The 62,261-nt window shown below is 41.5% G+C and overlaps 1 long non-coding RNA gene and 1 other non-coding gene across 2 annotated transcripts; both read right to left on the minus strand.

The window, feature by feature from the left end:
* Positions 1–15,506: 15,506 nt before the first annotated feature.
* Positions 15,507–20,151, minus strand: LOC119630482 (uncharacterized). Its single transcript, XR_009976530.1, has 4 exons — positions 18,243–20,151; positions 17,180–18,190; positions 16,888–17,043; positions 15,507–16,021 (listed from the first exon to the last, which is right to left on the minus strand). It is a non-coding gene; the product is annotated as an uncharacterized LOC119630482 (long non-coding RNA).
* Positions 20,152–52,708: 32,557 nt separating this feature from the next.
* Mir3328 (microRNA mir-3328) lies at positions 52,709–52,824 on the minus strand. Its single transcript, NR_107608.1, has one exon. It is a non-coding gene; the product is annotated as a microRNA mir-3328 (primary transcript).
* Positions 52,825–62,261: the final 9,437 nt, after the last annotated feature.

The raw sequence follows: 62,261 nt of genomic DNA on the forward strand, positions 1-62,261 counted from the left end.
CAAATATTTCTACAATTTAATTTTGTCCTGCTATCTAATCACACAAAAACCCAAACGGTCACTTTGTCGGCACGCGAACTTCCACGCAATATCTCATCGTGTTGACCGGCGGCTGCGCTACGACACGGCTGCTAGGCTACGCTATACTGCTCGGCTACGAGATCTACGCCGCGTTCCGATTTGTGTGACGTAGCCTATAAGTAAGTACAGACGCTCCGATTCGGTTGGTGCCAGCCATATTGGAACCGACATAGCAACCATTCCAACATTGCTACAGATTGTCCGACGGTTGGCCTTCCAGCCGTCAGTTGACTTTGCTATGAAGTAGTGAACGGACGTCTTGCCACCTGATGCCGTCGATCGTCGATGCATAAACATCATGCCACCGGTATTGTCGAAAAATGCTAAAATAGCGTTGGTTGCAGCAACCATTCTTACTACAGCACCGCTACAAAAGGAACAAAGGAAAAAACGAAGAGAATGGGCTAAATTCTACTATAGAAATAGAGAATATTACAGTCATATGCGGCTCCTTAAGGAATTGGATGATGAAGATTTCCGAACATATCTTCGAATGACTCCAGAATCATTTGATGAAATATTAAATCTTGTGAAAAAATATACACCCCTATTTTTTAATTAGTACAAAAAATTTAACTGGGCTCTAAGTATCTTTAACTAATCATATTTGTGTAGTTAAAAAATAAAAAACACTAAGTCTCAAAACTGTCCACAAAAATACGTAATAACTAGTAAATGCTAAATAATTATAAAAAAATCAATCAATGACCGATAGTAGGTACGGGCGGCGGGGTTTGGGTACCTACGGGGCGCTGCTCCATTGATAAATTCCGGGAAACTCAAGTCGAAGCCCACCAACCACCCCTTGTCCCTCTGCGCCCGCGCCGTGCTCCGACCCAACAACGACAAAAACAGTGCTAAATTGTTATCGGAAGTGTCCGCATGCTTTTTTTCGTTGCAACAGTTGTTTGTTTAAGTTTTCCCTGACGCGATGGCTTATCAGTTCACATCACGGGAGTATGTAGCTATGCTTCGTGCGTACTTTTTGAGTGGAGAAAACGCGAGTGCAGCTGTACGTATGTACAGGGAAGACACCCAAACGCTCGACAGCCAAATGTGCGAACCGTGGTAAATGCTTACCAGCGTTTACTAGATCACGGTTCATTCCACGCACGGTCACCTACGTACGTCAACAACGAGGAAGACCGGCGTTGTCACAAAATCTGTACGACGATGTACTAGCGTATTTTGAAGAGGATCCCCGGCGGAGTACAAATTACGCTGATCGACGGTTTAACATCAGCCAGTCATGTGCCTGGAAGATTATTAATAAGGCTGGATTACATCCATATCACTACAGGAAATCTCAAGAATTAACGCCCATGGACTTCTTTTTGTGGAGTGAAATTAAGAGACGTGTGCACAGAAGCGAGCCAATTAGGCTCGAACGATTAAAACAGCGCATATTGGACGCTATTCACGAAGTGAAAAGACAGAGAAGCGTACTTCTCTCGTTAAAAACAATTTAATGAAACGAGCCCGTCTGTGTATTAACAATAGTGGCGGACATTTCGAAGGACAATTGAAATACTTGTAAGTTTAGTAAATAATACCTATGTAAATAATTATTGTAAATAGCACCTGATTCTAACTTCATAAATATGCCAAAATTTATCTTTTCTTTTAGTACAGAATACCTTATTTTATTGTAATATTTGTTTATTGTTTTCTAATCACATATGTATTTAATTAATTGCAAAAAGGTAATTTTGCCGGTACTAAGCCCGGATGAATATGAAGGAGAGGTTAGAATTTAGAAAATTAAATAAAGTAGGTAACTACATCACATGTTCTTTTGTTTCATTTTATTGTCTAAGACCATCTACGTCACAAGTGCGACAGTACGAATGCGAATGAGTAGGATGGAATACCATCAATGAAGTTCAATGAACTAATGAATGGATTGTAAAGTAATATGTCCATGATTTCAGTGAGATTTTTTACAATAAACAAATGATAATAACTTTGCTATTTAAAGGTATTATGAGATTTTTCCGTCACATATATGATAATAATGTCTTCCCTAATATGTCCTTAAAATTTTTGTACTAGTTATAAAATAATGGTGTATAACGAAAACCGATACAGTTATGAGGCGAGCTGTAACTGCCGAAGAAAGATTAGTGGCAACTTTAAAATATCTCGCGTCAGGAAGAGAATATAAAGATCTTAAATTAAGCACATGTATATCAACCACAACTACTATCTGAGATAATACCAGAGACCTGCGAAGCTATCATTAGAGTACTCAACGATTACCTAAAGGTAATCAATAAAACAACTTTAATATTTAAAAAAAAAAAAAAAAATTTTTTTCATAGTTGTAACGCTAGAAAAATTAAATTTTTTTTTTTTTTTAAAATAACGCCCTCTAGCGTATACGTGGCGCAGTGTGGGGAAATATATAATTATGAAACACTGCGTAGTGCACTTATTCGACACTGCATGGCGTGACCGTGCTATCTTGTCTGTGGTTCGAGGGTGAGATTGTCACAGCACTATAGGCGGAACATTCGAGAACCGTAAGACAATTAATATAAAAGGACAAGTCACTTTGTCCGAAGCCTTTTTCAATCAACATCTCTTGAGCTGCAGTGCAAGTTGTATTTCGTATTTACCAAAGTCAATTTAACAGTTCCTTGGTGTATTTTTATTCAACCATGGTAAGTGTTTCATATTTATTCCCCACACTGTGTCCACAACCTTTATCTAAATAGAATTTAACACCACTTTGTCTTGTCGTGTAATAACTGGTACATTACATGTACATGTTAGGGTGCGGAGCGTGACCTTACTCTCACCTTCAAGATCTCGCAGTACTTTTCTGAGTGGACGCTGCCGGAAACGAGGCGCTCTGGCTAGGCGATCCAAGAAAGTGCTTGACTACCGTAAAGCAAGAAACACACCTGCATACACAACCTGGCTCGGATCCAGCAACCCCAGTTGCGGGGAAGCAATCCACTGAACGTTCATCGTCATTTTGTGAACCAAACTGGTGATACCGTCATTGTTTATAATATTGTTAATTTAATCTCACTTTCATTGAATACTTTCTCGTGTGTTCGGTATACCTACCGACACATATTTAACAACGATACCGTACCACTAAATTTATTCTGTGTGAACAATTATAACCATCGAATCTGTATTCCTGTGTAGTGAATAAACTCAAGTGTAATATATATTGTAATCGTTTCATTTATTGGCGTGAGTCTCCCAGAGCGGTAAGTGGTGGCGCCCTGAGATCCTCCTCACAGAGTCTCCTGTTCACCTGTTCCAGTCTAGAAGTGGTGCGACTCGGCCCCGTGTCTCTCGACCCATAGACCACCTTTTGGGGAGTGACGCGACTGGGCCTCATGTAACATCGGCATACCAGGGACACCCTTAGACACAGACACGTTATATAGTAACAAACATGAAGATGGCGGTTCTGTTAGCAAGTATAAAGAAGTTAGATGTATTATTTGTTGGGTGTATCCTTACTTTCGAAATCATCTATACTAATATTATAAAGAGGAAAGATTTGTTTGTTTGTTTGTTTCGAATAGGCTCCAAAACTACTGGACCGATTTGAAAAATTCTTTTTCCATTAGAAGCCGACATTGTCCCTGATGAACATAAGCTACTTTTTTTTTTTTTTTAATGTTTCCGAAGCGAAGTGAGGGCGGGTCGCTAGTAAAAATTAAAATGAAAAAGTACGAATATCAATTCGAAAAATTACTTTTTAAAAATCAAATATTTATTTAACTCCTTCGCCTTTCCTCTGACTATCTGTTGTTGATTGCTGCTCAAGTCAAAAGAAGTGTTTGGGAAGTAATTATTTAGTGAAGTGGAATCTAATTGGATTGGTGGCAAATCATAGATTAGTTGTGAAGACGAGTCATCCGATGTAAGCTGAGAGGACACTATGTGTTGGTATGATGATGGTGGAAGCTGAGGTAATGTTGATGATGATGGCTGACTGAGTTGAAGTGATTGTGATGTATGTATGTACTTAGGTGATGGTGATGACTGACGATGCTGTGGGGATGGTGATGGTGACGGTTGATATGGTGATGGCTGACGATGCTGTGGGGATGGTGATGGTGTGGCGGGTAACCATCATACAACGCAAGATAATTGACAGATGCCTGAATCTCGCTTACGACATTTTCAAGATAAAGCGCATATATACAAGTTCCGAACAACAACATTCGGACCGCCGGTCTACCGAGCAATATCACCCGCTCGGTGGAAGATCTTCCCTCCGTCGTTAAGCCTTAATGGTAACTGTGGTGATGGTGCATATGGTGACGGCTGGTGATGCTGTGGTGATGGTACATATGGTGACGGCTGGTGTTGCTGTGGTGATGGTGCATATGGTGATGCTGTGGTGATGGTGCATATGGTGACGGCTGGCGATGCTGTGGTGATGGTGTTGGTGATGGTACATATGGTAACGGCTGGTGATACTGTGGTGATGGTGTTGGTGATGGTTGTGGCACCTGCTGCTGGTACGCATACCGCTGACCAAAATATTGTTCTGAACTTCTTTTTACATTTATTGATGTTTCAAAAGTAATGACTTCTAGTTTTCTATCGCGTTCTCTTTTTGTTGCAGGTTCCTGAAACAGAAAATGACTGGTTACAAATAGCTAAAGACTTTGAAATACAATGGCAATTTAATCATTGCTTGGGTGCTATTGACTGCAAACATGTTATTATCGAGAAGCCGCCAAAATCGAGTACATTGTACTATAATTATAAGGGAACTTTTAGCATAGTCCTGCTTGGTATTGTGAATGCAAATTAAGAATTTATTTATATAAATATAGGTTTTTCTGATGGTGGAGTATTCAAGCATACAACTTTTCATGAAAAATTGATATCGAAACAACTAAATTTACCATCACCTTCTAGTTTACCGCAATGAAATGTTATCGCCCCATATTGTTTTGTGGCAGATAATGCATTGGCCATTAATGAAAATCTTTTAAAACCATATCCAAGAAGAAATTTAACACATGATCAAAGAATTTTCAATTATAGACTTTCCAGAGCAAGAAGAATTGTAGAAAATGCATTTTTAACACTACAAGTCCGACTGGCGGGGCTTTTGTGAGTTCGTTGTTCCGGGCTGTTGGCGAAGATGATATAGAAATAATGTTTACACTGATTTGGTATGAGGTTTTAATATAAAAAGCGACACAATAACTAACATAAAATACAAAATGAGTTGAGAATCGTACAGTTAAACTAAGACTCGCAAAATTTTAATGGCCGTCGTCGCGCGCGCTGAGGGCGTGTGTTTTCGCGCTCAGAGAGCTCTGTCCCAGCGGGCGGTAAGGCGGCGGCGGGGGCGGTATCGCAAGTTCGGAAATTACGTTCCGTTATAATTTGGCATTTTAGCTGAACGTTTTAGAGTATTAAAAAGACCAATTCAAATTAATGTTCATAATGTACCCAAAGTTGTAATGGCTTCATGCGCACTGTACAATTATTTAAGAAAAAAGTCATCAAACTATATAACAAGAAATTGTGTTGATATCGGTATCAACACAATTTCTACTGAAACATGTGCTTTTCGGCCAGGAGACTGGAGATTAAATGACAACTCAGTAGGCCTTAAAAGAACAGAAAGGCAACGTACTGCAGATGGAAATTCTGTTAGACAAATATTCACTGAATATTTTAACAATCAGGGCTGGGTACATTTTCAAGAAAGAATGATTAATACTTTAAATATTTAAAGCTTACCTCATCATTATTTGACTGGGAAGAATTCGTCTCCATATTATCAATAACCTCTGTCGTCGGCGTGGTTTTTTCGTCCAAGAATGAGAAGTGTTCGTAGTACCATAGTCATTCCGATTTGAGCACCCGACGCGCGTGGACGTGCTCATTGTTCGTTCGATCGCCCGACTTCGGTTCGTGGCACATCTGGCGTCGCAAGTGTTTTGTCGGAAGTGACTACCGGTGATAATAGATCATTGTTCGTGGCACATCTGGGGCCCAAGTGTTTCTCGGAATTTGTACCTGCGCCTAATTGCAAGGCATTGCCACCCGGGACCTGTGCAGTGGTTCTATTCACTCTAATTCTATTCTATTTATTCTATTCACTAAAATTTCTAAAATTCCTAGAATCGCTTCGGCCAATTTAGTGTTACCGACGCAGGGGCCTTGCCGCAAGGCGAGCGCGTGTTTAAGTCCCGGGGCAGCCCCCCCTGGGCAGTCCGAAGAAATGGAGTTCTCTCCAACCAACACATTGCTCGCGGAATTCTTAAGCGAGAAATACCCGGCCCTCGAATCAGAATTTTTAGCTTACAAAGCTAAACGCGCCGTGAACTGTTCTGCCGTGCCCGCCGCGCCCACCGTTTCCGCCACGCCTGCCGTTCCCGCGTCCCCTGCAAGCGCGCGCAAAACTCCCGCGCCGTACACCGCAGCCTCCGTCGCGCCCAGCACACCCGTGTCCCCCATACTCCCGCGAAAAACTTCCGCGTCTACCGCGGCAGCTTCCGCTCTACCTCAGCGATCGTCTGCGGCCTCCGTCGCGTCCGCCGCTCCCGCGCCTTCCTCCTCGTCCTCCGACTCTGACTCGGACATGGAGGTTGACCTCGTTCCCCCCTCATTGACAGATGGATTCACCCTCGTGCAAAAGGGTAAGAAGCCCGCCGCGGAGTCCCGAGCTTCCGCGGCCGCTAAAATAAGCAAAGCCGCGAACGCGTCGCGCCCCCGCCCTCCGACCCCCGTCGCTCCCTGTCCCCGTGCCACGCCGTCGCCGCGCCCGGTGGCACAAACGAGAAATCAGGTCCCTCCTCCGTTGATTCTTCAAGAGAAGGCTGCTTGGGACCGTGTCTCCCTGGCCCTTAAGGCCAAGAACATAAATTTTGTCAGTGCCCGTAACCTCGCGAACGGGATATAGATAAAAATAGCAACACCCGACGACCATAGGGCCCTCTCAAGCTACCTCCGAAAGGAGCGTATAAGTTATCATACGTATACGCTCCAGGAGGAGCGTGAGCTCCGTGCAGTCATACGTGGCATCCCCAAGGAGTTAGATGCCGAGCTCGTAAAGGCCGACCTACTCGAACAAGGCCTACCCGTAAACTCCGTGCACCGCATGCACACAGGACGCGGGAGGGAGCCATACAATATGGTTCTCGTCGCCCTCCAGTCTACCCCCGAGGGTAAGCAAATCTTTAACGTCCGAACGGTCTGTAGACTTTCCGGAATCACCGTGGAAACCCCTCATAAAAAAGGCACTCCGAGCCAGTGCCACAATTGTCAGTTGTACGGGCATTCTTCCCGTAATTGTCACGCGCGCCCTCGATGCGTCAAGTGTTTGGACGATCACGCCACGACTCTTTGCAATCGCGATCAAAAAACCGCGACGGAACCACCTAGCTGCGTCCTGTGCCGAACACAGGGTCACCCCGCGAATTACCGTGGATGCCCCCGAGCCCCTAAAATAAATCGCCGCGTCGCGCGCCAAAACCGCCTCCGAGCTTCCGGCCCTGACATCAAAGCCACGGCACCCTCTGTGCCGAAGGCTAAGCCTGCCTTCGTACCGGCGCCGGTGCCCAGCGGTTCGGCCTGGGCTAAACCGTTGCCGTACACGAACACGGCTGTAGCTCCCTCCCCCGCGATTCGTCCCGCCCCCGCGATACGTTCCTCTCCCGCGACCAGCACTCCGACCGCGTCCGACAATCTCGCTCTAGCGATCGACTTTTTTCAGTCGATCAACTTTGAGCGTGTTAATGCTTTGGGTGACGCCATTCGCGCCGCCTCCACTGCACAACACTTCATCGCCGTTGTGCAAGAATACGCTGACGTATACGCGTCGTTAAATACGTACGTCCTCCCCTCTCTCCGCCGGTAATCAATGGCGTACATAAGTAGAATAAAGCCCCTATCCGTAACGATAGGATTTTTTAACGCTTACGGTCTCGCAAATCAACGTGATCAGGTTTGTGATTTTTTGCGTGACCATCAAATTGACATCTTTTTGGTACAGGAGACCCTGCTTAAGCCCGCGCGCCGCGACCCTAGAATCGCGAACTATAACATGGTTAGGAATGACCGGCTCACTGCTCGTGGTGGTGGTACCGTCATTTACTATAGACGAGCCCTGCACTGCGTCCCACTTGACCCCCCCGCGCTTTCTAACATCGAAGCATCAGTATGCCGAATCTCACTGACTGGACACGCGCCGATCGTTATCGCGTCCGTTTATCTTCCACCGGATAAGATCGTTCTAAGCAGTGATATCGAGGCGCTGCTCGGCATGGGGAGCTCTGTCATTCTGGCGGGTGACCTAAATTGTAAACACATCAGGTGGAACTCACACACCACAACCCCGAATGGCAGGCGGCTTGACGCGTTAGTCGATGATCTCGCCTTCGATATCGTCGCTCCGCTAACCCCGACTCACTACCCGCTAAATATCGCGCATCGCCCGGATATACTCGATATAGCGTTATTAAAAAACCGTAACTCTGCGCTTACACTCGATCGAAGTAGTTTCAGAGTTAGATTCAGACCACCGTCCCGTCGTTATGAAGCTCGGTCGCGCTCTCGATTCCGTTCCCGTCACGAGGAATGTGGTGGATTGGCACACGCTGGGCATCAGCCTGGCTGAATCTGATCCACCATCGCTCCCGTTTAGCCCGGACTCTACCCCGTCTCCTCAGGATACCGCTGAAGCCATAGACATCTTAACGTCACACATCACCTCGACATTAGATAGGTCATCGAAGCAAGTTGTAGCGGAGGACTTCCTTCACCGCTTCAAATTGCCCGACGATATTAGAGAACTCCTTAGAGCTAAGAACGCCTCGATCCGCGCCTACGATAGGTATCCCACCGTGGATAATCGTATTCGAATGCGTGCCCTACAACGCGACGTAAAGTCTCGCATCGCCGAAGTCCGAGATGCCAGATGGTCTGATTTCTTAGAAAGACTCGCGCCCTCCCAAAGGTCTTACTACCGCTTAGCTCGTACTCTCAAATCAGATACGGTAGTAACTATCGAAGTCCGAGATGCCAGATGGTCTGATTTCTTAGAAAGACTCGCGCCCTCCCAAAGGTCTTACTACCGCTTAGCTCGTACTCTCAAATCGGATACGGTAGTAACTATGCCCCCCCTCGTAGGCCCCTCAGGCCGACTCGCGGCGTTCGATGATGATGAAAAAGCAGAGCTGCTGGCCGATACATTGCAAACCCAGTGCACGCCCAGCACTCAATGCGTGGACCCTGTTCATGTAGAATTAGTAGACAGTGTGGTAGAACGCAGAGCCTCCTTGCCACCCTCGGATGCGTTACCACCCGTCACCCCGATGGAAGTTAAAGACTTGATCAAAGACCTACGTCCTCGCAAGGCTCCCGGTTCCGACGGTATATCTAACCGCGTTATTAAACTTCTACCCATCCAACTCATCGTGATGTTGGCATCTATCTTTAATGCCGCTATGGCGAACTGTATCTTTCCCGCGGTGTGGAAAGAAGCGGACGTTATCGGCATACATAAACCCGGTAAACCAAAAAATCATCCGACGAGCTACCGCCCGATTAGCCTCCTCATGTCTCTAGGCAAACTGTATGAGCGTCTGCTCTACAAACGCCTCAGAGACTTCGTCTCATCCAAGGGCATTCTCATCGATGAACAATTCGGATTCCGTACAAATCACTCATGCGTTCAACAGGTGCACCGCCTCACGGAGCACATTCTTGTGGGGCTTAATCGACCAAAACCGTTATACACGGGAGCTCTCTTCTTCGACGTCGCCAAAGCGTTCGACAAAGTCTGGCACAATGGTTTGATTTTCAAACTATTCAACATGGGCGTGCCGGATAGTCTCGTGCTCATCATACGGGACTTCTTGTCGAACCGCTCTTTTCGATATCGAGTCGAGGGAACCCGCTCCTCCCCACGACCTCTCACAGCTGGAGTTCCGCAAGGCTCTGTCCTCTCACCCCTCCTATTTAGTATATTCGTCAACGATATTCCCCGAACGCCACCGACCCATTTAGCTTTATTTGCCGACGACACGACTGTTTACTATTCTAGTAGAAATAAGTCCCTAATCGCGAAGAAGCTTCAGAGCGCAGCCCTAGCCCTAGGACAGTGGTTCCGAAAATGGCGCATAGACATCAACCCAGCGAAAAGTACTGCAGTGCTATTTCAGAGGGGAAGCTCCACACGGATTTCCTCCCGGATTAGGAGGAGGAATCTCACACCCCCGATTACTCTCTTTAGACAACCCATACCCTGGGCCAGGAAGGTCAAGTACCTGGGCGTTACCCTGGATGCATCGATGACATTCCGCCCGCATATAAAATCAGTACGTGACCGTGCCGCGTTTATTCTCGGTAGACTCTACCCCTTGATCTGTAAGCGGAGTAAAATGTCCCTTCGGAACAAGGTGACACACTTACGCGAGTGTGGTGTTCGCTCACGCGGCCCGCACACACATAGACACCCTCCAATCCCTACAATCCCACTTTTGCAGGTTAGCTGTCGGGGCTCCCTGGTTCGTGAGGAACGTTGAACTACACGACGACCTGGGCCTCGAATCAATTCGGAAATACATGAAGTCAGCGTCGGAGCGATACTTCGATAAGGCTATGCGTCATGATAATCGCCTTATCGTTGCCGCCGCTGACTACTCCCCGAATCCTGATCATGCAGGAGCCAGTCACCGTCGACGCCCTAGACACGTCCTTACGGATCCATCAGATCCAATAACCTTTGCATTAGATGCCTTCAGCTCTAATACTAGGAGCAGGCTTAGGGATCCCGGTAACCGTACTCGTCGAACTCGACAAAGAGGTCGACGTGCAACCTAACCTATGCATCAGCCCGCTGAGTTTCTCACCGGATCTTCTCAGTGGGTCGCGATTCCGATCCGGTAGTAGATTCATTCGCGAAGCAATTGCTCTTGAGTTGTTAGGTCTCCTTCGGAGGCGCTCGGGCAGTTGTTAGCAAATCCCGCCCCTCTTGGCTGAGTCTTTGCTCGCCCACCTGTCCTGGTGAAACTGGAAAGGCCTTCGGGCCACCAGTAAACTTTCAATCATAAAAAAAAAAAAAAAGTACCATATTGATGGCGTATGCACCTCATCGTTTCCAGCGCCACTAGTTTTGCTAGCTTCCACCTAACATATGTAAAATATCCAAATTTATTGTTTACTGAAACCCATAGTTGTTTTATTTCTTTAATAAAGTACTTAGAATATATAATGATTTTTTTTACTTGTTAAGTATTGTCAAAACATGTCTTGATTTACCGCTATGTATACTTGCTAGTCTTGCTACATCAAGACATGTTTTGATATCGCGCAGTTGTATATCACTTCATATTTCTCTAGTCATTTAGACTGTAGAAGCCGGTCGAGAGAATAGGCGAAATCCTTTAGCAATCATATCATTATTCATTATGAAACGCAAAAAAAATAAGTCATATTAAATACATATGAGACACATTATTTATTTATATACATAACAGGTTATTTGACTTGAATTTGCTTACCTTTTTTCGCTCCCTCTTATAGGATGTACGCATGTTGTCCAACTTATTTTTCAACGTTTTTAAAGTAGCCGCACTGTCAATTTCTTTTAAAACGTCCATCATAATCAAATACGCTTGATTTCTGGCATCTCTATTGGCAATTTGGTTTGATCGGATGCAACGGCGATCCGACCAAACCAAATTCCTATCCGGTCCAACCAAATTGGAACGTTTGGAAGCTTTGTTCCGACCAAATCGGCTCAGTCGCATTCGCAACGCCGGCGTTGTAGGACGTCAACATGAACGCCGAGGGAGTTACGGTCACCGAACGTGACATAATAATAAAGTTATGGTGGGACTTAAGTCATAAATATTACGCCAATTACGTATACGTATTTAATGTGACTTCTTTTTTTATGTTTATGATATTGATAACATTTGTTTATATTTTGAATATAAGCTTTTAGCTTCCTCTTTTTTATTTAAACCCAATTTTTCTTGTCTTCTCTTAGGACCTAATTTTCTTAAATATATTCTTTTGTACTTTTTCTAATATTTTGCTTATTTCTTGTTCCATATTCCTATTACACCGTTTATCTTAATTTTTCCGTGGCACTTTTTGTTTGTCCACCACACTAACTCACTTGTTTAGATACCAGCTTTCTCGTCTCCGGCTGCTCACGCCTTATCCATCTTACTTGTACTCTGTGGAAAATTTTGCGCACCCACTTTTTAATGCACTTTTTGTAGTAGTTAGCAGGGTGCCTAATAGGATGTTATTTGTGTGCATATGATCTTCCCTGGTTGTTGTTGCCATATTTTCTCCAGCAGCCGCGTTTTGGGTTATAATGACTTTTTTTTGTTTTTGTTTTGAGTACGATTTTCCCATTTTATTATCGTCTACATCAAACGGATATTACTGTCGCTTGAAGTGCACACGGAGAGGTATATCGCACGACTGACAGGCTCGTTATGCGGAGTGCGGGGTTTGCGGGATTCAATAAAATGCACATGTTAGTTGCACGACGCTATATTTCAAACTGTCCTACTACTAACATACACACTACAATATGAAGAAGCAAAAGTGTTTGATTCTGAATAAACGCTTTAATTGTTTCATTACTTCACAAGAGTAGAAAAGAACCTTTTTAGGATCAGGCGTTACTTCTTTATCTGAAATAATATCAAGCGGATATGGTAGGCGTGGAAATGATACGACTACAGATCATAGAAACACAGGAGATTAGCTTTGTACACAAATTTATTCGTGTTCAGATGTCTCCGCGCATCTCCCACTAACTTCACTCACACAAAACCAAAAATTGTAAGAACGACACACGAACTCATATTTTTCCCGCACACGAAGAAACTTACAGCAACACCAATAAACTCATTAATAGAACACATGCAAAAAGAGGGCGGCGCATCTACCTGTAGCTACGGACTCTAAATAAACACGTGTGCAAGTTATGCAACTAGTGAGGTTAAGTGATAATCATAGAAGAATATCCAATAAAATTCAGATAGCTAGCTATATTATCTGCTCTCTTTCCTAAAAAAATTATTGACTGTTAAAAGAAAACTATACCAGAGTTTCCCTCGAACGTAATTGTTAAGGATTTTATTGACCAGTACAATGTAAATATTTATTTAATACTTGGCGCTTACACAGTTTAGGTATAGCGTTCCTAGTTAAGTAGTGTAATCTTATGTTTATATATTTTTCCATTACGGCTTTTAGAAGTATTATTAAATGATTATTCATTGGCGATTGATTATATTGGCGAAAATTTTTTTTTTCAAAAAGGTTACCTAAAAAATGCGATAAAGATTTTGACATGAGCTCTTGTCTAATATTTTTTGATGAAATTTTCGTGTTATCAGATGAAAGAATATATGTTTTTGTTATTACTTCCATCCATTACATATGGTTATTACGTCACTGAATGGAAATATAAGGCCGCCTTTATCCTTCAATTTTATTAACTTGAGGTGCTTGCCGTCAATTGTATCTGCAATCAATCCGCTACGGCATGTATGCATCACGCTTCAGTAATTTTAGCAAACGATGAACTATAAATCCAGCGTTGTATGACACTACCTGGCTACTAAATTCTGTGACGATTTGTACAAGTATACTGATTTCCTCATCAAATACGGCTTGTTCATATAACAAATTTATCTCGTCTTCGTCATTACCTTCGTGTAACTTACACGGTTCGATTGTCAGATTTATATTTTGGACAGCTGAGGAGCACGATAAAAAAGAAACCTCCTCAAGAGCTATACAGTTTCCCTGGTCTACATCTCTAAGCTCCGACTGTACCAAGAGCTTTTTGTATATTGCTTGAAACTGTTGCGCCGTTGGGTTGGTGCTGTATCCACCATGTGATCTCATTTATATGTCGAAACATAAGCTCTAAATGATTTTGGCTGATTTTGTAAACCGGAATGTACTTAAGTTTTTGGTCCTTTTCAACTAGTTGTATACACAATGCCTTGAGGCTTTCTATGCACACTAATAAACCAATAAAACCCGTTTCTCTTGGTGTAATGATAGCCTCTGTACCATATGAAAGCTTTATAGATGTTAGCTACCCTTTCGCCTTTTCTAAAGTTTCAAAAACCTTGTTTTTGTTGCCTGGGCAAACTGTTTTTTTATAAGGAGTTGGGCCATATGTCTTGAATTTAACACATCGAACAAGTTTTTGATAGTTTTTAGATATTCCACAGTGCCTTTACAATCATGGAAACCAGCGATTTGTACTTCACAACAAAAATTCAGGGCATCTGCAACACTGCTGCTCAATAATTGCGACGCCTTACGCCGACGTGATATATATCGGCCATCAGAGTCTCTCTCGGAGCGTGGTGCAAGAGAGACGATCAAAACTTGTGTCTGAAGTGGAGAACTCTCTGGGGCGAGTCTCCATATTCAATAACAACTAACGTCAACAGTCCAAATACGAATTCTCAAGTTCCTCGGGCACATCATAATGAGGACTCCATTGAGCGGTTGGTGGTGCAAGGGAAAGTCGAGGGCAAAAGATCTCGCGGACGATCTCCAACACGAATAACCGACCTCATAAAATCTGTGACTCACTCCAACACAAACGATTGCTCTCACTCTGCGAAACACCGTGCCATATTGCGTCGCATCGCGAGAGCATCGGTATCGCAAGATCCGACTGATGCATGACCACGACCATTCTGTCAAGAGTGTACGAATAGGAAGAATAAATGATGATCATGATATGAATTATGCATGAATACCACAATATATTAAAAACCAATATTTTGTCAACACTTTTTTTACGTTTTATCAGTTAATACTCGGTTTCTGAAGTTAATATTTACCTATATTCCCATTAGCTATTGATTAATAAAAGTTAAGTGAAGTAATAAAGCATTAGAAACAAATTGTGTTTTTAAATAATTAATTGTATCTTAAATAATTATTCGTATAGGATGGTATAAAATATCGACAATCACAAACAGCACATCCCATCCCTAAAGCCTTGTTCGCACTAGGCGAGTATTTTAGTCAAGTACCGAGTAATTTAGTACCTAAACTACTTGCTACTGCACAGAAATTGTTCGCATTACGGTCCAGCAGAGTACACGAGTGAGTGGTGTTTTGCAATATGAGAACAGGCAACGCAATAGAGTGAATAAACTGATTAAGCTAATCGTAATGGCTATTTTAGAAGAGGTAGGTGAGGAAAGTTCTGTGATTCAGAAAAAGAAATTATGGGTACGACTGCAATTACAAAATTACAAGTAGTTCTATACTTTCTTGCTACTGGATGTAGTTTAAGATCACTCACACATATATTCAGACTCGGAAAATCAACTACTTCCGAATTCATCATCGAAGTTTGTGAAGCAATTTATGAATCATTAATGGAATTTATCAAGGTAAGATTAAATAACTGTAACAGATTTATTATGAAACATTTATTTATTAAGAGAATAATTTTTAACATTTTTAGGCATTTTATTGTAAGTATTTTGTTTGTTCCCATCACTTTTGATTGTCAACGTTAGCGTTCTGCATTGCTAAAATGGATAAGGACTTACATTCAGTTGCTTGCTCTTCCAAATTATATGTACTGGTGTCATTATAATATATTGAAGAATCGTTATATGGTGATCCAGTAGCATACGATGACTGTGGCGTTCTAAAGTTGAATTTGTTCCTGTGCTTCTAATGCCAATAGTAAGGGCAAAGATTTCAGTTGAAGACCGACGTATTTACCGAAGACCTCAAACTCAGTTTCTTCGACTGTAGAATTATTACTATCAATTATTTCTTTTAATTGGCCAACCATGCACGAGAACTGGGCGATTTTCCTCTTTTTTTGTCGGAGGTGGAGGAGGTGTAGGATTACGAAAAGTATCCACTAAAGGACTATTTTCCTCAGTATCTGCATCATTAGTGTGTGGCTTCCAAAAGCCTGAAACAAACAAAATATATAGTATCAAAGATATTCATGAACATAATTTTTTTTTTAGGTTCCTGCTATTACAGACTGCAAAATAATTGAAAATGTTTTTTGAGAACAGTGGAACTTTCCAGGGTGCTGTGAAGCAATCGACGGCAAACATGTCGTCATTAAGGCACCCCCTGAATCAGGAAGTTTATACTACAATTACAAAGAGACAAACAGCATTGTCTTAATGGCTGTTGTAGATCACAAATATTGCTTTAGTTACATAGACGTTGGGTGTAATGGAAGGGTTTCTGATGGAGGCGTATTTCGTAACTGTAGTTTGTACCAAGAATTAGAAAACGGTGTTCTACCAGAGGGTTATGTCCTAGTTGGCGACAATGCATTTCCCTTGAAAGAATATTTATTAAAACCTTTTCCAGGAAATCGATTAACGCTACAGCAAAAAAAATTTAGTTATCGTTTGTCTCGGGCTAGAAGAATAGTCGAAAATGCCTTCGGTATACTGGTTGCCAGATTCAGTGTTTGAGAAACCGATGCCTTATAGTCCTGAAAAATTACAGAACAGACAGTATGAATACACAGTAGACTCACAACATTTTGAAGCAGGGGACTACCGTTCCTGGTAATTGGAGAAATGAGTCACAATATCCCGGAGTGCAACCAATACCTATTTCTTTAAGTAATCGTTCATCCCAAAGGTCTACAAATCGTCGGGAGAGATATGCAAATTATTTTGTCGGAAGCGGATCTATCCCTTGGCAGACAAGAATGATACATTGAAAACTACCGGCCTACCAATACTACAGTCTAATTAATAATATAATTATTATATTGTAATAATGTGTATAAGTAGATAGGTAGCTACTTACTAAATTACTTTCACTTTGTTTCAGTGTTGAGATTAAGTTTCGAAGGGATGCATCCAATAAACTGAACCATTTTACTGAAGGAAAATAAATCGTGTCGGTCCTAGCGCCTGAACTTTTGGAGTCCTTTATTTTTATAACTCCTGCGAGTAAGTCGATCTATAATAAAGGAATGGATCTCGTTATGTAAAACTACTTCTCAAAACAATAGGTAGTAATAATAATTAAGAGCTTATTGTATCATAGTATTAAATATGCTTTTCAAATACTTAAAATAATAAAATTATGTACCAACCTGATGTTTATAATTTTCAATTTGATTTCCTTTTCACCAAATCCGGGTATATTCATAGTATTTTCTAAATCTAAATATGCGGATAGTTTCATTTGCTTGTTTTTATAATGCGGGGACTTAATATTCCACAAGCATTCATGGTGTACCCAGGCGGCACTGAAAATTTCGGGAATTAACGAAGTGACACAACATTACTATTTAAAAATGTATTTATTGTAGACATGTGTAAGTAATGCGAGTGATATTACTCGGGTAATATTACTCTACGATGTAATGCAACATCACACATTACGCGAAGGAAACAAACATCACACTATCACCCAACATGTTTCTTTCTTTGTCGTGTAATGTTGCTTAATACACGAACGGAACAGAGCGAGCGAGACAGACCGATCGACGCAAAATAAATGAGCAAGCGACACGGAATTATTCCTAGTGATTTTGAACCGTATGTCCTGGCCGCTAGGTACATTTTTATACCTATGGTACGTCTGAATTTTAATATAGGTATTTGTGTTTATATTTTTCATTCGGCCAGCCGGTAGTTCCCCGCAAGTACTTACTTAATTTTTTATTCGCAACTTTTATAAAATCGCTAGTCGGTCGTAATTGTTTAGTAATATTTCATATTAATTTTTGTGTTTGATTTGAATTACTTAAGCACTTGTTTGAAGATAGTTTTATTATTTGTTTTAATGCGTGTTTAATAAGTGAAAGAAATAACGGCGTCTAAATGAAAGTACAGTCCTCCTTGGATGCACTTTGAGGATATCGCGCCGAAACAATGCATCTACTGCTCTCGTATATTAACATTATTGTCGAGCTCAATTTGCAGTCTAAGTCGCCATATGAAATCCGTTCATCCCACAATAAATTATATTAAGTAAAAAATAAAATTATTATATTATTAAGTAAGTCAATCTCTGTCAAGTAATCTAACAGTGTATTACAATACAAAGTTCATACTTTGTATTGTAATACACTATTGTAATGACACACCCGAATCATTACCTAAGTGATGTGTTGATACACATCACTTAGGTAATGATACCCGAATCATTACCTAAGTGATGTGTATCAACACATCACTTAGGTAATGATTCGGGTGTATAGATACAATGTATTCGTCGTCACAGTATCTATTGAACGCACCGAGTAATGTTAAGAGTGATGTGTAATGTTTTCGAGTAATATCACCTGTCTGTAAAAGTGATGTCATATCACATTACATTGGGAAGTTATGTTTTGCGCAAGTCTAATTTATTGCTTTTCGAAGTATTCTCCGCGAAATTTGACACATTTCTCCATACGATGGAACCAATCATTGAAACAACCATTCCATTCGGAAGTTGGGGTCTCCAAAATGGCCGTTTTGTAGGCGTCCACAGCTTCTTCAGGTGATGAAAATCTCTGTCCACGCAATTTATTCTTTATTTTAGGGAAAGTATAGAAATCATTAGAGCTTAGGTCGGGGCTGTACGGCGGATGGTCTAATAATTCTATGTTTTCTTGCTCTCAAAACTCTTTTGTTCTGTGCGCGGTGTGAGAACTCGCATTGTCGTGATGGAGGATGATGCGGCGGTTGCAGTTCTCTTTACGGAGTTCAGAAACGACCTGTGGCAAACAAATGCTAGCATTCCATTCTGCATTAACCGTTCTTTGTCCCTCAAGAGGAATAGTCGTAACATGGCCGGTTTTGGAGACAAACGTGGCCACCATTTTTTTTGCAACACTCCGTGAACGAACAATTTTTGTTGGCTTTAACTCATTTTCGAACACCCAAACTCGTGACTGGTTTTTTGTTTCGGGTTCGTACGCATATATCCAGGATTCGTCACCTGATACAATGTTGTATACAGCATTTGAGGATCCTGCGTGGAATCTTTCGAGAGTTCTGACGCACCAAGTAACGCGAGCCGCTTTTTGCTCTTCACAGAGCGAATGCGGTATCCATCGGGAAAACAACTTTTTTACACCTAATTGTTCATGCAAGATTATTTGTATTCGACTCATGCCAATGTCTAAAGTTGCCTGAATTTCGCGGTATGTCACATGTCGATCTTCCTCAATCAGCTTACGCACAGCATCAACGTTTTCTTGGGTGACTGCAGTTTTTGGACGACCTTGACGGGGATCATCACTGAGCTTGACACGTCCACGTTGAAACTCAGCAAACCAGCGATAAATTGTGGTTTTGGATGGGGCTTCATCACCAAATGCAGAAATCATCCGGTCAACACACTGTTTTTGTGTTAAACCACTTCGAAAGTCATAATAAATCATCGCTCTTGAATTTTCTCGAGTCAATTCCATTTTCTCAACGACTAAACAAGTTTGACAAAACCTCGTGACAAGACCGAGAATCTTTTTTTAAATAAATAAATGGTATTCGATTTTTAAAACCAAGGAGTTTTCAATTAAAAAGATTTTAATATGACAGGAACTGTGGAAATATTCTATTCCCGATACTTTTAGTGCAGCCCTCGTACATATTTGGAAACAAATTTCAAAGATGTTTCTTCGCTCCAGCGAAACGTCATTTTTGCGGCCACTAATGAAGTCGACTAATCAACAGGTTCGGACATGTTTAGTCAGTGACCCAGTGAGCAAGGACTCGTGGTGGGAGGCACTACTCGCCCGAAAAAATAGAACAAAATGAATTGATTTGACTAAATTATTTACTAACCTACTCGACTAAATTTTTGGTGTTCAGACACATTTAGCTACTAAATTACTCGGTACTCGACTAAAATACTCGCCTAGTCCGAACAAGGCTTAACATACAAAACCAGCAGCGCCCTGAGAGTATCAGTAAAACACTTATCCATTGCGCTATTAGACTAACTGATTCATTGATTCATTTGTACTAAGCAAGCAATGGTTTTAGTTCCTAATGAAAATGATTGATTCATCGCGTTTCTAATTTTTTTAATGAATTAAAAGAATTTTTTTTTAATGAAGTAATTTCAATATGACAAACTGTAATATTGTAGTACTTACGTGTGAAATGAGATGCTATCTTTCTTGTAATTTACAATACAGCTGTTATTTTTGCAAACAATCACTGAACAACGCGGCATTTCGTTAAAATCGTAAGCAGTGAAGACGTCGCAAGTTTACATTCGATTAATGACCGAAACTGTCATCAAGCCGCTTTGGAGGTCAGATGCGGCTAGATTAACCCGCAGACACAGCCCACTGAGTTTCTCGCCGGATCTTCTCAGTGGGTCGCGTTTCCGATCCGGTGGTAGATTCTGCGAAGCACGGCTCTTGCTAGTGCCAGTGTAAGCAACACCTACACGTTAGGGTGAAGCTGAAATAGCCTCTCAAGGCTATCAGCATAGGTAGGAAAAAAGGAACTCACATTTATCGGGTTGTAACTTTAGGTTGCGTTCACGGAGCTTTTGAAATATCTTTCAGAACTCTTGACAGTGAGATAAGAGCTCTTTGAGTTGAAAGCGACTATATCATCTAAAAAAAGTTTCCAAAATCAACGTTTTATTAAAAATATGAATAAACTAAAAAACAATAGCGTTCCTTTTTACCCGATACCATACGAGGTAATTAAGATCGTTCCGCGGGGTGAATGAGAACGGTACGGGGTGAATAGGATCGCCACAATTAAATCTCGATAATAACTACAGATTGCTTGATCGGCACATATCACATATGTAACCTTGGTTAGTCTCGCCGACAGTACATTTTTCATGTGCCCAAAATTTATATATGGTACTCCTCCCATATTTTTCGTTACACATTATGTAGTAAAACTCCTCTTCTTTGTACCTTCTTCCGTGTAGTTTTAATGTGTAGTATTGATTCTTTAATCGTAACAATTTCTTTTTTAGATTTTCTGTGACTTTGTTCTCTCTGGTTTTCCTAGACATCTATGACGTAAATGCGCCACCCACCTTGAGACATCAGTTCTAAAGTCTCAGTATAGTTACGTAGCTGATCCTCTGAATTTTTTTCACCAAGATTAGCAAATCCTTGTTGATATTCAGTATTATTCTTCAGCGAAGTAAACGGTCTTTTCTTCCCGTTATTAAAGAAAGCTAGATAAAATCACATCCAGTAAATGCATGTAACCCACTATACCATGGCCCACTACATATATAATATATATATATATATATATGTGTAGGATAATATAATATATATATATGTAGGAACGGAACGGAGTGATATGGAGGAATGACAGATATGGAGCATGACTGAGTGAGAGAGATAGGAGATGTCGTGTTAGGAAGTAAGATAGGAGGCGAATGAATGCGGAACATCTAGATGATTGCATAAGCAGCACGGGAGTTAGCTTCCGGACGCGACGACGCTCAGACGCATTGTAACCCGGAAGATGAAAGACGTAACCTTAAAGACGATTTAATAAGACGAAATAAAGAATCGTGATTTTGTGTAGTGATCGAGTGTTTCACTGCCCCACCCCAAATTTTAACCCCCACAATTTTGAGAGCTCGTCCGGGATTCAAAAATATTTTTTTTATTCGGGCCAACGTTGGCGTCGGTAGAATAGGTTGATCAACGTGGCGGCGTGGTGATTTTCGGCTGCAGAACAAAGAAGACAGTGACCATCAGTTCAAGAGGATTAACGACGAGAATTATAAAACGAAGATGGGTGGCCACGGTAAAGATAAGGATCGCCGAAATAGCCGTCAAGCGGACTTTGCCGACGAGCACGAGTATGCAGGCACGTCATCATCGCACCAGGTGAAACAGGCATGCACCTTACACGCGGAAGACCTCGTTCCAAAGTTCAGCGGCCAAGACAAAACGTATTCTGTCGTCAGGTGGACGCAGGACATCGAAGACAATTTTGAAATTTTTCAATGGACGCCATTGCAAACGCTTATAGTGGCGAGACGATCGCTGATCGGTACAGCTGCTCTGTGGTTGAAATCAGAGCGACCGTTCAAGAGCTGGGAAGACCTCAAAGCTGCTTTGCAAAAAGAATTTCCGGATACAAAAGTCCACGAGTGATATGCCACATACAAAAACGGTGAACACTATAAATCGAAGATGCTTTAATTGTGGAGATTGTAATCACATATAATCAACATGTCCATACAAGGAAAAAGGCATGAAATGTTTCAAGTGCAACGAATACGGCCATATTTCCACGCAGTGTGCATCTAGTGGGAAAGAGAAGTCCGAAGAGCGCACGAATCGGCAACGCAGCGCCGGGGACGAAACTCCGACCCCTCACGGAAACAGACGAGCGATGTTTCGGCGAAGCGTCAACGGTTCAAGAACAGTTTGAAAACGCGTGTATAAAAACTATTATGGTGAATCAGTGCGTCGTAAAAGCATTAATCGACTCTGGCCGTGAAATTAATTTAATGTCATATGAACTGTATACACATATAGGCGCACCGAGAAGCGATTCTACAAATACAGTGTTAACGGGATTACTGGATGTAGCAAAGTGTTGTGTACTGAAAAGTTGACCACTCACATTGAATTAGACGGACACAGTTATAGTGTTAGTTTTTATATTATACCTAGGGACACTATGGGCCGTAATATCAATCGTAGTTTAAACTATGGAGTTCATAATCTACGGAAAAAGTTGATCGATGGCTTAAACCTGTGTCGTAATATCAATTCGAAAATGTGGAGAGATCAACTAAACTTCGATCAGTGCTTTTTTCATGGCAATATTATCAGTTTCGTTCACTATCCATTCATTCTTTTAATCATTTTTAATAATAAGGCAATAATTATACGTGACAGTGACGTTAAAAAAGAAATAATCCAATTTTAAACATAGTAGGTACTGATCGGGATTTTTAAAATTTTGTTGATAAAATATATTTATTAATATAAGCAACAAAATGAATAAAAATAAGAAAAGAGTTGCGAATTTTACGACTGCCGAAACGGAACTTTTAACGACGTTAGTAAAAAGATATTCGAATGTGTTAGAAAACAAAACAACAAACGTTGTAAACAATAAATTAAAAGAAGGAACATGGAAAAAGCTCGCAGAAGATTTCAATAGCTCTTCTGGAATGTGCCTAAGAGACGCGAAAACTCTGCGGGCTAAATACGAAAATTTAAAAAAGACCTTAAAACGAAAATATAGTAACCATAAAAGAAGCCTTTATTGCACTGGAGGTGGCCCTGGACCATCGCAGGCTTTAAATCTAACTCAGGAAGAGGAAATAATAATGGAGCTTGCTGGGCCAAGTGGGGAAGGATTGTCTCCACGATTTGATTGTGATAAGGTACATTTCTACATATTAAAAGTAATAATATTAATACCTACTTCAATATTTTGAGTATTCTAAAGGTTCTTTACATTTTGAATCCTTATCTGGTTTTAGGCAAACTTTGCATAAATTATATACTGGGCTAATATAAACTACTCAAAACAAAATAGGGCCCACCATGTTTTATAAATGAATTTTACAGATTCTTTTTCTTTTTTCAGTTTTTATGATTAGGAATGAATAAATTAAGGTTTTTGAAAGTGTGTGAACATTAACAAGAGCAAGTTTTGCCAATTTTATAGAATTTAGTCAAAATTTAGAGTTTTTAGGAAAGTTGACAGAAATTATTGATTTAAGTAAAGTTTGATTTTGATTTTTATTATTGACTAAATCAATGAGTTTGATGGTGCTTAATAGCGAGTAGGTCCTCCTTTGCTCCGAATGCACTCTCTGAATCTGCCTGGGACACTTTCAATCAAGTGGGTGATGTTTTCCTCGGGTATTCGCTCCCAACACAATTTTAGGGCGTTTATGAGCTCTTGTCGGTTACTCACATTACTGAAGTTCGATTTGAGGCTTCTTTTCAATTGGTCCCATAAATGTTCAATAGGGTTAAGATCGGGACTCGTGGCCGGCCACGGTAAAACCGTAATATTGGCTTCAGAGAAAGCTCTCTGGGTTGTTCGCGCTGTATGTGGGCGAGCATTGTCTTGCATAAAGACGAAGTTTTCACCCACTCTTTGTGAAAATGGGATGACATGGGGCCGAGTTGTTCGATCGACATACCGGGAGGCAGTTATGGAGCCTTCTTCCAGAATTACCAGCTGAGTTTTACCGAGCAAGCTTATTCCAGCCCACACCGTAACATTTGGATCTCCAAAATGATCCCTTTCACGTGTGTAAGTTTCTGAAAAACGTTCTCCTTCTCTTCTCCACACGCACACTCGACGATCATCGCTGAAAAACTTCACTTTACTTTCGTCCGTAAAGAGTACATTTCTTCGTTGTCCATTGTCCACTCCGCATGCTCGCGAGCAAACCTCAAAGGGGCTGCACGATGCGCTTTTGTCAATTTTACACGAATAACACGAGATCTGGAAAGTTGTCCGTCATCATGGAGCCGATTTCGAATGGTTTGATCACTAATTCATGTGCCAATCGATTGCAGCAGTCGATTTTGTAAGTCGCGGGCGGGAATCGTACGCTCTCGACGTGCAGTCAATCTGATATACCGGTCTTCCTGGACAGTTGTAGCTCGCAGTCTTCCTGATCCAGATCTCCTCGTGATACTACCTGTCTCTAAAAAGTGTTCCCATGCATTTCGAATAGCTCGTCGCGACATACCAAGACGTCTTGCCACTGATTTCTGAGATTCTCCCTCCTGAAGCATAAATACTGCTCTTGTTGCTGTTTCCACATCCATATGACGCCGAGAACCAGGCATAATGATCGCGAGTAACACCGAAATCAAGTCGAAATGAAAAAAATAGACGTGCGACTGTAACATTCAGAATGTGACTGAGGGAACAAGTGACTGATAATTTGAGTAATAAACGTTTTTTGGAGTACTTCACTTTTTTTGTCTACACACCATTGAATTCCTGACTTGAGACATTAATAACGTTAGATAAACATGTCAACAATACTTAGAAATGCTTAACTTTACTATTTATTTCCCAACAAATTTTTTTAGACGAATTTCGACATTATCGTAGAGTGGGCCCTATTTTGTTTTGAGTAGTTTAGATTAATCAACTATAATTATGAAAAACTAAATGTAACTAGGCCAAAATACTACAAAGTATTTTCTCAATCAATGTTTATTATATATCACATGCTTTTTTTTAGATACCTGTAAGCCATCATAACGTGAAACGGTCCGAGATGTATGAATAAATTATCAAATTTGGGTTTTTCCGTAGATTGTATTTGCAATGCTATTTTTGCTATAGCAAGATCATAGGTTACCTGGATGTATTTTTGATGTAAATCTTCAGCAATTTTTTTACTCTGTTCCATAGTTTCTAGCACTATAGATGTACTAGTTGGTGATGCATTGATAGGGGTTAAATAAGAAATACGTTGTTGTGAGGTAGCATTGTTACAAATTCGGCTATTGAAACCAACCCACATAGGAACGTCAGGTAATTGCAAAACATGACTGATCATCCATATATTGTCGATTTCGGTGTATAGCTGCGAGTTTGTACAGTGTATAACTTCTGTATCATCAATTGTTGATTGCAATTCACTTGTCATTTTCGGTTTCTTAGCATACGGAATTAATCAACCTAAAATGGCCTCATTACCAAAATGTCGTTTAGAGTCCGATATTTATCCCTTCCAACATACTGTCGGTGTTGATATAGGAGGTCCATTTTATACAAAGGAATCAAATAGGCGTAATGCGAAAATATCAAAAGCCTATTTGTGCTTATTTATTTGTTACTCAACACGTGCAGTACATCTTGAAGTACTCTCGGCGTTGACTACTGAATGCTTCTTGGCTTCATTCGATCGGTTTACGGCTCGACGCGGACTGCCACATACGGTCTATCCTTTTTTTTTTTTTTTACAATGGAAAAATTTTTGTTGCCGCTGGCAGAGACCTAAATGAAATAGATAAATTTTATACTTCAAATCAAAATCATTTGACTGATCAGTTCACCATCAGCAAGGTAACGTGGAAATATGTATAACCCTCCAACTGGTAGTCATTTTGGTGGGATTTTCGAAGCTGGAATCAAATCGGCTAAATATCACTTAAAACGCGTAGTAGGTACACGCGCTTTATCGTTCGAAGAATTATCTACTTTATTTTCAAACATAGAGGCGATTTTAAATTCGCGCCCTCTGTGCATTTTATCTACCGATCCTAGTGAATTCGACGTCCTGACACCGGGACATTTTTTGGTTGGTCGTCAATTGGTTTCAGCTCCAAGTTATGATATCGCTGACGTATCTATTAATTATTTAACGCGTTGGCAATGTATTAAACAACCTACATTGCATTTTTGGCGTCGTTGGAAATTAGAATATTTGCATACATTGCAGCAACGTCAAAAGTGGTACGTTGATGCGCTTAATCTATCCATAAATGACCTAGTACTGATTCACAATGATAATGCCCCTTGTCAACAATGGAGTCTAGGACGTGTAGAACAGATTCATCCCGGACTTGATGGGAGGGTTCGCGTTGTTACGGTTCGGACGCAAAACTCGAAGCTAAAGCGCCCTGTCACAAAACTGAGTTCTCTCCCTAAAATGCAGGATTGAAATCATTGTTGATTTCGGTGGGGGGAAATGTTAGGGAACCGACTAAAATTCCCTTGTCCTAATCCACGCCATCTATCGGCATAATGAAGAATTGTAATGTGCCTCCTAGTGGGCGGAAAAAAGAACTGCGTCGACGTTTTTGCACCGCACGCGCAACATTAAAAAAGTGTATTTAATTCAAAAATACTGTTTTTCCCAAACTTTGCTATTCAATTTGTGCGTGTGTCCGTGTGTGTGTCTTAAACTCCAGCATCCAGAACAGTGCCCCGGGGACAGAAGACCATAAATAATATCGAGCAAGCATTTGTGAGTACCTTCCCTCTTTTTAGTCGGTTTAGTTTTCTGGGAATAAATTTAATTCAACAAACCTTCTTTACACAACAAATACTAATCCACATTATCAGAATATTGTAAGAATTTATTGCCAACTCGGAAAATATATCAGTATTGGAACAATCCAGAACATCCTACAGGTATGCATGTTATACCTAATTATCTGAAATAATACCTAAACAAAACTTGCATTTCAAAAACTAATATTTATTGCCCTTTTAGCTTTGCATCAAGAATCACCTATTTTGCAGTCATCCTCCCCTAACTAAATGCAAGTAACTTCTACTTATTGTGATGGTACTACTAGTAGCTCCAGCCACAGTAGGTCTCATGTTAGTCAAGAGATTGGGTTGCTAGATAAGTGTTTATTCAGGTCAATGTACATATTCATTAAGCAACCATATTAGGACATTGATTTGTGTTTAATGCTGTTATTTGTTAATAAAAACATTTGTTGCATACATTACACAGTAAACATTGTAATTTACCTAACCTTGTTTTTAAATAAATTTATTATTTTTTTCAATACCTCCCTCCACACTTGACCTACTATTACACCACTTTTACAACGAAAAGCAGAATGTACTCAAATTACTGAGAGAATTTTGTGGACTGCGGTGTGTCGTCCCCGCTGCGGGCCAGGCGCGCCGATCTCGCCCCCAGCGCAGAGATACTGACCTGGTATCAGGTAAGGGAGCGATACTTTCATTTCAGCGTTTTAAAAAATCAATTGGTTACAGTATCGCCCGAACTGGAAATGGAGGTACCCTCCTAAAACCAAATTCAAAAATAACGGTTATAATAATAAAATTCGCATACTCGACCTCAATCAGCCGAACCCCCCGCCTCTGTAGCCCTCACGGGTTGGCGGGGCTGAGCAGAAACAGCCGGGATTTCTGCAACCCAACAACCTACAAAACTTGCATTTCAAAAACTAATATTTATTGCCCTTTTAGCTTTGCATCAAGAATCACCTATTTTGCAGTCATCCTCCCCTAACTAAATGCAAGTAACTTCTACTTATTGTGATGGTACTACTAGTAGCTCCAGCCACAGTAGGTCTCATGTTAGTCAAGAGATTGGGTTGCTAGATAAGTGTTTATTCAGGTCAAAGTACATATTCATTAAGCAACCATATTAGGACATTGATTTGTGTTTAATGCTGTTATTTGTTAATAAAAACATTTGTTGCATACATTACACAGTAAACATTGTATTTTACCTAACCTTGTTTTTAAATAAATTTATTATTTTTTTCAATACCTCCCTCCACACTTGACCTACTATTACACCACTTTTACAACGAAAAGCAGAATGTACTCAAATTACTGAGAGAATTTTGTGGACTGCGGTGTGTCGTCCCCGCTGCGGGCCAGGCGCGCCGATCTCGCCCCCAGCGCAGAGATACTGACCTGGTATCAGGTAAGGGAGCGATACTTTCATTTCAGCGTTTTAAAAAATCAATTGGTTACAGTATCGCCCGAACTGGAAATGGAGGTATACCCTCCTAAAACCAAATTCAAAAATAACGGTTATAATAATAAAATTCGCATACTCGACCTCAATCAGCCGAACCCCCCGCCTCTCTAGCCCTCACGGGTTGGCGGGGCTGAGCAGAAACAGCCGGGATTTCTCCAACCCAACAACCTACAAAACTTGCATTTCAAAAACTAATATTTATTGCCCTTTTAGCTTTGCATCAAGAATCACCTATTTTGCAGTCATCCTCCCCTAACTAAATGCAAGTAACTTCTACTTATTGTGATGGTACTACTAGTAGCTCCAGCTACAGTAGGTCTCATGTTAGTCAAGAGATTGGGTTGCTAGATAAGTGTTTATTCAGGTCAAAGTACATATTCATTAAGCAACCATATTAGGACATTGATTTGTGTTTAATGCTGTTATTTGTTAATAAAAACATTTGTTGCATACATTACACAGTAAACATTGTAATTTACCTAACCTTGTTTTTAAATAAATTTATTATTTTTTTCAATACCTCCCTCCACACTTGACCTGCTATTACACCACTTTTACAACGAAAAGCAGAATGTACTCAAATTACTGAGAGAATTTTGTGGACTGCGGTGTGTCGTCCCCGCTGCGGGCCAGGCGCGCCGATCTCGCCCCCAGCGCAGAGATACTGACCTGGAATCAGGTAAGGGAGCGATACTTTCATTTCAGCGTTTTAAAAAATCAATTGGTTACAGTATCGCCCGAACTGGAAATGGAGGTACCCTCCTAAAACCAAATTCAAAAATAACGGTTATAATAATAAAATTCGCATACTCGACCTCAATCAGCCGAACCCCCCGCCTCTCTAGCCCTCACGGGTTGGCGGGGCTGAGCAGAAACAGCCGGGATTTCTCCAACCCAACAACCTACTAGGACTGGGTGAGCTATATTTTACATAATAATAGAAAGACATTACATAGTTTTACGTGTCAGTGCCGCAGTAACGTAACAATGTCACATCCATTGACGAATGCAACCGTGGTCGAGGGAGGCAACAACGCCTTAGCTCCAATTACAGTATCAAGCCGCATTCCAAATTTTTGGAAAGAATCGCCCCGACTATGATTTGCCCAATATGAAGCAGTAGTCGAACCAAATTATCAGACGAATATCATTATAATTTGATCGTCGCAAAGCTTAGTAGAGATAATGTGGAACAGATCAGTGATTTAGGCCTGACACGCCCAGACTCCCAGAAATACGAGGCATTGAAGACCAGATTGCTTGCCGTTTACGAGGAATCCGAGGTTCGGCAAGTACCAAAATTCCTGAATGAAATGGAACTGGGTGATCAAAAGCCACCCCAGCTTCTACGAAGAATGAAGGTTCTTGCCAGAAATAAATTCGCGGAAGAAACTCTTCGCATGCTGTGGATGGGACATTTACCCGTCGGCAATACAGTTATCCGTCAGTGAGGTCAGAGACATCGATAGATTTGCAAGTATGGCAGATAAAGTAGCTGAGACGACTAGTTACTCCGAGATTCAGGAGGTAGCCACGACGAAAAGCAGTTCGGTCACGTCAGATCCTTTAAAAGCGCAGCTTGCCAAGATAGAACACCGCCTATCTAGATTGGAAGTCTCAAGGACACTGAATCTATCCTTTGGCAGTTTTTTTTTTTTTTTTTATTGCTGAGATGGGTGGACGAGCTCACAGCCCACCTGGTGTTAAGTGGTTACTGGAGCCCATAGACATCTACAACTTAAATGCGCCACCCACCTTGAGATATAAGTTCTAAGGTCTCAGTATAGTTACAACGGCTACCCCACCCTTCAAACCGAAACGCATTACTGCTTCACGGCAGAAATAGGCAGATATATTTAATACGAATATAAAGGTGATCACGTCGGGGTTGCCATTTTAGGGGTAGCGAGGAACAGAGAGTAAAGTCCCGCAACCACAATAAATATATAAAACAGTTTCCACTAAACATCTGTAGTAGGTCACTACACGCCTAATTTTTTTAGTGGACGAATGTCAAAAATCCTGGAAAAAAATTCATGACAGATACCGGAAGAGTCTTCGAACAAAGCAAAATAAAAGTGGTTCTGCAAAGACAAAAACGACAAACGATCGACCCGTTAAATTTCAAAAAGAACTGGAATTTTTCAAACCCTTCATTCAAGATAGGGCACAAATTTCCAATTTGATAAGTTCACCTGAAGATTCGAATATTAATTAAACATTTCACAGAAATTAACTCATTCAAGACATCTCACGCTGCAAACGAGACAGACACTGCACCTAAAACATTTTCATACATCACTCCAAACTCTGCCCGAAGATGTCTACAGTCAACCCATATACTACATCAAAAAGCTACGAGACACCTCATATATTTAATAGCTATGCACATACCCACCCTATGCATGGACCCACCATCGCCTTGCATACCACAATCTGTTTCCAGGCCCCAATCTTCAGATCCTGATGCGAGTGAATTCGATTACTAGAATCATTGGAATACAAGCATTGCGTATTCTTGTTTTTAATTTTTTTCTAAATGTTACATAGTAAATACAAAGTGTAAGTATATCTATCCAAATATCCATTATATTGGAGTCGTGAAGGGGAAAAGTAAAATTTAATTATATTGGAATTTGTGAATGTAAATATACCTAAGTTTTCTGAAAGTCTAGACTTTCCTGTAATCTAATGTAATATACTTGAATGTAATCTAGATTACATTGTGGAAGGTGGATGGGTGGTGTAGTAGATTTCGGTGGTTCTAAATTTAGCAAAGTAATTTCCACGGAACCATGTTTTTCTATTGGTAGCATTAAACGAGAGTTGGAAGCTTCCAGTAGGCTATTTTTTGTAAAAGGTGTCACTGGCGAAACAAAGGCTAATTTGATAACTTCTTGTTTGAGTAAATGTTTTCAATCTGGGGAAAATGTAGTTGCTCTTACTTTTGACTGTTGCCAAGCCAACTTTTCAATGGCAAATGTTTTCGGCTGTGATTTTAATAACTTAAAAACCACTTTTAAGCACCCGGAGAGTAACAGAGTAGTGGCAGTATTTTTTTATCCTTGCCATATGATTAAACTAATTGGAAACACTTTCGAATCTAAACCAATCATCTTCAACTTTACACAAGTTGCAAGACAATGAAGGATTAAATTTTGCAAACAAAGTGACTGAGCGACATTTGCATTTTCAAAATGAAATAATGAAGGTGAAATTGATGACACAGTTACACGGCAAAAGCGTTGCTAATGCATTAGAGCTCTGTGAACAGCTATTAGTATCTTCGAGATTCAAGGAAACAGCAGCAACCGTCGAACTTATCAAGAATTTTAATGGCCTGTTTGATGTATTCAATTCGCGATCGAGTAACATTTATGGCTACAAAAAACCTATTTGCCGAAAAAAATTCTACTGATATCTTGGAATTACTGGATTAACACAGTATATCTTGTCATTGAAAATTTACAACAAAACGAGACGGGCAACTAGACGTCGCATTACATTTACAATCACCAAGAAAGGGTTAGTGCTCATACACACGAACGGCATGTTGTCAACGGTACAGACAACTGCAGCCGACGACACGGGTCGATGTATGCATGCAAATGTAAATCTGGTTTCCTGGAACTTCTGAACACCTTTACGCTTCATTTATTGAAGATAACCAAACACTGGACTACATATCCACATACAGACTGAGCCAAGATCACATAGACATTCTATTTGGCGTCATCCGGAAGCACGGAGGCTACAATAATAACCCTAACGTGGTTCAATTTAAGGGAATATATAAAACAGATTTTAAATCATTTTGAGCTGCGTAACGCTTTTAGTGGTAACTGTGTAGCGGACGGTTTGTTATTTAGATATTTATACTTTCTTTGGATTTGTGAGGAGGAAGATTTTTACAATAAAATAAAATAAAATTATGATGCAACTTTCATGGCTGACAGTTTATTCTTAATGACTTTTGAAACAAATTTAAAAATTATAAAAATATAAATGACAGCTGTTGCTTTGCAACTTAACTTTTTACTGCGGTTCCGAACAAACTGCATCAAACTAGAAAGCATCCCTATTTTAAATTGTTCATCCGCCATCTTGAATATTAACCGCGCAAATACCTGACAATGAATCTGTTTCTTCAGACGGAGCCAAAGTACTGAAAAGTGATAACATTACACAGGACAATGTTGTCTGTTTGTGAAAATTCTTAATGATGAACACTCAACCGATTCTATCAAACAAATAGTGGTCTACATTTCAGGTTGAATAGCAAGAAAATTAACTAATCTCATAAGATGCGACATTTTGTATTAACACTTTATTTTCTTGTGAAACATTGTGGTTCCACAGATATAAAAATATAAATGACAGCTGTTGCTTTGCAACTTAACTTTTTACTGCGGTTCCGAACAAACTGCATCAAACTAGAAAGCATCCCTATTTTAAATTGTTCATCCGCCATCTTGAATATTAACCGTGCAAATACCTGACAATGAATCTGTTTCTTCAGACGGAGCCAAAGTACTGAAAAGTGATAACATTACACAGGACAATGTTGTCTGTTTGTGAAAATTCTTAATGATGAACACTCAACCGATTCTATCAAACAAATAGTGGTCTACATTTCAGGTTGAATAGCAAGAAAATTAACTAATCTCATAAGATGCGACATTTTGTATTAACACTTTATTTTCTTGTGAAACATTGTGGTTCCACAGATTGATATTCATCAAAGACCAAGGGTGGTCTATGTTACTCGACCGAAAATTTGTTCATTATTTGCTTGAAATCGGAATATAAGGCTTACATAAAATAGAATGGTGTATATTTTACTACAAACAACGAAATTCATGTTGTTAAAAATAATATCTTGAAATCTTTTATCAATTCAATTGTTTTTAGTAATTTGAAGTAAATAAAACAGCAAAGGACAAATACTTGTATTTGTCCTTTGCTGTTTTATTTCTTAAAATAATAGTTAAAGTTCATTTTAGACATATTATCATTCATTCTCGCTTACGACTCGGTCGTGCGCGGACGTGCTTTCCGATCCGTTGGTCGCTTGCGATCTACGCATCGGAACACACATTTGTGCGCTACAGTGTTGTAACCGCGAACTCACCCCGATACCAACTGTCTTTTTCAAGGCAACCAATCGCTACGATCAGACTTCTTGTGGCACTATCACAGGCTAGTGATTTCCTAACCTTCCCAAACCAACAGTATTTTTCAAGACTAGACCCCCGCTCGGTGTTCCGCCCGCTGTAGCATTATACAGCCCGAGCGGGTTCCTTTCCTTTTCCCTGCCGATTGCCGTTTTCACGGCATAGGCATTCTCCTCCCCTACTCCTTGCTGTCCTGCAGCACAGGGGGGTTTAAAATCCTATCCGGGGCCTCGCTTTTCGGCGAGTTCAACAAAAGTCCCGGGGCCGCCCCCGGGCAAAAAGACCGAAGATGCACGAATAAAGTGTCAGTGACAGTGATATGGTCGGGTTCCTCCGGGAAAGGTACCCGACAATTAGGGCCGAATATTTAGCCGCCGCGGGCATCGAGCCGTCACCAGACTGCCCATCGTATTATATATAAGTATATATAGATGTAAATTGCCGCCGTACACGCAGCGAACAGCGTACCTATCCCCAAATCCTCCCTGCATTATTTCACCCCTGCCCTATGTGGCAGGGAGCTTCGTCCCGGGCAGTGGGGTTTGCCCCGAGGCCCGTTCCGTGCCCCCGAAAGGGGGTACGACGACCCTTCTCCTCTCTCCGTCGCGACCTCGATTGTCTCGAGTCCAGGCAATGATACCGAACTGGATGGATTTCGAATCCGCGTCCAGCCCTCAGCCCGGAACCTCGGATGGTTTCCAAACGGTTACCCGCGGAAAAACGCGAACCCGCGTCGTGGAGTCCCGGAGCTCCACGACTAAACAAACAAAATCCGCGACTGCTTCCCGCCCGCAAGTAGTCGTGACACCGGAATCGGTCTCCGCTCGCCGCGTCCCAAACCCGCGCCCGCTCCAAAAATAGCTGCCCCGCCCCCGCTGATTCTCCAGGAAAAAACCGCGTGGAACCGCGTTTCCCAGGCCCTTAAGGCCAATATTAATTAACTACATCAATGCGCATAACGTCGCGCATGGTATCCAGATCAAGGTCGCAACGACGGGCGACCATAGGGCCCTCTCAGCTTACCTCCGAAAGGAGAACATAGGCTTCCATACCTATGCTCTTCAGGAGGACCGCGAGCCGAAGGAACTCGACATCGACTACATAAAGGAGGATCTGACCGCTCAGTCCCTCCCGATAGTTAGTGTGCACCGGATGCACAGTGGGCGGGGCAAACAGCCCTATAACATAGCATAATAGACTCACCAGAAATACTTGAACGTATTCACTTAAGCGTACCGCGCTTGGGCAGCCGCTTATGTAATCGGTAAACTTTCCACCTACAAAAATCAAAAGTAATCTTGGCCAGCACTCTCCTGTCTATCGTATGACTTCCCTGGCAAATAGTATACGTGATGAAATTGACATATTTGTTTGCCATGCTTCTCTAGCCTCACTTAAAATAAATTTAAGTTCCGTGATCCACACCGAGCTGTAGACCAACCACATTTATTTTTATTTCTATAGAACATTAATTTCTCTCTTTTAATTTTTTATTATCATTGTTTTTTTTTTTTTTTGTAAGTTTGTATATGCAGTTTTTTGTTTTCTTTTACCTTAAGCACAAACGCTCTTAAGCAAGATGTGTTCACACCCAAAAGGGTGAATTCTATGATGTATTATTTTATGTACATAAGTTCAATGTTTATGTGTGCAGTTTTCATTCAGTTGTGTGAACCTAACAAAAAAAAAAATAACATGATTCTAGTAGCGCTAGAACCCACCCCGGAGGCCAAAAAGAAAATCGCATGTCTCACGTCAGTATGCGATTCGTCAGTATTAGATGGAGACCCCGAATAGGCCATCCGGGGTCTCCATTGCCAGCTCTATGGCCACTCGGCGCGTAATTGCCACGTGCGTCCCCGCTGCGTGAAGTGCCTCGGCGATCACGCAACGTTAGATTGCTCGCGATTTAGGGAAACCGCGACCGAACCTCCAAGCTGTGTCCTATGCCTTAAGCAAGGGCACTCCGCGAACTACCGTGGATGTCCTAGGGCTCCGCGTAAACGTCCGACCCACCCAGCCCCCCGTCGGCCCAAAGATTTCGGCGCCTTCAGTGCCGAAACCCGCCTTCGTGCCGGCTGCAGTTCCCACCGTCTCGGCGTGGAAAAAACCGCTGCCGTATACGAAGGTGGGAACGCAAACCGCACCCCAACCCCCGCTCGCGACACGCCCCGCGCCCCAGCCCCTGCTCGCACCTCGCCCCGCGCCCGCGTTCCGTCCCCCGCAACCCTCTGTCGTCCACGACTTCGCGCTCGTGCGCGACTTCGTCTCCGCGGGTTCGCAGACGCGATATGTAGGTCGACAACCCCCGAACACCGGCTCGCGGCCGCTTTCGATCACATGGACGTATACGAGTCCGTGTCCCGTACTTTGTAAATCTTTACCGGTAATCAATGGCGCGAAACGGTAGATAAAAACCATTTTCCCTTACGTTAGCATTCTACAAGGCTAACGGACTCGCGCGGCAACGCGATCAAATCTTCGAATCCCTCCGCGACAATCTTGTAGATATTTTGTTAGTGCAGGAGACCTGTCTGAAGCCTTCGCGTCGTGACCCGAAAGTCGCGAATTACGTCATGGTTAGGAATGACAGACTCACCGCCTCCAAAGGTGGGACTGCCATTTACTATAGGCGGGCTCTGCACGTTGTCCCTCTCGATACTCCCTCGCTCTCACATATCGAGGTGTCAGTGTGCCGTATCTCGCTGACGGGACACCAGCCGATCGTTATCGCATCCGTTTATCTCCCCCCGGACAAGCCCCTCCTGAGCAGTGACATCGAGTCACTGTTCGGCATGGGAGACTCTGTCATTCTGGCAGGCGATTTAAATTGCCACCACACTAGGATGGAACTGTCATCGTACTAACGTCAACGGTAGGCGTCTCGACGCGTTTATAGACGACCTTACCTTCGAAGTAGTCGGCCCCCCAACTCCAACATGTTATCCGTATAACATCGCGCTCCGTCCGAGCACTATAGACCTGGCATTGCTTAGAAACGTAACTCTGCGCTTGCGTTCCATCGAAGCACTGTCAGAGCTCGACTCAGACCACCGACCTGTCGTTATGCAGCTCGGTCGCCCCCACAACCCAGTCACTGTTACGAGGACCTTGGTGGATTGGAATAAGCTAGGCACGTGCCTAGCCGAAGCCGCTCCGCCAATCCTCCCTTACGGCCCGGATTCGAACCTATCCCCCGAGGACACCGTCGAATCCATAAACATCATTACCGATCACATCTCTTCCGCGATCATTAGATCTTCTAAAGAAGTCGATGTGGAGGATAGCTTCCACCGCATCAGACTGTCCCCCGAACTTAGGAATCTCTTAAGAGTTAGGAACGTGGCAATCCGGGCCTACGATCGTCTTCCCACGCATTCAAACCGGATACGGATGCGACGTCTACAACGCGAAGTCCACTCTCGCCTAAGCGACGCGCGTAACGAAAATTGGCATAGTTATTTAGAACAACTCGCGCCCTCCCACCAAGCATACTGGCGACTAGCTAGGACTCTCAAGTCCGAAACTACCGCTACTATGCCTCCCCTCGTACGCCCTTCAGGCCAACCACAGGCATTCGATGACGATGACAAGGCTGATCTGCTGGCCGATGCACTGCAAGAGCAGTGCACCACCAGCATTCAACACGCGGATCCCGAACATACCGAGTTAGTCGACAGGGAGGTCGAGCGCGGAGCTTCCCTGCCGCCCTCGGACGCGTTACCCCCCATTACCACTGACGAAGTTAGAGACGCGATCCACAACCTCCAACATAGGAAGGCACCCGGCTCCGACGGCATCCGCAACCATGCGCTAAAACTTTTGCCAGTCCAACTGATAGCAATGTTGGCTACCATTTTAAATGCCGCTATGACGCATTACATCTTTCCCGCGGTGTGGAAAGAAGCGGACGTTATCGGTATACACAAGCCGGGCAAACCGAATAATGAAACCGCTAGTTACCGTCCGATTAGTCTCCTCTCAGCGATAGGCAAAATTTACGAACGGTTCCTTCGGAAACGCCTCTGGGACTTTGTCACCGCGAATAAAATTCTAATAGACGAGCAGTTTGGATTCCGCGCCAAACACTCGTGCGTACAACAAGTGCACCGCCTCACGGAGCACATCTTAATAGGGCTAAATAGGCGTCAACAAATCCCGACTGGCGCCCTCTTCTTCGATGTAGCGAAGGCGTTCGACAAAGTCTGGCACAACGGTTTGATCTACAAACTGTACAACATGAGAGTGCCAGACAGACTCGTGCTCATCATACGAGACTTCTTGTCGAACCGTTCGTTTCAATATCGAGTAGAGGGAACTCGTTCTCGTCCCCGTCAACTGACTGCCGGAGTCCCGAAAGGCTCCGCGCTCTCCCTGTTATTATTTAGTTTGTATATCAATGATATACCCCGGTCTCCGGAGACCCATCTAGCGCTCTTCGCCGATGTCATGGCTATCTACTACTCGTGTAGAAAGATGTCGTTGCTTCATCGGCGACTCCAGATCGCAGTAGCCACCATGGGACAGTGGTTTCGGAAGTGGCAAATTTACATCAACCCCACGAAAAGCACAGCGGTGCTCTTCAAAAGGGGTCGCCCTCCGGACACCACTTCGAGCATCCCACTCCTTAATAGGCGCGCAAACACCTCCGCCGTTAGCCCCATCATACCGTGGGCCTCGAAGGTCAAATACCTAGGCGTCTCCCTCGACAGAGGGATGACATTCCGTCCCCATATAAAAACGGTACGCGATCGCGCCGCATTTATACTAAGACGACTCTACCCAATGCTCTGTAGTCGAAGCAAACTATCCCTCCGCAATAAGGTAACTCTCTACAAAGCTTGTATACGCCCCGTTATGACATATGCAAGCTTAGTGTTCGCTCACGTAGCCCGCACCCACTTGAAAAACTTGAAAAACCATTCAGGTTATTCAATCCCGATTCTGCAGGATAGCCGTCGGAGCGCCATGGTTCCTTAGGAACGTGGATCTCCACGATGACATTGAGCTCGACTCATTTAGTAAGTATCTACAGTCGGCATCGCTGCGCCATTTTGAGAAGGCGGCACGACATGAGAACCCTCTCATCGTAGCCGCTGGAAACTACATACCCGACCCATTAGACCGAATGGTAAACCGTCGACGTCGCCCAAAGCACTTCATTAGGGATCCTCCTGATCCATTAACGGTGCTTTTAGGCACCACAAGCACCGGTCACCGTCCTCGTCGAACCCGTCGCTTGCGACGAAGGGCTCGACGAGTAAATTAAACCATAGACATAGCCCACTGAGTTTCTCGCCGGATCTTCTCAGTGGGTCGCGTTTCCGATCCGGTGGTAGATTCTGCGAAGCACTGCTCTTGCTAGGGTCATTCAGTATTTAAGCTGCCACTAAATATTCAGAATAACCCTGACGCAGTATGCAACATTAAGAAACAATCGTCCATGGCCACTGTGCTGAAACGGTGTAAAATTATTATTTGGGATGAATGTACTATGGCACACAAACATTCACTTGAGGCGTTGAACAGGACATTGAAAGATATTAAAATCAGTGACAAACTATTTGGCGGAATTCTGTTGGTCCTTTCAGGTGATTTCAGACAAACACTTCCAGTCATTCCACGTTCAACATACGCTGAAGAGATCAACGCTTGCTTAAAATCATCTCCATTGTGGCGTAATGTTGAAAAATTACAGCTAACAATTAATATACGCGTTCAAATGCTTCAAGATCCATCCGCTGAAACATTTTCAAAACAACTCTTAGATATCGGTGATGGAAAAGTTGCTATAGATGAAACTGGATACGTAAAATTACCGACCGATTTCTGCACAATCGCTGATTCGCAAGATACTCTCATTGAACAAATATTTCCCGATGTACACACACAGTACATAAATTATGAGTGGCTTGCAGAAAGAGCGATTTTAGCGGCAAAAAATGTAGACGTTGACAATTTAAATCTGAAGATACAAATGTTGTTGCCAGGGAACTTGGTATCATATAAATCTATTGATACAGTTTGCGACGACAGCGAAGCAGTAAATTTTCCCACAGAGTTTTTGAACTCACTGGATTTGCCAGGCATGCCACCGCATAATTTACAATTAAAGGTTGGATCTCCAATTATCTTGCTTCGTAATTTGAACCCGCCCCGGCTGTGCAACGGTACGCGATTAGTCATTCAAAAATTAATGAAAAACATGATCGAAGCCAGGATTTTAAATGGCAAGTTCAGAGGTGAAAATATACTCATACCACGGATTCCTATTATACCTACAGATGTGCCAATTCAATTCAAACGGATTCAGTTTCCGATTAGATTGGCATTTACAATGACTATCAACAAATCCCAAGGTCAAACGATGTCTGTTTGTGGATTAGATTTGAGAACACCATGTTTTTCACACGGACAATTATACGTGGCATGCTCTCGAGTGGGTAAACCATCCAGTTTGTTTGTGTTAGCTAAAGATGGACTAACAAAAAATATTGTTCACGCTATAGCATTAAGAGATTGATATTGTTTAATTGTGTTACTGTCGTAATTGTTTAATTAATGATATATAATTTTAAGAAATAAATTATAATAACTTAAAAATAATGTTTGCCTTTTGTTATTGTTCGCGACGGACATAAATAAATATAAATTAGAATAGATACTGTTCGCGACGAACATAAAAATCATAGTTGTTCGCGACGGACATAAATAGTTGTAAAATAATAGAAAATATCCGTAACAAATAAATAGATAATATGTTAAAAGTAGTTATAGTAAAAATGTCCGTAAATAGATAAAGAATATCCGAATAAATAGTTATGTTAAGAATATGTTGGCGTAAAATAGAGAATAAATAGATAGTACGCTAAATATAGAAATAAGTTAATTTGTAAATGTTATTTTGTAAATAAAGATTGGTCCTCGTGGTCTTTAATTTGGCGTGGGAACGCAGGAGCGAGTCACAATACGGGCGACTACTAATGGAGCGACCAGGCAAACAATAGGCGAGCGAGGCGGCCGAGAGAACAATAGACGCCCACCGCGCCTCGGATTCATAATAGCACTAGACGAGCGCGCGTGGGCGACCATAAATAAGGGGCCTACCTCGCTGCAAATTCAGTGATTGCGCAGTTCAATGGCTAGCCAGGAGCTGCGCATCATTTATTGGAACCCCGACGGGATAAAGTCCCGAAAGAACGACCTGCTTGTTCTCGCCCGGGAGTATAACCCAGAGGTTGTGCTCCTGGGCGAGACCAAGCTACGTCTTCAGGATGCGTTCAGGATTCCCAACTACTTTGTACCGACGTGACGAGCTTACCCCTGCCGGGCGGCCGTTCAGGGGCACTGCGGCCCTCGTCAGGCGGGACGTGGTGCATGATCAGTTGGATTTGCTGTCCTTCACATCGACAAGGTCAGTCGGTGTGAGGGTACACACCTCGGGGGGAGATATGCGGATCTATGCTGCGTATAGACCCCCGGGGCCTGAATTTCACCCTGAGGACATAAGACGGGCCCTGAATCACGACAGCCGCCCAGCTCTGCTGGTCGGGGACCTCAACGCGAAGCACGTCGCGTGGGGCTCCCGACTTAACTCAGCAGTGGGCAGGCGGCTGTTAGAAGATACCGATAGGGGCGACTACTCTGTGGTCGGCCCCGACGAACCCACACACATCCCGACCGCCGCGCGCTATCAGCCCGATGTGCTGGATGTGTGTGTGCACAAGGGGCTACGGTGCCCCGTAACGATCGAGGCACTGTACGACCTGGGTACGTACCCCACATCTCCCTATCCTGGTGACACTGCGACCTCGCCCCTACGACCAAAGGTCGACTGGGAGCTCTTTAAGAGACGACTAGTCGACCTTCCCGTGGTTCAGGACCCCAACACCCCTGATGGGGTTGACGATGCGGCAATCCGCCTTGTTGACTCCATCAGGGGAGCGATCGACCACGCGACGACTCTTGTGCCCAGCGGCGGGCCCAGAGGTATACTCCCGGCCCATCTGAAGGCGATTATTCGCCGGAAGAGGGGCTTGAGGAGGCTCTGGGCGACAACTCGTTGTCCCAGGATAAAGCGCGAGCTTAATGAGCTGGAAGCGGATTAATGAGCTGGAAGCGGAGCTGGCGACAAAGATTAGCACCTTTCGGGGCTATGCCTGGCAGGAGAGGATCGAGGAGGCCCACGAGGACCCCTCCTCAGTATCCCTCCACCGGCTTTGTCGCCAGCTCTCAAATCGGCCTGCCCCGACTTGTCCACTCGTGGACGAGAGGGGCAACCGATGCTTCTCGGCTCAGGCCCGCGCCGATATCCTGGCCGAAATGCTGGAGCGGCAGTTCGCTCCTAATGACTCTGCACCCTCAGAGGCCGCATTCCACCAATCGGTGGAAGAGAGCGTAGCAAGCCTACTCTCCTCCCCGGTGCCACCGTTGGGAGATGGTGATCTCATCACTCCCAGCGAATTGCGCCTCATCATCAAGCGGATGAAGAGGCGCAAGGCGCCGGGCGAGGACGGTATTCCCTCCCTCGCTTTTTTCCACTTCCCTGAAACGGCCGTGTCATATATGACACGGCTGTTCAACTCCATTCTGTCCACAGCACAGGACACTTCCCGGGAATTTGGAAATTGGGCAAGGTTATCGCCTTGCCCAAACCCGGCAAGGACAGGAGAAATCCCTCCAGTTATCGTCCGATCACGTTGCTGTCGCACGTGGGCAAGTTGTTCGAGCGGCTGCTGCTGAGAAGGGTGTCGCCGCACATCCTTCTCAGACCCGAGCAATTCGGGTTTCGTAGCGGTCACTCGACAACGCTGCAATTGGTCCGCGTCATGCATCACTTGGCGGATCAGTCCAATGCGCGCCAGTACACGGCCGCAGTCTTTCTCGACATCGAGAAGGCCTTCGACCGTGTCTGGCATGCGGGACTGATCTACAAGCTGTTGCAGAACACGGACCTCCAGCACGCCTACGTGCGACTGCTGGGGTTGTACCTGGAGGGAAGATCCTTCCTTGTCGCGGTCGAGGGCGCCAAGTCGTCGGTGCGCCCAGTCACGGTCGGAGTTCCGCAGGGGAGCGTCCTGGCACCATTCCTCTACGCTCTCTATACCAACGATATTCCCACGCTCGAGGGCAACCTCGAAGCGTGGGAAGCCGACGTGAAGTTAGCGCTGTTTGCCGACGACAGCGCCTACTTCGCGTCATCCAACTTCCCCTCTGCGGCCATTTCGAGGATGCAGAGGTTATTGGACTTACTGCCCCAGTGGCTGGACCGATGGAGGGTCGCGATCAACGTGGGGAAGACCGCGGCTATCCTCTTCGGTCCGGTCCGCACAAGAGTCGTCCCGGGACAGCTCAGTCTCCGTGGCGCTAATGTCGAGTTTAGATCCAACGTCCGGTACTTGGGGGTCGATATCGACCGGAGTTTGAGGATGACCGCCCACGCCAATAAGGCGTTGGCGGCCGCTCGCTACGCGAGATTCCTCCTCCGGCCGGTGTTGGCCTCCAGGTTGCCGGTCAGGACTAAGCTCGGCATTTATAAGACGTATGTCCGTTCCCGTATCATCGTCGGCCTGGGGACCGGCGAAGGGGGCCTAAGAAGACGACGTGCAAGCTGCTTTGCACGCGTTTTATGCATGAGCATCCGGGTGATGGAAGGCCGGCTATCCTCAACCCACGCTGGTTCTGACCCAGCGGGGTATTCCGTAGGATAGACCATTCTAACTGGCGCCATCTAGGCGGGCTTCGGATAGCCTGCCGACCGAGAGGGCTGGTGGTCGTGGCGCCGACGATCGCCAGTCCGGCGTCCAGAGGGGGAGGGTGATGGGAGAGATGTGCTCCGCACTAAACGCTTCGCTTTCCCCCTTTGCCTTTTCATGAGTTTTATCTCATGCGAGGTTTGGACGTTGGTTGTTGAGAGACAGGAGGTTTTAGTCGGTTCGACTCCGACATGCCCCGCCCTCCATCCCCAGTGAAGGGCGGAAGTCCGGCGATTTCCTCCTGACAAAAAAAAAAAATTATACATCAAAAGCAGAGTTAAGTATTTAATCATCTTGTAATAATTATGTTTTATTTTTTACAGTTTCAATTTTGAAGAATGAACAACAGATGATTGTGAATTACCGAATACTTTTTCAATCTCTTCACCGTCCACAAAAATAAATTCATCGGTGTTGGTAATTACAGAAACAGATATTAACCTATTTTCGCCTGCAGATTCGGTGAATACCCAACTCTCGTCGATAGGTGACGATCAGTTCGTACAATAACAACTATTGAGACTCCTTCCTACAAATACCCCATTGTCAATGAACACGTCCACCTCTAGTTTCTAGTTTTAGGCCCCTAAAACGAAAGGCTGCAAATGAAATTAGAATGGAATTTTATAATTAGAGAATAAACGGGTATTGTGGTTAGAGAAAGACTTACAACAAAATTCTAACGCAACGTACTCTGGTGAAAATAAATCAGAAGATTATTACTACCTGATGAGTTTACTACCACAAATGGAATCATTTACTCCACTTTACTTTACTTTATAAAGATATCATGTTAGGAATCGAATTAATCAAGCAATGATAGAAGAAATACAAAATTCAATGTTTTGGAATCCATGTAGAGGGAATTGTAGTACTAGCTGGTCCCATGGGTATACAACACGAATACCCGAACAGTGGATTAAAATTTTATAATAATTATTTCATTTCTTAATAAAAGTTTTATAATAACAACCCACTTTAAGATAAGTTTTTCTTCAGGTGAAATTATTACACGAATATAATTTTTGTTTAGTTGTAAAATTTCGTTAAATGCCACCTTAGCTTGTAATAAAGCATAGACAATTCTCCCAAATTGCATTTTCCTTGATTTATTGGATGAACACCATCTTTAGGTAATAATAATTCCCTCATTAGAAAACTAGGCTCCAATAGTTCTCTTCGACGTAAACTCGTGTTTCGCAGAACACTGCTCTAGCGCGACTGCCAGCCAGCTTGTTTCGTACCCACGCGAGATATCGCTGCCGGACCGCCTCGCGTCGCGTCGCCCCGCTGCCGCCATCGCTCGGCCATCGCAAGTTTCGTGCCCGCAGTCTAATACTCATACAAGAATGGACAACATTGAATTTTTTTAACATAGTCATATTATTTATCTTAATTGATACTAGATAGACCCATAAAATATTTTTTGGAAATTCGATAGTTTTCATTCATGAATTTGGTTTTCAATTTCGTTTTATTCTAAATAGACGTACGCGCCAGATGACTTCACGTTTACGAAACACTGCGCTTACGACAACTTTGCTTTGTAAAAAAAAATACTAGACAGCTGACATGACATTCACGATTAGCGTCATTGAATATAGAGCCTCAGAATACAGAAAAAACTGTTTTGTTGTGTTTTTTCTGTATTCTGAGTATAGAGCATATATAGAGTCGTCAATGTTGGCACGTATCCTGGACGATAAGACTAAGTGAGAGAGCAAAGATCGACGCTTTTGAAATGTGGTGTTGGAGACGGATATTGCGAATTCCATGGACAGCAACGCCGGACCAACCTGTCCATTCTGAAGGAGCTCGGTATTGCCACAAGGCTGTCCGCTATCTGCTTCCTACGTATTCTCGCGTACTTCGGCCATCGCTCGTAGAGGCCTCGATAACTTGGGAGAAACTGATGGTAGTTGGTCAGGTTGACGGGAGAAGATCACGCGGACACTCACCTATCCGCTGTTCTGATCTGGTTAAGACGCTCACCGGCCTGCCAATAACCGAGGTTATAAAGACCGCCGAGGACAGGAAGACGTGGGGAAGCATTGTGCATCGAGTGATCCACATTTCAGATTAGACACGACCTTCAGTAATGAAGAGACCGACTCAGAAGAAGAAGAAGATACTTGTGGATATTGTTTCAATATATTTCTTTGTTTATTTTAACATTGACTTTCTTTTATCATGAAAGTATCTGAAACATTTCAAGTTGCCGAAAGTTAACTACATAATGCTCTTCGAATATATGCACGATAATACGATAATAACGACTGTTACAATTTAGCAGAAATACGTAGTACCAAGGCATTATTGGCGTCAAGCACGCTGTTTGTTTTAACATGTGGCTTATAAAACGAACTGACGAACCTACAGTCACGTCTACAATCTGTTACTGGAGTAAGCCAAAACTTGCTGGGTATGCAGGTGACCAGAAGTTTATATTAGCACAAGCATAGGCAAAGCAAAGAGAACTTTAAACATTAACATGAATGTTAACTTAACTATGTTTTCTGAAGAGATTTGGCGGCGCAAGATTGACACAGGAATTATACTAAATTATTGTGGCAACCGGAAACTAACACTAAATGATTATATTGTGTTTAATTTAATGTTTCAGTTTGTAAATCAGGTGGCCGAGCATAGTTTTAGAAATTTTAAACATTACTGTGAAAACATTATAATTAAGGAAGTGACTATCAAAATTGCTCAAGCAAAAAAAGATCAAGCTAAACTGTGGCATTCTATGCGTCAAAGAAGAGTAACTGGATCCAGAATATATAAGGCTATACATTGTAAAACGGATAATTGTGCTTTAGTACAAAGCATTTTAAGTGGGTATAAGATCCCTGAAACAAATGCCATAACGAGAAGCAGACAGGTGTAAAATAACATTTCTTTAGGTGGGTGCAGCAAAAATATTACCATTACAATAAGATGTTTACTTTCATTAAGATATGTATAATAAGTGTTTCGGGCAACTAGCACCCACTGCATTACACCATTCTAGCTTATTACATCCAGGAAAAAAATATTTTTGAGTATCCTTAGAACAAGTTTTGCACAAGCAAAGAGCGCGTCACATGCAAACATTTCAAATTTTCAAGTGGAATTCACGTTTGAACCACTAAGTGAGAGCTGTTAATTCTGTTCCATTCGGTGAAGCGCAACGAAAAGTAGGTGATTGAATAATAAACTACTACTAACATTTAAATTCTCTGGAATTTAAAGCTTTAAAGTTTAAATAAACATAATGGAAAATCGCGTATCATGTGCACAATTAGACGAATTGCTAGATTATTTAGTTGCGCATCCACAACTCGTTAAAGGCATCGGTTTCTAGCCAGATCCAAAGAAGCCATTGCTCGGGAATGGGATAATTTGGCTTCGAAATTAAATGCCCACGGATTGGGTGCTACAAAAACTAGCCAACGATGGAAGCGGGTGAGTTTTAATATAGAATTAATATCACAAATTGTTAGTAGACTTAGTTCATTTTCGTTCACTTAAATGCATGATGATGTTTGAATCTTCACATTCGTAGTACTGGGCTGACCTTAAGCACAAGGTCAAAGCCAAAGCTGCAGAATGAAAAAGGAATGCTTATGGTACTGGTGGTGGACATGCGAGGCACGACGAGCTGAACTAACTCGAAAAAAAAGTTCTTGCTATAATAGGTGAAGGGGCTATATTTGTGACACAAAGCACAGGGTGCCTGCAATAACTGTGAGTAATAATTATGTAATGCCAAACACTAATAACGTTTTTATTATAATTAATGTTTAATCATAATAGTTATTTACGTCAAGTAATTATAATTAGCGTGAAAGTTTAACTTTAAAAACAAAGGCGTATGTCACTTTATTTTAGACCACTATTGTTCCTAAGGAACCCCTATCGTCGGGATTGGTTGTCGCCTCCGAAGATCAGGTTATTACCCAAGAAACAGTAGTTGTAACAACAGATAAAATTAATCCCATTTGATGAATTAATTATTTTTGTAACTTTATAAATAAATTTCAGATTCACCACCTCCTGCCTCAAAGCCAGATCTATCGCATTTACTCAATTCTCCATCCCAGAGAAAACAAACACGTGTTTGTTAGTTATTTTTAAACTTTCATAATTATTACGCCAGTTTAATATTATTGCAATTGCATTTTGTATCTGGATTTAGATAATTACCCGTCTTACCGTCAACGATTCTTCTTCTTCTTTGTCGTTTCCTCGTTACTGAGGGTTGTGACCAACTTGGTCCAGTTTTTGCACCAGCTTCCTCCAATGTTGCCTACATTCGGCCTGCTTAATGGCGCCCGGGACGCTGGTGTTTGTGGCCTCCTTGACAATGTCTGTCCACCTGGTTGGCAATCTACGATTATGTAAATAATATTCGCAGGTTTGATTTTAAATAAAATATCTTTATTAAGATACATCGCTTTTAATGCCGGGCGTTAACCTATGCTCTCCAGGAGGACCGCGAGCTCCGCGTATTGATACGCGGAGTCCCCCAGAGTTAGACATAGAGTACATCAAGGATCTGACCGCTCAGTCCGTTAGTTAGTGTGCACCGGATGCACAGTGGGCGGGGCAAGCAGCCCTACAACATGATTCTAGTAGCGCTAGAACCCACCCCGGAAGCCAAAAAGAAAATCTCATGTCTCACGACAATTTGCGGCCTATTCGAAGACCCCATAAACGTGGCACTCCCGGGCAGTGCTACAGGTGCCAGCTCTATGGCCACTCGGCTCGGCGATCACGCAACATTAGATTGCTCGCGAGTTAGGGAAACCGCGACCGAACCCCCAAGTTGTGTCCTATGCCTTAAGCAAGGGCACCCCGCGAACTACCGTGGATGTCCTAGGGCTCCGCGTAAACGTCCGAATCACCCAGCCCCCCGAACCGTCGGCCCAAAAACTTCGGTGCATCCAGTGCCGAAACCTGCCTTCGTGCCGGCTGCGGTTCCCACCGTCTCGGCGTGGAAAAAACCGCTGCCGTATACGAAGGCGGAAACGCAAACCACACCCCAGCCCCCGCTCGTGACACGCCCCGCGCCCCATCCCCTGCTCGCACCTCGCCCCGCGCCCGCGTTCCGTCCCCCGCAACCCTCTGCCGTCAACGACTTCGCGCTCGTGCGCGACTTCGTCACCGCGGTTGACTTCGACCGTCTACGATCGTTCGCAGAAGCAACGTAGGTCGACAAACCCCGAACAGCGGCTCGCGGTCGCTTTCGATCACATGGACGTTTACGAGTCCGTGTCTCGTACGTTATAAAATCTTTACCGGTAAGCAATGGCGCAAAACGGTAGAGAAAAACCATTTTCCCTCACTTTAGCATTCTACAATGCTAACGGACTAGCGCGGCAACGCGATAAAATTTTCGAGTTCCTCCGCGACAATCTCGTAGATATTTTGGACCTGCCTGAAGCCCTCGCGTCGTGACCCGAAAGTCGCGAATTACGTCATGGTTAGGAATGACAGACTCACCGCCTCCAAAGGCGGGACTGCCATTTACTACTATAGGCAGGCCCTGCACGTTGGTTGTTTCGGTGAGTTCCTGCACCGGATCACAGCCGAGCCGACGGCAGAGTGCCACCATTGTGGTTGCGACTTGGACACGGCAGAGCATACGCTCGTCGCCTGCCCCGCATGGGAGGGGTGGCGCCGTGTCCTCGTCTCAAAAATAGGAACCGACTTGTCGTTGCCGAGTGTTGTGGCATCGATGCTCGGCGACGACGAGTCGTGGAAGGCGATGCTCGACTTCTGCGAGTACACCATCTCGCAGAAGGAGGCGGCGGGGCGCGTGAGAGACGCACAATCCCGCCGCCGTCGAGCGGGGGCCAGGAAGGCGGATCTCTGAGATTAGTAGGAAGGTGCACTTTGCCTTGCACTCGTTGAGATGTCTGCAGGGCTTCTTACCTCAGCATACAAAAATATCTCTCGTCCAAGCTCTCATTCTACCCATAATTGATTACGCCGATGCCTGCTACTTGGATGCCACTGAGGAGCTCTCAAACAAGCTTGAGAGGATGCAAAATCAATGTATCCGTTTTATATACAATCTCAGAAAATTCGATCATGTTTCTCATTTTCGCAAAGAACTTAAATGGCTCCCTATACGCCTTCGTAGGAATACTCGAATATTATGTCTCCTATTCAATATCCTACATAAGCCCACTTCTCCCTTATATTTACGTGAGCGATTCTCTTTCATTCGTTCTCCTGATGCTCCCTGCAGGTCCAACCAACGTTCTGTTTTGTTATTCCCTTCCCACAAAACCAATTTCTATTCTCACTCCTTTACTGTGCACGCGGTCAGACTGTGGAATTCGTTGCCGGCTGACATCCGAGTTTGCAAGTCTGTTTCCGTTTTTAAATACAAGGTCAAACAATTTTATCTATCATCAACCGAATGATCATGATTCTATACTCTTCGCATATACGAGTGTTACTTATAATATTTGCTATGTGTATGTGCTATAATTCTCATGTTGTATTTGTTATTTTAGTTATGTGTTCTACACACACTTATCACTTTTTATTATTATTCTCATTATCCTCTCGCAGGTCTGCTGGAAGAGATTTCTCAAAGAAATAAGCAGTGCCTTTGTACATAATTTTCCTATTACTCTGTACTGTGTCTTGTTTTCTGTGTGTACATAAATAAATAAATAAAAAAAAAAAAAAAATAAGCTCAATAAAGTTGACTATGTTCTTTGATGGAGGCTCGAATGCGCACAGACCAACGCGTCGCTCAAAAGGCGGTAGCGCGAGTCTGAGCTCCCTGGCGGGACAGTGGCTTGCCATGTGACCTTACAGATGCAACATCTGTAGACTGTCATTAACGAGAGTTTTATAATTATAAGCAGAGAGTACTAGGCTATTGTATTCATTCTTGTCTTCTCAGTTTACTCAATTATGAACAGCAGCTTTAAACACATACATAAAAATACTAGAATACAGTTGGACTAACATTTAGCGTCTGTTTCTCCATAATATTTGAACCACCATTGAACGTTGACGACGCCCACTTGCCAAGTGCTGTGTTTCCTCTTCTCCACCAAAAAATTCATTGTTAATCCATTTGACGAGAGACATTCCTTACAACATCTTCATCGGGAAGCTGGGGCGCTGGGAACCCATATCTATTTGCCATGTTATGCAATGCACAGCAAGCATTTATGATCTTGGCCACCATATGGTGATCATCATGCAGTAATCTGTGTACCAACTAGTATCTCCAACGAGCTTTCAAAACTCCTATACAACGTTCAACAGTGTTCCTGGTACAGCAATGAAGATTAGTATAGTACCCTTCCATAGATCCGGGAACAGCATTAACAATTGGTGTCAGAAGCCAGCTTCTCAGTGGATAGCCTGAGTCACCTACACGTGATATTTTTAGTTAAAAATTAGTTTGGTACATAAATGAACTATATTAAATATTAGAAAAAGAAATGAAGAAATATTTATCTTTAATAATATCTATATTTAATAATTTCCTTTTTACTGTCTCATTAATCATCACCAAGTTTCCTTTCCATTCTACTGACGTTTATTGTACTAATCTAAAATTGATTTCCAGAGTATGTACTGTACCTACCGGCTCTAGCTAACTGTCTTCCCAGTGTTTAAAAAAAAAAATCAAATTGAGTAACAAATACATTTTTGTAGTTAAATTACTGAAACAGAACATATGTTACTTGCCTAAAAACAAACGTTTTCACCATTATGGTGCAGATCCTGTATATGCACATTCAGTTCAAGAGTTACGCCAGACAAATGCATCATGAGTAGCTTCTCCAAATGTTGCATCCACATTTAAAATGTTAAGATCAACAAATCTGAAAATTTAATCCTTCAGATAAGCACTAGGAAGAAATATATGTTATTGTGAATTAGAGGATTGTACAAAGCACTTACTATTTGCACATTCTTGGAATGATAATGCTTGCAGTTAAAAAACCTCTCTTCATGTTCTGGAGGTCTGACAAGTGCAACACGAGTGCCATCTATACACCCCAAAACCCCAGGAAAGCCAAATTTATAGTAAAATCTATAATGAAAATAAATTTATTTAGTATTATATATTTTTACAATTACAATTCCAATGCGCACAAGATGGTTATCACCAAATATCTTCGCACTATCAGAATGTGACTAATTTTGACAAATTACTCAGAATTCTAAGTAGTTCTTTCTTATATTACATGGTTATTGCACTGTAGTTTTTAAATGTAATGCACGGTAATTTGAAACACGATTTTTTTAGGTAGCTTGTATATTTGATCTGGTAGCACTGGTGTGAACTGTGAATGTAAAGCGTAATTAAAAACCGATATTCTCAAACAAAAAACCGGTGTTTATCGGTATGTATAAAAACCGGTTTTTCTCCGGTTTTCTTCGAACCGGTTTACATCCTTACCACAAGATACTATAAATGTGGACAACGTCTCACACTGTTGACAGCTGTAATGTTGAGTAAGATCAGGGCTCTTGCTGCTTATGTTCTGGGCTACATTTTGCGTCAAGCAAAAGATGCCCAGAATATTCCAGGCAAAAAAAAAACCGTGGCTGAAAAGAGCATATCGTACATAGAAGCAGCAAAACTACACCCATTAATAACTAAATCATATGCTGACATATGTCTTAACATCCATACCAAATAAAACTTTTCAAGCAGACAATACAATAGTACCCGTCTCACCCCCATCACGCATATTATCATACAAAAAAACAGTTTTTACTAAACCACTAACCCCACCTAAACCTAATAAAGGTTATGACCGTGAAGCTCATGATTCTCTTGTAAAGGATTACAACATGCCCACACCCTCTTTTAATTATTTTTATCTATTTGTATCAAATCCCGATGTCAATGAAGGGCTCATTCTCGATCAAATTCAATAGAATCCCTTCTAGTAGCAAATTGCATTGTTAGAGTAAAACCGAATTCAAGAGTCAACATTTCAGTCGTGAAAACCTCTGATTCTCCAATACATATAGGTACTAAATTAAAATTCGAAATCACACCCTTGAATAAAATCAATATGCATGAGATCATACACACATCGTATTCTTAATGATCATGGTAACACTCGGAATCGGACCGAAGAAGTACTGAATCTTTTACGAGTCTCTCATCTGAATGCTGAAGAAACAGATGCATCATATGACCTCTGTTCTACCTATTCCGACATTTTTCATCTTCCCAATGATAAACTGACTAACACTGATGTCTTACAACATAAGATTACTACATCTAACTTCAGTGCCAATTAATACAAAATCATATAGATTCCCTGAAGTGCACAAACAAGAAGTCCAATCCCAAATTTCTAAAATGTTGGATGAAGGGATCATCAATTCTTCTACATCTCCATGGTCCTCTCCAATCTGGATAGTCCCCAAGAAAATCTGGTCTGGTCAACGCAAATGACGAGTGGTGATCGACTAGCGTAAGCTCAATGACATCACCATAGGTGACGTCTATCCAATCCCTAATATTTCCGAAATACTGGATCAACTAGGTAAATCTAAGTATTTCAGTACATTAGACCTTGCTTCCGGTTTCCACCAAATCGGGATGTCTCCTCAAGATGCTTCTAAAACCGCTTTCTCAGTTCCTCAAGGTCATTTCGAGTTCACGCGCATGCCCTTTGGACTAAAAAACGCCCCAGCTACTTTTCAGAGACTCATGAACTCTGCCCTCTCAGGCCTACAAGGCATACAATGTTTTGTCTATTTAGACGATATAGTCGTCTATTCATTTGATCTAGAAAAACATATCCTCAACCTTTTTAATATTTTCGACAGACTCCGTACTTTAACTTAAAACTTAAACCTGAAAAATGTGAATTTCTCCGTAAGGAAGTCTCTTATCTTGGTCACATAATCACCGACGAAGGGGTAAAACCAAATCCTGAAAAAATCAAAGCCGTGCAGCAATTTCCTATCCCCAAATCTCCTAAGGATATAAAATGCTTCCTTGGACTCGTATCATATTACAGAAAATTTATCCCAGATATATCTAAAATTGCTAATCTCCTAAAAAAAGAATGTCGCGTTCCTTTGGCAAAACGAACAGCAACTCGCCTTTGAAACTTTGAAAAACGCACTCATAAGAGCTCCACTACTAGCCTATCCTGACTTTAGCAAACCATTTATACTTACTTATGACGCATCCGATTATGCAATCTCCGCCATTTTATCCCAGGGCGAAATAGGGAAGGATCGCCCCATTGACTATGCATCACGCACCCTAAATAAATCAGAATTAAATTACTCCCTCACCAAAAAGGAATGTTTAGCCATCATATTTGGAACAAAAACTTTCAGACCGTATTTATATGGCCAAAAATTTACCATAGTTACTGATCACCGGCCCTTAAAATGGCTGTTTAATTGTAAAGAGCCCGGTTCCAAATTAGTAAGATGGAATTTAAAACTCGAAGAATTTGACTACGAAGTCATATATAAAAAGGGCAAAATAAATAGTAATGCTGACACTTTGTCGCGTTACCCAGTAAATCTAGTTATCCAAGACGATCCTCAACCTTCTACATCAGATTTATCTAATGACAACCCTCTTCAAGACGAAATCCTTAATTCGGACAAAAATGACGATTTAATTAACTTGGGCGATTTGGGGATTAGTCCTCTCAATGAACCAAATATAGATTTCACTTCACTGAATCCTCCAACGCCAATAAATCCTCCTACTTCACTTGACTCTCTTCCTTCGCTGGATCCTGTTCCACCTCTGAAACCGTATCCGCCATTAAATACGAAATCCAAAACAGCGAGACATATTGATGAGGCACCTTCCAACTCTAGTAAAGATTACTCTGATTTTCTAAAATCTTTCACTAATCACAATGAGACCTACTATTCACAAATAAAAGAACATAACGAAAGTCTTCTTAAAAGCAAAGCAAAAACCATTCTTGTTCCCGTATTTATTGATTATGATGAATCGAATCCCTACATCGAAGACTCATATCAGCATCAGATGACTCCATCAACAATGATGAACATGAACTTCATTCTTTCAAAAAACACAGTATAAAAGGGAAAACTTACTATCTGCTTTTGACAAAAGTGTACTACTTGTGCTCATCCTGATATTTTTAAAACACTAAAGTCAGTCAGAGACGATATCATACTTGCAGGAGATATTAATGAAATAGCAATATCTGATTTCAGAAATCCGTTTGAACAAATTTCCTTTATTAAAATATACGGCATGCTCATGTACCTATTCAACAACACTAATATAACTATCAATATTCACCACAACACAATTATATACCCTGTTCCTATTGAAGTGGCAAAGATCTTAAAAGAAAATCACGACATTCCCATTGCCGGACATGTGGGTTCAAACAGAATGTATGACAGGATCAAAGAACGCTACTGTTGGAAAAATATGCGTTCCGAAATAGAACACTACGTAAAAAACTGCAAAATATGTCAGACAAACAAAGCTCTTCGCATAATTAATAGAGGTCCCATGCAAATTACGACTACTTCAACTAGCCCCTTTGAAAGAATAAGTCTCGATATCGTTGGCCCTCTGCCTGAAGCTGGATTACAAAAATTGAAGTATATACTTACCCTTCAGGATGATCTCACGAAATTTTCTATTGCATATCCCATTTCAAATGCTACAGCAGAAGAATCCTGTGAATGCTTAGTTCATTTTATAACTCTTTTTGGTATTCCAAAATCTATACTTACAGACCAAGGGACAAATTTCACTGCAGATTTATTTAAAAGAACTTGTGAATTCTTAAGAATCAAACAGATTTGGTCCTCACCTTACTACCCCCAAACTCAAGGTGCTCTTGAAAGAAGCCACTCGACCCTAAAGGAATACTTAAAATCCTACGTGAATGAGAACCAATCTAATTGGCACAAATTCGTCTATACTGCTATGCTCACCTATAACAGCACCGTCCATACTACTACCCGTTTTACCCCCTATGAACTAGTTTTTGGGCACAAACCTTTCATCCCCGACTCTATCTTTGAACTACGCCCTGACATCACTTATCCTGAATACATCAAAATGCTTCACCATCGACTTAAAATACCTAAGGAAAAAGCATTGCCAAATATTCAAGGTTCCAAAGAAAAATCAAAGACTTACTACGATAAACATACCCGCTCTGTACAGTACTAAGGCTTCGAAAAGCTCTCTTTCTTCTTGTATGGAAAGGTCCCTATAAGATCGTAAGAGTAAATACTAATAACACCTTGACTCTCCTTATTAATCGACGTCATGTAAATCACCACTTTAACCAATTTAAACCTGCAAATCTGAATGATTAAAATATTTACATGTTAATAGATAAATAATTAAGTTCTTATCATATTCTAGTTACTAACTTACTAATTCCTATATGCAATATATTGTATACTATCTTTTTATACAAATCAAAATAGTCAAGTAAATATGATTTACAGAATCATCGTCGTTCATTGTAGCGCCGCTTTAACAACTGATGACAACCAATTTGTGGAGTACATCACTAAAAGCCCTGGTATACTATTCGACTCTGTTGGCACCTTAAAGACGATTAATAACCAATTTCATATTGTTATTCCGATGGATGTGTCCCCATATACAAGCTATATTCAGAACATCAACGATGTCTTTAATACTATTCGATTTCAATGCCGTGAAAATAAAGAAATAGATTATTCCAAATATCAAAACATGCTAGAACCTCTAAACTCATTATACAAAGATATTTCACGCGATTTCGACTCTATTTCACACATAGTATCTAATAGCGTATCTAAACGATCAGCATGGTTTGCCGGTGTAGGTGTTATTTTTAAGCATATATATGGCACCATGGAAGAAGATGATGCAGAAAACTATAATAAAGCTATTCAGAATTTGTATAACAATGAAAAAATTATTGCTAATTCCAAAAGGAAAAATATAATTGTATCTCAAATAGCTATATTAAATAATGTCTAATGAAATTTATAATATATCTCAAATGGTTAAAATTGATAATGTTTTTAATATTTTGCATTCTAACCTATCTTTCAAAATAGAAGATATACAAAATTCCATTTTGTTTGTGAAATCTAATGTACTACATCCGTCTATTTTGACTCCTATTCAATTATATAAGGATATTGTCAGTAATCTTAAGGTAGTTCCTAAGTATAGAGATTCTCCAGTAAGCCTAGAACTTAATAATATTCATATTTTACTGAATGTTGCTAATTTAGTTTGCTATTATGTTGACGATAAGTTAGTTTTCGTAATTAAGATACTTATTTTAGTTATTTAGTCAATGTTCTAGAATATAACTTGTATAAAACCATACCTCTCCCAATCTCACATGTTACTGACTCTTACCTTCTGAAGAATACATAGCTGTAAGTTAAGATAAATCTTCCTTCACGTATCTGAAAAGTTTAAATCCTTGTAAAATGTTATAACTACTCAAACTTACCTGTGTGAATCGACTGATGTTTATACAATACCCGGAAATCCGTCTCTGTAACAACTTTACCTGAAAGTTGTCGATATAAAATAATTCATGGTGACATAGATATATGGCATAAGCTACATAATGAGAAATTTATATTTGTCCAATCTAAATCTTCCAAACTCTCGATTGAATGCGACAACAATGATGTAACCGAACTTGTTATATCTGGTACAGATGTACTCAGTATTCCAACTAAATGTATTGGTTATCATAAGAACTTTAAGCTTAGTGAGGAAAATTTCACATAAGATTGATGTGCCTACTATTGTATCTACTTTTAATATTCTTAATGATAGTTGCTGTAATTTAAGCCAAATTAGAAAACACATCTTGCCAATGTCTAAAATACAGAATGTTAATTTAGATAGAATATTGCCTCGGATAAAATAATTAAGGAATAGATCTTGTACTATATCCAAGTGACTGGAATAGTCATATTAGTTTTCCTATTTTAAGTGTGCTAGCTTTTATTCTATGTTTTAGTATTTTGATTTTCTATGTTTGTAAAAAGAATGAGTATCTCAAAAGATCATGCAGAACTAATAAATTAACTATTAATAAAGAACAAAATTCTGTATCAAAAATGGACATAGAACAACCTCGTTTGCGTATGGGTTAAACCATATTGAAAACTTAATTTTCGATAAATTTCCTTTTAAAGGGGGTTGGTTATATCTTCCCCTTTGTATGACTATATTGCACTATAGACACATTAAGTCATGCACTCAGTATTTCATGCGAGAAGCTCGTATAACTTTAGTAATAAAACGACAGTTCAATCTTAGCCCTCATTTGAGGTGCTCGTTGCTTTCGTCTCATTCTATTTTTATAACAATTACAAAATCTTTTACTAAATCTTTTAATATAGTGCTTAACAGTTTAAATAGTTTTTTTTAAAACGTGTATTCCCGAACTCCATATAACAGCACGCTTTTGTGAAAGTATTACTAACTTTATTGTATGATATTGGTGCTTAATTATAATGCCTCTAACTAGAAGTCAAGATCGCCAGCAACGTCGCGAATACGACGCTATTCCTGCTGCAGATGAAAACGCCAACTAAAATCACGAGGAGCATGATAGCCCCCATGATCACCCACCCCCATGTCGAATCACGTGGAAACAATTCTACGTTCAACTTGGATGATGTTTCAGCGTTGATGGTCTCGCTGCAACGTTCGCAGGCCGAAACGTTTAAATACATTATGTCGTACGTGATGAAATAGAGATCGTCGACTCCGGCACCTCCGTCGATGCCCCCAGTGAACATAGTCGGTACTTTGGCGCGTTGCAAAGCTTCATTCAGCGGTGCACCTGGTGAATCTATTGAGGCCTTTATAGAAGCAATTGAAAGCTATACGGAATGCGTTTAAGTATCCGACGCTAATCATACGAGGTCTAGCTACGCTTTTGTCTGCTGACGCAGCTACGTAGTGGCTAGGATTAAAGCATCACATATCCCGAAGCCAAAGACCCCTCACTATAATATTTATTATAATAAACTATCGTTCCTAAATCCTTCATCTGAAAATGATTTTGACGAGTCAGTGATATCATTGCCCTATTGAATGTAGCATCTCCAAATAACGTAACGTATCCAGAAAATACAGAATTACTAGAAAATATTGCATATCCAGAAAATGTAAAGTCTCCAGCAGCATTGTCAGAGAATATTGCAGCATTGCATCACCAGAAACACAGTGAGTTCAGAAAATACACAGCGTGCTAGTAATCCAGGATCACAAAATCCATGGTCCCAAAAAAGAAAATATAGATAGACAGCGACAATCAAATCAAGAAAGTTCACCATTTGAACGGCAATTATTAACTTTGTTGTCTAATCAGACACTTGATCTTACCGCTAATGCCCTCGCTTTTTTTTCTTCCTTGGGTACAATTTTAAGCAGTTTTGATATAGAACAAAAGTTAGAGTTTTGGTCAAGTGCTGCGCGAAGCAACGACAAATAAAAATATGCGTAATAGCCAATAAAAATATGCGTAATAGCCCTAGGAGCTCTGCCTTTACCTCACGATTTTCTCCGCGATATGATCCTTATACCTGTGACACATCGTCAGTATACAACTATATGTTGAAACTAGAATAGGTTATCAAACAACAGGGTATCGAATAGTATCGATCAGACAATAATGATAATAATTAAATGTTTGTTGAGAATTATTTCTGATTGTTAAGAATGATAATTAAAATATGTTTGTTAATTTCTTGAATAGCGATAAAAATTACCTTATCTGTTATGTTGATTGCATGTTGGATTTTTATTGTAATAAATATTACATTTGGCAAAAGGTATCACTTTGTCGGTAATTGATAAGACGCTAGTGCCATGGAGACTCGTTTAGCTCAAAGTAAGCATCAGGCGTTCAAACGGTGATATTAGCAGACGTCGTAAACTACAACAGACCAATTTATTTCTTATCTTTGACAATAGCTCTTCAAAACTTCTGGTCGACATACGAAAGTAGTTAAAGAGCTTTGTTTTGTCAGGCCTCAAATTGCCGTATAATGTGACGAATTCTCCCGCTACGGCTCTCTCTGCTCTATTAAAGGGTGAACATGTAGTCTCCTTCTTCGCTTCAAATTTTTTTGTTGTGTAATATTTAACAATGACCAATAGGCGCGTACTGACTGGCGGAACGGCCTCGCGCGGCAGCCTCAGACGATTGCCGCGGGACGATCGCCTGGCGAGGCAGCCTCGATATGTACAATCTTTGGATCGAGGCAGCCGCGCGCGGCAATGCCGAGCCAGTTTTACTCAAGATCGCCATGAGGCCGCATGTATTTCTCCATACATAGTCCTCTATTGGTGTAATAGGGACATTGCGCATTCCAAAGTCGTCTATATTCCCCGTATAGTTGTATTAACTTAAGACATTGCTCTTTATCCATGACGGTAACCTGCGACGAACAAGCGAGGCGAAACACAACCGTCTTGAGTGAGCGCGGCAAACGTACTGAGGCGCCTTTGAGCACGACAAAAACCGACATCGCTCGGCTCGGTCCGCGGCATACTCGGGCGAGGCGGCGCGTGCGTTTGCCTCGGGTGAGTCACGTTCTAACTGGCCGAGCATTTGCTTCGCGCGGCAGACCTCGCGAGGCTGCTCGGTCAGTCAGTTCGCGGCTAATAACATCCGCCACGTTGGATGCATTGCGCGCGTCTGTATACCGCACCGGTAGATACGTATGTGGATCCTTTGGCCATAGATAGGTGAATTGCCCTAAGCGAACGAGAAAACGTTTGTCTACTGTGAATGATAGATTCACAATATCTATATATCCGCTGCAGCTCCTCTGTGCAGAAGTCTGAACCTTGTTCTTTTAGTAAAAGTTGGGCCAGAAAGTAGAGCAGTGTTTCTTTAAGCAGCGTTTTGAAGCTCGTGGAAAATCTAATGTGAATTTTTGCCGTGAAATTGTAAGTGACTATAAAAAAAAAAAGGCTACTGCGATCAGAGTGTACCAGTTTATATTCTGATAGACAGTGGATCAACAGTTTCGCTTATGTCCGAATCAGTTTTAAAACATTTTCATTGCAAACGAGTAGGTACCCTCATTTTGCGTATTACGAGAAGTTGGTGACTGGGAGACTGAATCTCGCTATTTTACTATTTTGACAGTTGAGTTTCCCGAAATTACATTAGAAATTGACTTTCAAATTGTTAGTGACAAATTCATGAATACCCTAGTCATAATCGGTACTGACGTTTTGAATCGAGAAGGTGTCACATACAATAGGAAAAGGGTATACATCGTTTAACTCGGGTAGAGAATCTAATTCAATCCATACCGTTACCGTTATACCGTTATACTCCATTAATAGGTGTAGAAAAAAATAGATTATTAGGTTTGATACATAAATTTTCAAAATATCTTATAACAGGTACCGCGGCCAGTACTGTTACAACTGGATCCATGTAAAGGACATGGGCCATTTTCGGCCCAGCTACTAGTGCTCTCAAGGACACGAATAAAATATCTACAGAAAAAAAACATTTCATTTTTACATACTTATTATAAAATTTAAGGGTATTTTAATAATGGGATAATTAAAATCATAAATAAAAAGAAATTAGCATGAGTAAGCTACATTGATAATATTGAAGGAGTTGCCATAGGTAAAATATATTTATATTTTAAACAATCCTCATTAAATCTTCTTAAAAAAGACAATTCTTGCAAAAAACTAGCAAAATATATTAACATATTTAATAAATGGATTTTAAAACTAATATAAAACATTATATCTAAACAAAAATCTATTTTCATAGTTTTAAATCCCTAGAATAAATCATTACATTGATCAATAATTATTGATCATGAGCAAAAACAAAACTACGCTTGTTTAATCTTTATTAGAGGTCCCGCAGTAGTCGAAATTCGACTATAATTAATTGGAATTGTAAGTTTGTACACTATTATGATTGTATTTTATACTTCTATAATCACAAGTTTCGCCAAAGCTACACTATAAAAAATATTAATAAAGACCAACAATATTTAATCTATTCTCAATTTGACCCACTGAAGTATGAATCTATGATTTGACCACAGACGTCAAGAACAAAAGTTTGACAATAAATAGTGTGTGTAATGTTTTCTTTATTGATTTAATGTATCTTTTATACATTATTTTAAAAAAATATTAGCATTGTGCACTTTTTCTCTATATTCTCTATAAGTGTAGAAAATTTCATACTCCTCCGTCCGCGCAATTTTCGCAAAAAGGGATACAAAGTTTTTGCTTCACATATTAATATATAGATTGACGTTTTACATTTGATCAGTCGTTTTCGCACTCGTGCGCATTGTGGATATTATTAAGTGTTTCGTTGCGATATACCTGCTTATTATATTTTGTTGTGCATAAAATTAAGTCTTGGCGTTAATTGAATTAGGTCTGTGATATAAAGTATAGTAATATAAATAATATTTAAGCTGATGATGATGTTAAAGTGTAAGTGTATTGATGATGATGTTAAAGTGTAAGTGTATTGACAGCAAATCATATGATATAGGTAACCTAAAAATCTTATCTTATTTTTTAAATATCTCTGTATCCCCATGAACAATATTGATTTTAATTTGTTTATAATAAAAGGGATATAATATAGTCTGTTATTTAAACTTAATTTCATTACTATCCTTGAACCTCGTTTAGTGGGCCGTGCAATGTATGGAGAGTGGCTCATGTCGTTTGACTCAGCGATGAAACGCCCATCGTTTACAGACCTTACAAATTTTATAATGATTGGGAGAAGGTGAAATGCAGATATAAGAGATATAAAATATCAAATAAATCAATTAT

Source organism: Bombyx mori, chromosome 24 (genome assembly GCF_030269925.1).
Source record: "Bombyx mori chromosome 24, ASM3026992v2".
Classification (NCBI taxonomy): domain Eukaryota; kingdom Metazoa; phylum Arthropoda; class Insecta; order Lepidoptera; family Bombycidae; genus Bombyx; species Bombyx mori.